This window comes from Manacus candei, unplaced genomic scaffold (genome assembly GCF_025592945.1).
Source record: "Manacus candei isolate 608988 ecotype Guabito, Panama unplaced genomic scaffold, ASM2559294v1 h1tg000026l, whole genome shotgun sequence".
NCBI lineage: Eukaryota > Metazoa > Chordata > Aves > Passeriformes > Pipridae > Manacus > Manacus candei.
This window is the reverse complement of record NW_026138074.1, coordinates 4100305-4171830: the sequence shown is the minus strand read 5'-3', so window position 1 is coordinate 4171830 and position 71526 is coordinate 4100305. Positions and strand designations below refer to the sequence as shown.

At 43.5% G+C, this 71526-nt stretch overlaps 3 protein-coding genes and 1 long non-coding RNA gene across 5 annotated transcripts in view; 1 reads left to right on the top strand and 3 right to left on the bottom strand.

Annotated features, from left to right (window-relative positions):
- GASK1A (golgi associated kinase 1A) overlaps positions 1-5310 on the bottom strand; it is a 9625-nt gene extending 4315 nt beyond the window's left edge. Inside the window, exons 1-2 of the mRNA XM_051789082.1 lie at positions 5257-5310; positions 1268-2083 (exon numbers count right to left, since the gene is read on the bottom strand). Coding sequence (XP_051645042.1) covers positions 1268-2083; positions 5257-5310 — 870 coding nt within the window. The remainder of the gene's footprint in view (positions 1-1267; positions 2084-5256) is intronic.
- A 19940-nt stretch (positions 5311-25250) lies between these two features.
- On the bottom strand, positions 25251-29911 carry RPL14 (ribosomal protein L14). The gene is made up of 6 exons (XM_051789061.1): positions 29814-29911; positions 29013-29114; positions 28261-28355; positions 26482-26581; positions 26067-26120; positions 25251-25533 (listed from the first exon to the last, which is right to left on the bottom strand). The coding sequence occupies exons 1-6, from the start codon at positions 29814-29816 to the stop codon at positions 25354-25356; spliced, it is 534 nt and encodes a 177-aa protein (XP_051645021.1). The 5' UTR covers positions 29817-29911; the 3' UTR covers positions 25251-25353.
- A 62-nt stretch (positions 29912-29973) lies between these two features.
- On the top strand, positions 29974-33949 carry LOC127471775 (uncharacterized). Its single transcript, XR_007904764.1, has 3 exons — positions 29974-30146; positions 32750-32913; positions 33818-33949. It is a non-coding gene; the product is annotated as an uncharacterized LOC127471775 (long non-coding RNA).
- Positions 33939-54907, bottom strand: ENTPD3 (ectonucleoside triphosphate diphosphohydrolase 3). Of its 2 annotated transcripts, XM_051789022.1 has the most exons (11): positions 54564-54907; positions 54077-54134; positions 50934-51054; positions 46307-46424; positions 42833-42983; positions 41909-42068; positions 39609-39839; positions 38900-39172; positions 38696-38806; positions 38054-38191; positions 33939-35428 (listed from the first exon to the last, which is right to left on the bottom strand). In XM_051789022.1, exons 3-11 carry the CDS (start codon positions 51051-51053, stop codon positions 35195-35197), a joined length of 1536 nt encoding a protein of 511 aa, XP_051644982.1. In that variant the 5' UTR covers position 51054; positions 54077-54134; positions 54564-54907; the 3' UTR covers positions 33939-35194. The 2 variants fall into 2 exon arrangements, with proteins under 2 accessions (XP_051644982.1, XP_051644981.1); XM_051789021.1 differs by lacking the exons at positions 54077-54134; positions 54564-54907 and adding an exon at positions 51342-51491.
- Between the last annotated feature and the right edge of the window lie 16619 nt (positions 54908-71526).

The following is a 71526-nucleotide window of genomic DNA, read 5'->3' as shown; positions in this document are numbered from 1 at the left end:
GCAAACACCAAGAGAAATCAACATAGAAGAAGCCCAATTTTAAGGGTAATTGAGGAAAACTACCAAGATTCTCATGCCAATGTACAGTAGGTCTCAAATCTCACAGCCTCTCTGTCCCCAGCAAGGGCTGTGAGAGGCTAAAGCCATTTCTGAACGACGCTATTTCACTTCTACAATATCCTGCAGACTCTTTACCTTTACATGACTTTTTGCGTGGGAGAATCCCATTGGAATTATTGAGGAAAGCCTTGGATTTATCACTGCGCTGCTTCAGCCCTCCAAGGAAAACTCTCCTTAGAACCATATACTTTCTCCTGGAGACTCAGCCTTTCCACTGCACTCAGCAGCATTTTGGCCTGGGGAAGGGAAGGAGGTTGGTTAATCTTCTCATTTCTCTGGCTGTTTCAGCTAAAATATTTCCAAGCCCAGCCAGGACTGCTCTGCCTCTGCCAGTCCTAGTTCAAGGTTATAAAGATTAATGGTCAGGATTTGAGAAAAAAAAAAACACAAACCAGCAACAAGAACAAAAAGAGAGAGAAAAATGAGAACATATTTAGTTTGTGTTTTTTCTTTCTTCACTTCTTTCTTTTTTTATTTTAATACTTGACCTTTCAGGCAGTTTCCCCTTATCTGATAACCAGAGCTCCAGCCCCAAGGTGCCTAAACAGGCTTTTTTTTTCCATAGAAATCACTTTTACCTCCTTACAGCTGCCCTCCAAGAACTGATAACTCTCTGGGACGCTGTTGTAATCCCTTGTAGCAGCAGGGTATGATTTTCCAGAGGGGAGATTAAGTGCTACTAATGCAGAGGAGGAGGAAATCAGTGCTGTTCAAAGGGGCAGGGTTCCTCATTTCCAGTGCCAGCAGTGCATCCGTGGAGTTGGATCTGATGGGGCTGAGGCAGAAAATGCTGCTGGTCCCTAGGGATGTCCCTAGGGATGCCCCAAGCCACTGCTGGCATCTGCACAAAGCAAAGCCACAATGGCAGAAAGCTCACCCACGTGAGAGTGGACTCACCACGTCTGAAACCTGCCTGTGTTTCCCCTGCAAATCCCAAGCACGGACCATACTCAGGCCAAAGTGCTTCTGCACAAAGCTCTGCTGCTCAGCCTTAGCTGATGAGTGAAAATACATCCCAAGAGACACCACAGCCTATGTGACCCCGCAGAGGAGAAGGAGTCCATGGCCAGACAATAAAGGCTCAGATGCAGGGGGACCCAGGTGGCACAGCTGGTGGGACAGGTGGTCTCCATCCCTGCAGCCCTACCTGGAGAAGAAAGTCAAAGAGGGCCAGGCGGCTCCACTCGCCATGTGGGATTCTGGAGCAGGGGGCATCCCCAGCCACCAGCGTCAGTCTGTGGGGCTGCAGCATATCCTGATACTGCAGCCACCCCAAGGCACAGGAATTCTGGTCGTTGTTGGCATCCTCCAGGTGCTGGAGGTCAGGAGCCCACCAGATGATGGGGCGCAGGGAGCCGTCGGTGTAGCTGTAGGGCAGGAGGTGGCTGGTGAAGCGCCGGGCCACAGCGGGCAGGCTGCGGTTCAGCCCCAGCACCCTGTCCAGGTGGAAGGCCAGCACCTCATAGAGGTCCCCGGGGCGCTTGATGAGCCCACAGCGCCCATCCTGGCAGTCCCTCTCTGGGCTGGCTGGCAAGACATTCCCTTTGGCATCTCCCACGAGCTGCAGCCCCACTCGCATGACTTGCCCATGGGCAGGTATGCGGGTCTTGGAGACCACCTGCCCACTGGCCAGCAGCTGCATCTTCTGGAGGTCATCCTCAGAGAGCCACAGGGGAGTTTCCCTCTCCACACCCCGGCGCCGCCTCCTGCCCCGGCCAGGGGGCTGGTCCCGCCGTGAGCGAGTGAGGGGCACAGGGAGCCTTTCTCTGCGGCCTTGTCCTCCAGATAGCGGGTCAGCCACCTCCTGTGGGGGACCTGGGGGGGACGAGGCTGGCAGTGGGAGTGGGGAGTGGTCCGGTGGTGGGGGCAGGTGGATGAGTGCCAGCAGGGCCAGGGCCAGCAGCACCCCGACGGCTGCTGGGGCTGAGAGCTTCATCCCCAACCTTCGCCATGGTCGCTGGGCCTGCAGGGAGAGAAAGGTAGAGTGGTACTGGAGTGTTAGTCCAGGAGAGTCCTCAATAGCGTTTGCTTTGGAGAAGCAGCCTCTCTGCTTGTGTTGATCCCTGGGAAAGGTGTTCCCCAAGCACTCACTGCCTTCATGGCACTGTAGCAGGAGGGGTATGGCTGGTGCCATGATTTGTGCCAGAAATTATCTGCAGTTAGAGCAAAGGCTGACCCACCATAGAGGGTGCATGTCTGCAGTGCTGATGTACAGGATCTCTTTATGGGCAATGAATTCTTCATAGCCAAATATTTTGCTTTAAAGACTGAAGAAATGGAAAAAAACAAACAAACAAACAAAAAAACCAAACCAGAGCAAATTCCTGTCTGGATATAAACAATTTCCAGTTCCTAAGAGGTTTTTATCCTTCAGACCTTACTCTGGGCACGCTCACTGATTCATATCCTGGTCGCACACTGAACCCATAACTCAGATCCCCACACCCTTGTTTGTAGGACATCTCAATGCATGCTGAGACAAGGCCTTTGAAGCTCTGCCCATCACTGTGTCCAGCAAAAGCAAGGCAGCTCCAAGTGTCAGCTGGGACCTGTGACTGCCTATGTTTTAAAAACGGGTGTGAAATGCTGGAGGGCTGAAGCACCTGTTGTATGGAGACAAGTTGAGAGAGTTGATGTTGTTCCGCCTGGAGAGGAAAAGGCTCTGAGGACACCTTATAGCACTTTCCTGAACCTAAAGGCGGCTACAAGAGAGCTGGGGAGGGACTTTTTACGAGAGTGTGGAGTGATAGAGCAAGGGGGAATAGCTTTAGACTGAGAGTAGGTTTAGATTAGATATTAGGAAAAAATTATATACATGGTGAGGTACTGGAACAGGTTGCCCAGAGAAGTTGTGGATGCCCCATCCCTGGCAGTGTTCAAGGCCATGTTGGATGGAACTCAGAGAAACCTGGTCTAGTGGAAAGTGTCCTTACCTGTGACAGGAGGGTTAGAACTAAGTATTCTTAAGGTCCCTTCCAACCTAAACCATTCTATGTGTCTGTGATATGATCCATGCTATATGTGAAATCTAAAGTCTTCTGATTCCCAGCACTAAGGAACTGCCTTTAGACAGGTACTAACAACTTTTGAGGTATATATTTTTATACACACAGGCTTCTCTCCCCCCATTTTAGTCATACTTTCTACTTTGAAGCAACTTAAAAAATTATATAGGCTGGAAAGGCTGTTATAAGCAAACATTGTGCAAGTCTCCCCGCATTGCTAAGTTCATATCTCCCCTTTGGCCTAAAGCAATTCCATGCATGTGGTGCTGAGGCTGCCCTGAGCACAGCACATTCCCTTTTGGGATGAAGTAGAGGGCAGTGTTGGGGCAGCACTGGGAGATCCTCCAAGCCAGTCCTGGGCCGCACTGCACGCCTGCCTCGTTCACCAGGGTTTGGGCAGTCTAACGCATTTCTGGAGGCTGGAACCACAAAAAGCACATTGGCGCCGTTTCTCTGCTTTCAACAGGCATTTCCAAGTGGCTCAAACTCACACTGGAAGTCAAGGCGGTGGTCAAGTGGATACATTTTTTTGCAATTATTTATTTTGGAAGCACAAGTATATCCATGGCAGACACAGTGGGACAATGCAATGCCAAAGAAGGGGTAAGAGACTGTTTATAAGAGTAAAAGCTTGAAAAAAAAAAAAAAAAGATCTAAAAAGCCAGGGAGGTGAGAGCCAGCAGCCAGAATGACTTCCAGAAAGCAGCTGGGCAAGCAGAAACAATTCCAGCCATGGGGCTTTTAGGACCGCAGGCTCCCACTGGCCACAGGGAACCACCCCCAGCACAGCTCCAGCCCCAAGAACAGGTAATCCCACTGCATGAGCCCCTTCATAAGGCGATCCAGCACTATCCCAACATCCATCAGGTTTTGTGCCCCCACAATGGCCAGGCTGCTTCAGACAGCCCCATGGTGAGGAGCCTTGCAAAGACAGTGCATCAGCCAAGGTGGATGAGAGGAGCCACCAACTTGCTGGCCTCAACCACAGGAGTGTTCCTTTAATGTCTCCCTTTCAAGGACTGAGCAGATTTAATGAAGCTTACAAGAGCTATTGATGGTGCACTTGGAGTGATTCAGCTTTATAGCTCTCATTTAATTGCTTCTCTTCCAGAGATACAATGTAGTGCAGCAAAATATATCCACTGGGCTGAATTCTTTGTTCAAACACGGCTTACACCAGTCTCTGCTGGGAGCCAGGGACTGTCTGGTACAAGGCCTTAGACCCTGTTTTATCTCTCCCTAGAATGAAAAGGACCTAGTCCAGGGTGAGGGATGTCCTGTCCTAGATCACAGGCAGGGCTATTCAGGGCTTGGCATTAACTGTCCCAGGCATCACACTGCATGGCTAAATCATTGCCTTAGGTGCCTTTCTGGGGAGGGAATGAGCATGAACACGCCCAAGCGCCCCAAGGGCAGCAGGACTTCTGTCAAGAGGCTGGTTGTGATCCAAATCCAAGTCTGGCATCCTGAGCAAGAGTTTGGAAGAGGTGGAATGTCTATATCATAGTTTAACCCCAGTAAAATAACACTGTGGCATAAAAAGGGCAGATCCTGATATTCTGATATCTATACTCTTTTTGAGTCATCACTGTGAATGCCTCACAATCTGTCCCTCTGGCCTCAAAGTATGCTGAATTAACTGCAATAACATCTATGTTATTAAACCCAAAGGACAGGATAAACTGTAAATTTCAGTATTCCCATCTGCACCCATCCACTGAGTCCCTTCTCAATCTCTGCTTCCCTGGGCAACTTTTCCCAGCACCTCCCCTGTCCTACCCCTCTGGGGAGACATGGCCCACCCCGCTCTCACCAAAATCCCCCATAACCCTCTTCTTCTGCATGGAGGGTTTTCATGGTGATTATTTTTGTCATGCAGCTGATAATAACCTTTTGGTTGCTTACACTGGCCCTGGGTATGCAAAAAGCCTGGCTCCCAAAAATCCCAGTATCCTGGAGGGGTGCATGTGGGACCCACTTGCAGAACCTTCAAAATACTGCAGGAAAAATCCTTTTTAACCCACAGCTGGAGAACAGAGGATGCCAAACAGATGGCAACAATTGCCAGGTTTTTAATGTCAAGTCAGTTTACAGTCCAAGTGGTTAAGGAATCATTATTGTCCAAACTCACTTTGTCTTCCTTGTCAGTGAGCTCGGGTTTGGGCACCACAAGTTTGAGCTTCATCGCTTTCCCACCCTACGCTTGAAATCCTGAGCTGTGAAGCTGGGCAAGGGCCAGCACAGGCTCCCTTCCCCAGCGCCATTCAGGATTTCCCTGCCACATCAACAACAAAAAGAAACAAAAAAAGTGCAAGTATATTCTCTGTGTTATTTCTGACGGTTGATAGTGCAAATTTAATAACAATCTAGGTGATAAAACACTGCAGAAATGATACTGTATTTACAAGCCCCGGGAAAATACTTTTCCAAAGAGAGTTTCTCTGAGTCCATGCTGTAAAAATATGCTGCAGTTTAAGCTATGGCTTCAATTCAGCCCAAAATGCAAACCATACGTACAGCTTTGCTTTGCCAGGCTGACATACTGACAGTACAGCACATCTTTGCCAGAAATTAGGTTCTTTTCCCAGCAGGCAAAACCCATAAAAAGGCTTAAGAGAGGTACTGCTTGTTCCAGGATGCCAATAAGTAAATAATATATACTCTCACTCATCAGAGGGACATACAGCACAGTCCAGGCTCTGAAGGCACAGTGGAGAGCTGTGCAGCTTTGATGGTTGGAGATAAAACTTTCTAAGTGTGGTTGCAGGGGGGAGGGCTATCCTTGACATTGTATCCCCAGGATGGTTGAACCTTGGCAGAATTTGAAGCAGAGAAGCCTGTTTTCAATTTCTTTTCAAAATGCATCAAATTGGCTTTGCCAAGCTTGAAAGAAAAGAAAAACAACCCCCAAACTTCATTATCCAAGAATGTAAGAAACAGCCCTGAGACAAGAGAGATGCCACGGAAATACGTGGCCGTTGAAAACGGAATCAATCCCTGCTTTCTTCTGGCATTTAAAGGAGTGTTCCTGCCCTTGCACTGGCACTGCCAGACCCCTCCAGCAGTAAATGCCACTGTCCCAAAGAGGTTCCCAAGGAAGCACACGGCTCAGCCATAGCCATGTCCTTCTTGGCTACTGGCCCGCCCTAGGCTCCCAAGCTCAGAGGACTTTGCCAAAGGCAACCTGCTAATGAGCGGGTTAAAAGCAGGTATGTGCATTTATCTGGACACACACTGAGTGGGGTGTACTCTGCATAGGGGGTGCAATGCTAAGAGCTGTGCTTACCCTCACCCTCCCAGCACCGTGCTCGCTGCCCGCCCAATGAACCGCAAAACCGCCTGGGCAGCAGGAGATGCAGCCTGCCGTGACCAATTTTAACAAAGACTGCTTGAAAACAAGTGGGAAACCTCCTTTGGCTGCCCCCCACCTCTGGGAACGTCTCCAGAGCCTTGCACCCACACGTGGTGCTTGCAGAAGCTCCTGGTATTTTGGGGAGATTAAGCATGTCAATCTGATCTGGGAAGTGAACAGCCTCTTCTTTTTCGTATTGTGAAGGAGGTTTTTTGGTTAAGGGCACGGCATATGGCACATGGGCTAAGCTCACTCCTGGGGACCCATAACAGTGCTGAGGACACAGAAGAAGACAAAACCCCTCCATCCCCAGAATGACTCCTGGCAAATCTGAGCAGAAGGAAATCCTTGGCAGCATCCATCGCTCATCATTCAAGTGCCTTCCTATATTATCCTGCTCAGAGAAGATGGATGGCTCTCAGAGTGGGAAGTTGCTGAAGACATCTATTAAATGATGATTGCCAGTCCCCAAGGTAGCTCTGGCTGTGCACCCAGCACAAAGATACAGCCCTGGATCCCACCACCACCCACCAGCACCTCCATCGCCATGGGGCACAAAGAACAGACAGCCCTTCACCTGGCCTCACAATCCATCAAAGTGGCTGTAATTCCTAGCAGATCTGCACCAGCTCTGTGTCTGGGGTTGTTTCCACCAGGGATGCAGGGTTTTTTCCTCCAAAATGCCCTTCAAGTGTGAAGGATCATGACCCCACTGCATTTCAGCACCCTGTGAAGGCCACCATGCACAGTGTCAAGGCAGGGATGTGGCAGGCTGTCTAAAGTGCTCCTGCAGACACAGTTCCACACATTGCTGCTCACAAGTGGCTTGGGAAGCTCAATTCAGGCACTGAGGAAGTGGGAAGGGGGACTGTGCTCCCACAAACCCTATGAGAGGGAGTCAAAACTAATGCTGGGTCAACTGAGGCTGGGGAGATGGAAATGTGGCACATCACCACATGGTGCTGGGTCCTTCCCTGCAGAGTCAGCAAAGTCTTCATAGCTGGCACACAAGCCTTCCCACCAGCATGTCCAAAACCAAACCAAAGAATGACCAAGTTAAATTGCTTTGGATGAACTTTAAAACACACTGTACTTTGCTAAATTTTGGGCAGTCCGCAAAGTTTCTGCCTCCAGAGGATAATTTATAGCCTAACTGCAAGACAAGTGTACTTTGCACTAACAAAGAGCAACATTTTGGCAGCAATATAAGGGGATGAGCAGTGTTGGTACCATTTGGTCTGAGCACTGACTTTAGAGGGATGGTTCCAACATGCTGCCTTTAACTTGTCAAATAATGTTGCCTTAACAGTTCTTCCCAGTTATCACTACAGCCTTGGGGTAGCAAATTATAAAAACCTTGAAACCCTCAAGTTCCACAGCCTCTGGCATGTCTTTGGCTCCAGGCTCTGCATCAGCCCCTTGAGCTTTTTGCTTCCCAGGGGTGAGAGGTCCTATCTCTTGCTCTAAGCCCCCCACCCAGACTGACTATTTCTGTTTTTTGGAAGCCCTTTACCCTGGACGTGCTTCTCTGCACAGCCATAGGCTGAGCACAGTCCCCTCTCACATACCCCATCATCCAAAGGACCATTTTAAGCAAAATCTTCAGCCAGTGCTGGAAACTGCTCTGCATAATGGAAAATTCCAGCATTTGTATGTAACAGTGCCATTATTATTGCACTGACTGGTCACAGTTGAGTTACAGACTAAACAAGTACAGCAGAAACACAGGCTTGTAAACCCCCCACCCAGCAATAGCCTACAAGAGTGGCAAGGCTCCCAGCATCCCATATGTCCTGTTCAACATCTCTGAAGAAGGAAGACCTGGGGCAGGAGACAGAGGACACCAGGAAGGAAGTAGATGGCCAGCACCTGGGTGGAGGACACCCCACCACAGGGGGCAGCTGATGCAGTGAAGGTCAGGACTGCTGCTTGGGGGTACCCAGAGAGGACACACATCTCATCCTGCAGCTGGGGTGGACTAAAGCCCTGCAGGGTACCCACAGGAACTTGCTTTTCCTGTGATGACACCGTCCTTACTCCTAAATCATGTGATTTTCACTGAGCAAAAGGAAAGATTCGTAATTCTCACTCCCCCTGTGTAAATCTCAGCTTGCAGGGAGTTAATACTCAGGGATGGACAGGGCACTTTTCATCACCATGCTATGTACAGTGCATCTTAGGACCCTCCAGTTTAATCCCAGAAATCAACACAAAGCACCACAAAAATAAACAGCCTCCAGGATGCCATACTTCTTTTGCTTAAAGTAAGCAAACTAAAAGCTTTCACATGCCTCATTCTTCTGCTTAAGTTCAGACTCAGGGATTTTATAGCAGACTCTTGTATCTTCTCTGTATCTTCTCCTTCTTGGAGACACATCTCCCAAGAGATTGATGGTCCTAAGAGATTGATGGTCTTTCAGGACACATCACCGAGATGTACAGGTCTGCTCCCACTACCTGTGCAAATATCTCCATTGCTTTTCAAAAAAATTACATCAACCTGCACCCAAATCATCCAGGTCACTGATGACCTGAAACAGCACTTCATGTTCGCAGGAGCCAACAAGGACCTGCACAGCCCTGAATGCAAGACTGCCCTGCTTGTCTCACGGGACAAGAGAGGTCCTCCTCATCTTCCCTCATCTCTCTTCGCTTTCCTCTAACCCTCACACCCATGTGTGAGTAGCACAACCTAGAAATCCTGGCAGAGACATCAAGGAGGGAGAGCAGTGGGTTGGGTTTTACTATTGATTTCTCGCTCCCCCACTGCCATGCAGAATCCCGACAGGTTTCCCTTTTCCCCCTCCCTTCATCCCAGAGAGTAATTTCCAATTGCTCTGTCATTTGCCTAGTATGAGGCAGTCGTCCCAGTTTCCCGGCCAGCCTGTTGCACTCAGCTCCATTAGTTTTTAGAGCAGCTTTCCCATCTGCTTGCTGAACCAGCACGAAGGGGGCCCCTTCCCTGGTGAAACAGATGTGGCTTGCCTTTGTGCAACATCTGCGCCTCATGCCCCGCTCATTTTGAACAGTCTTGCCTTTGTTTGTGAGGGGTTGTACACAGGATGCTTTGGAGGAGGGCAGCAGCCTACAGTCCACAGGCTGGACTCCTTCCCTATAAGTTCCACATACAAACTGCCTCAAAACCCCTGGGTTTCTTCTGGTGAAGAAGAAAATGCTTTGTTTCTGCAGTGTTCAGGAATCCTGCTCCTCAGCACTTCTGTTCCAGTCGCAGCCAGTAGCTCACACTGATGATTCCTATGGGACTCCCAAATCTGGAAATGTAAGAGCTGGACTCTGGGAGCCGTGGACCCCCTTCCTCACAAGTCCCCTCACCCCAGTAGCTTCTCTTGCTGCACCTTTGGGCTGCTCACCAGCTCTGGCTTAGCAGCCCCAGCGGGGCTGCACTGCTTTGGCTCCTCCACACATAACAGTGTCAAAGAGCAGAAGTGCTAGAAAGCCACGTCTCTTTTGCAATGTGTTCTGGGTTATATGTAATATGGGGAGAAATACATTAAAATAAAATCAAGTTTTATTTCCTCTTGCTCTTGATGAGTTTACCAATCCTGCTGATGAGTACCTGGAAAGCTGCTAAAACTCTCTCACACATTTTTGGCACTCGGTCCAGTTTTATTTATTTTACTGGGAGTCGTGTTACTTCTGTATTTTGGAGAGGGGATGTTTTGATCCACTTATTTTCAGTTTTCATTTCTAACAAGTGGACCAGCATCAGGAAACAGGAATGCTTGCTTGGTGCCCAGCGAGAGCTTGCAAAACCTACTTTGGGGTGCTGGCAAGGGGCTGCACTGGATTCCCTTGTTGGGGTTTCAGTGGATGTTGCCTAAGTCAGACACTTGAGTTTCCCTGAGCTAGCTGTCAGGGGTTTTTCCCTTCCTGGAGAGCAGGAAAGTGCATTCGTAGGATTCCATAGGGGAGGGAGGAGGAGGAGGACAGCAGGGTCTTTCAGCCCTGTGGGCTTTCTTCAAAACAGAATTGTTCATACCAGCCCTGGTGTCAGTTGCAGAAAGGCAACCCCATTTTCCTCCATGTAAGCCACCACATCTTGAAGAGAAAAAGAGGGGAAGAAAGCTGCTTGCCACTTGGCTCTGAGTGCTGCCTGTGTCCCACAGACCTGTCCTGGTTAAAGCCTGCTGGCAGCTTCCCCCCAGCCGCCTTCTTTTCCCAGCAAATCCCGTGGGGTGAGCGAGCAGAGCAAACATGGTAAAAGCACTGGTGCAGCCAGGCTCACAGAAAAGGGGCTTTTCCTCCAGGGCAAGATGAATAGCTGCAGACAGACTAGAGTTATGAGCATTGGAAATAGAAGGGGTAATTGAGGCATTTGGCATCTATGCTGGAGGATTAATACAGTGTAATCAGCCCCTTGTATTTAGACTGCCTCATACTAGGCAAATGACAGAGCAATTGGAAACTACTCTCCGGCAGATTTTGAAACCAGAAGAAAGAAGATGTTTCTGTAATGCAGTCATCTCCCAGCACTCACTGCAGCAGCAGGTCGGGCATGTACGGCGGCTGGATCCAACAAGCAGCCGGCTGCAAGCGTGCTCTCCATACTAACACATGGGAAGCTCACAGCTGGCATCCCTCTGGCTTTCTACAAGGGGTCACCCTCCTGGTGATTGTGAAAGAAGTCAAAAATCATCTTGAGCATTTTGCTTGGGGTTTTGCTACAAATGAAGGAACAAGACAATTAGCTTAGGGTACAGCCTGGATTTATTCCTCGTGACTGTCACTGCCCTGCCTACAGGTGCCCAGAGCAAACCCAGATTACAGACAAAATCAAAGCAATCAATGCAGGAGCTCAAGAGGGGGAAAGGACTGCAGAAGCAGACCTTCCCTTGCCAAGGCAAAATGAAAATCCTGGCAAAAAGTGAATACCCCATTCTCACATGGGGGACCACACAAGGTACCTGGCACAGGCTATGCTCGCTTTGAAAGGCTTCATAGTGAAGGCTTGTACAGGAAAGTGTTACTGCAGACAAAAGGCTGGTGTGGGGAGAGCTGCCTTGCTTTTCCCTTTGACAGGGAGAAGTTATCTACAACCCCAAAATGGATGACACAAGCACCAGCTTTGTCTATTTTTCCTGCTCCTGAAGTTCATTAATTAAGAAACTCAAAACAGCCTATGCAAACTGTAGGATGGACAGTATAAAGCATGAGACCACTGTCCCCCCCCCACAAACACTCTCACACAGTCTAGTGAAGTCTGGCACAGCCTCACTGCTCTGAGATGCTCTGAGATATCAGCACACTCTCAAGGACATAAAAACATTTCAGCAACACAAATGACCTGTTTCTGGCAGCAGCACCAGACACCTTCTCAGCTCATCCATCACACAGGTTTGCAACCCCTGCCCAACATGAGCTTTGCAAGTGCTGAGGTGGCAAAGCAGAAACAGAGCCCCCCACCCCAGTGCAAACCCCCCAGCATGACACCCCGGCTGTCCCCTAGTGTGACAGTGGTAAGAGGGAGAGGGGGGCCCAACTTAGCTCAGCTGGTGCGTGCTTGCTCTGATGGATCTGGAAAGTGGTTGCTGACGGATGTTCCAAGCTGGAGCACTAAAACTAGATGACATGAAACACCACCCTAAGGTTTGGAATGCGCTACAGATGTGGATAAATCTTCTAATGCCGGGGAAATACAACATTTCTTGGGAGGGACATGAAGTTTTCCCTTGGCAAACCGGCCACTTTTGTAGCTTTTTGATGAAAGCAGTGTGCTTTCTGGGGACCAAACGGAAAGCACAGAGGGGCTCTTTGTAATCTCTGAGTCTTTCTGCACTGCACTGCCTTCACCCCATGCTCTTTGCCTGCCTGAAGCAGTGCCACCTGGGCACTTAAAAGAGGTGGGTTTTGGCTGAGGAAGCATAAGCACCTCCCTGGCTGACAGCAGTGCCTTCACCCACAGCAACCCCAGGCACTGCCTTTACGGGCATCCTTACAATCTGCTTGGTCCATCCCTAATACTTTTAACGACAGACACATGCTGGAGTGGTTCCCTGCCTCGCTTGCCTCACCATGCTCCAACACTCCAAGTGGTCCCGCTCGCCTTGCCCCCACGAGAGAGACAGCCAGGATATGCCGTTGCACCTCATCCCATGGGGTTGGTGTCCCTTGAACAGACCCAGCATTGCTTCCCACTACCAGCAAGGAAACCCCCAAATCCTACCATGTCTCGCAGCACGAGCCGATGCGCTCCTCCTCATGTGCTTCACTGCCTGTGGGCGACACAGCACAAGGTCACCTCCTGAGCCGGGTGCCGTCCGCCTATGGCACTTCCATACAACACCAGGAATCAATACAGAATACAAAAATTTTTAAAATAGCAATAAAAAAAAAAAAATCTGCAGCAACTAATCAGCCCGCTTCCTCTCCGCAAGCCATTAATCACGGCCGGGGGCTGTCACCCAGGGGTGCCCCTCCGGGATCTCCGCAATCCCTGTTCCCGACCCCGCGTTGAAGGGGGCTGCCTGGGACCTGTCACGACACGCCAGCGCGTGCCTCTGGTTCCCCCTGGGTGGAAGGACACCCTTCAAACTTCAGCTGTGAGTTTTCAAACTCTGCCTCATCCCAGACCCACCTCCCTGTGGGGAGGGGAGTGGAGAGGCTGGGAAGGGGGGAACAAGCATTTGAAGAGTCTCTTTTTCACAATAAAAGCCCTTCTTGCTGCTTTTTTTCTTCCTTTTTTTTTTTTTTAACACCGAGAGAAAATTTGAGCCAGGAGGCACAGGTAAAGCAGGAGATGAAGACACGTGCTCCTCCCAAACCCATTTGTTCTCAGTGACCTTGATGCCAGACAAGCAGAGGGACTGGCAGAGCCCCAGGGACCATGTTGACACCAGAGCCAGATGGCGAACCAGAGGTCTGCTCCCAGGTGCCTGAGAAAATGCCTTTTGCAGGTTTTTATTAATATTGCTTTGCCTTTCAGTAACAGCCCAGCAAAGAGCTGTGCTACATCAGTATCTGAAGCTGATGCAGCTCTGGGAGGAGATTTCTGCCTAAAAGTCAGGTAGGAATGTGTTAAAACCATTTTTAAGGTGCTCAAGTAGCTGTTTTGCTGGGGCACACAGTGTCTGCAGGCAGCCAGGAGAGGGGTGACCCAGGAGGTCCAGAGGAAGAAGACCCTCACACCCACCAACACCATGTGTCAGGACTGCAGCACAGTGAGCCCTGCAGTGCCCAGCCAGTGCAGCTCCTCCTTTGGCACCTGGGTGTAGGGTGCATCCTAAATGTCATTTCCTCAAGCCTCTAGGAGAAGAGGGTCTGAAGGCATGGCTTTGGAAACAGTGTGTTTCACCAGCCCTCCATGGCCAGGCAGGGTACACAGGCAGCTGCCAGGCTGCAAAGCATTTTTTTTCACATAACTTTCCCCTTCCAGCCCTGGGCTATGGCCAAGCAAAACCCATCAGTTCCTCACTGTGGCAGGTGAAGCCACCAGCTGCTTCAGTACCCATGTGCCTGTCCTGGGGACAGGAGGAAACCCTCTGTCTCAGGGGTGGGAGTTTTCCAGCTCCCCAATCCATGCAACTACCTCTCTAGGAAACCATAAAACAAACCAGGCTGATCAGGATTGTTCCTTACTGGTATTTGTATTTTTAAAAAAATCTGACAAAGGCACAGTACAGGCTATTGTGAGGGGTATTGATGATATGATGATCTGAAGGAAGAGGATGGGGCTGAAGGAAACTGAGCCAAGTCACTTGACCGAGGCAGCATGGGAGGGCAGTGGCAGAGCCCAGGAGGAGGCTTTTATGCCCCCAAGCCCCATTCTAACTCACTGACCATGCACGGTCCTGCAGTGACATTTCACAAGGTCATGCAAGACAGTGTGTGTAAGCAGTGATGGCAAGTCAGTGCTCTGCCTAGTGTAGTCTCCTACCACTCCCAGTGCCCCGGTGCCTCCATACCCCTTGGTTCCTTGTGTGCACCTTATCTTTAATGTGGTACATCTCCCTACTCCTTCTGCTGCTTCTGAAAAGTATAGCTAAGAAATGAAGTGGACTGAAGGTTACACACAAAAGCAGTGAGTCTAATTTTGGCCTCAGCACACCCTCCTCCACTCTACACTTGGGTGTGAGGGAGGGATGTAAAAACCGAGCCCTGCATCCCCTCCTTGCTGCCATTGCCAACCTCATCTGTCCTGGCTACTGCAGCATTGAACATGCTAAAACGTTTTCCTTGAGGCCAGTCCCCCAGGGCATATAATAACCTAATATTACGAATTATATTAGAAATAATAATATTAGGTAATTAACAATAACACAGTATTAGCCTTGGCACAAAGGCAGACTGAGCTCTCGTCTGTTGGGCAGGCAGCAGCCAAGTGCCAGAGGAGGGATCTGCAGGGCTGAACCCTGTGTATCATGACTCAATGGTGAGTGGCACCATTGAGGTGGTACCTCATTTTGGAAGTGTTTGTTTTCATCTCCCTCTCTTAATTTTGAAAAGATTCAATTTATATGTCAAAGTGATTCCTTCAGTGCAGCGGCGTTGCAAGCCTTGACTGACAGGCCAAGCACTCTGTCTGGTCTCTCTGGATTGCCTCTCCATACAAAGAACTGTTCAAAATGCACACCTGACATTTGAGGAATTTGACATCAGAAACAAGCCTGGATGGCTGCTGTGGGAGGCAGACTTAAGGGATTGGTGGCCAAACCACTAAGATAAATCCAGCGAGCCTCGAAACAAATGCCCCAACCTTGGCATTTTAAAATTTAAGTTTTATTTCCCCCCTCATTCCCTTGGAGAATTTTATTATTGATGTTCACAGTGCAAAAATCAGATTAAAAATGCAGTAAAACCTGAGAACCAAGTGCATTATGAACCAGTTTCTCAGGGAGGATTCCCCAAAACCATGGGGCCATGTCTATGTTGTATGTGAGCTAGATCCCATCAGTAGCATTCCTGCTACTGGATTCTGGAAAATTAATGATTACCTGAATATTGAAAACTGCTTTGCTTCTCTCTTTTTTCTTTTCTATCCCCTGACCACCTCTGTTCACATTCTCACAGCCATTCTACTGCTTACACACAGATGTACCTGATGTTTCCCTGATTTTAGCTGAGGCCAGTCCTTCAATCAGATGCCAGGGATGATCTCCACTGCAAGAAACTCCCATGAGGTATAGGCAGCAGAGACAAAGGAGAGCTGGGAGGTGGGACTGCATCCAGCTTCCAGGCAAAATACAAGCCTCCAGAACAGCCACATCTCACACCAGGGTCTCAGGCCAGTTATCTATGATGCCCAATACAAAAGATCTCCTGAGCCTGCTCCCTCTCACCTTGCACTTGGGCAAGAGCAAAAGGTGTTCTCTCCCTGCTGCAGTGCACGGGGCGGCAGCAAGGGTGGTTCAGTTTGCTGGTATATCCAGGCAGATCCAGCTTAATAGCCAGGTGCAATTACTTTGAAGTAGGAGAGCTGAGACCTTTCCCTGAGGTGGGGCCAGAATCCAAGGAAACCAATGGGGAGAAAGAAGACCATGGGTGCTGTTGTACCCACAGCAGCACAGGGACCTCTGTGCTCCCCAAAATGCCACCACTGCAGGCATTAGCAAAATCTTCTGGTATAACCCTGCCTTCATTTCAAAGGCTGACTCACCTTTCTACTTGCTTTTCCTCATACAGAAATACCTGTTGCAGAAGGATGAAAATAAGCTGGGGTTTTTTTTCTTTCCCAGAAATACTTTTCTTCCTATTCTGTCCCAGTGGACCTGCATTCATTTCTGCCTTGGGAGCCAAAGACAGGCAGTGGAGAGGGGACAGATTTCAGGAGCTGACAAGGAACAGAAAGCTATTCTGCCTCTAAGAAAGTAAAGCTGAAGGGTTTTTTTTCTTTCTTTTAGAAAAGTGTGAGGCTCTAATAGGTTTGAGTGGCTATGAATACGACTTTCCACATCTGCCAAGATAATTATAAGCTTGAATGAATTTCTGAGACCCAAACCCTGCCCAGATAAATCACTGCCTATCAAGTACTGGTTACAAATGAGCTGCTCAGAAAGCCTTCAAATTTCTCTTCCCTCCCTATCCCACTATCTCCTATATCTGTTGGTAATGGGTCTCAATGCTTTACTAAGGAACAGTCTGTAGAGGAGATCCTGATACTTCACCCTTCTTTTGCAGCAGCTGTGAAAGAGATGGGAAATTAAGGCTACAGGGATCAAGGAGAATGAGGAGAGAGCTGGGCTCCTGCTCAGCACCGCAGGTCTGGTGCTGGGACCCAGAAGATGTGGAGAAGCAGACAAGCTGCAAAACTGAGTTTTGCATCTGATTTTGAAGCATGACATGCCCATGCCCCACTTCCCTAGTCAGTGCCCCTAGAGGGGACAAGCTGACCCTAACTTGGAGAAAAAGCCGGATGTGTGCGATTTCTTTCAGTGCATTGTGTGTGGGAACAGACTCTTGCATCTCAGGTTTTCCTCATTGTTCACACGGAAATAAGCCCACCCAAGTCACTTACAGAATGCACTGAATTTTCATAAATATGCTGAAGAAGCTGCACATCCCCAATCCAGTAATTAGAGTAAATTAATGTTGCTGGGATGCTCTTGTCACTGTTTGTCTGACTCAAGACAAAAGGCAGAAAGGTCACATCCTGAAGGGAGAATAATCCTTTATAAGCAGTGTTTAAGACGCCAGAGAAAACAATAACATCTGCAGAGGAACCACACGTTCCCTGAGCTCATGGGCTTTATACTTCCCATAAATACCTATTGTATCCTCCTTGTTGTCATGACTCAAACACAAGTATATGGAGGAAGGGACAAAGAGATATTAAGTCTTTGAGGTGATTACTCATTCCTCCAACTTACATCTTAATACATGCTAGAAATTCTGAATCGCTTGTCAGACCACAGTATTGTTTTTACAGGACATGGACTATTATGAGTAAAATGAGTTGCAGTTTTCTTTTCATTTTTTTAATTTCTAAGGGCTATTTTTAAAGCTCACCCATCTTCAGCCAGAAAAAATTCTTACCACCCATGTCCCGTGTCCAAGACATTTGCTGTGTTATTAGAGAATCAACTGTTTCATGGCTTGCTCCCTCCAAAAAAGTTGACCATTCTGCATCATCAAGAGTCTCAGCCTCCATCCTCCACCAGCTTCTAGAAATAACAGAACTTCAGCTCCATGTGAAAACAGTCATGACAGTCCAAGTGTGTTGTGGCAACCCAAGCCCATGGGAGAGGGTGAACCTGCCAGGGCAGCACAACATGGGTGCCCCAACAGGCTTATATCCCACAGGGTTCCCCTGCTCCCAGCAGCTGGAGTAACAACTTGAGCTTTGACACTGAGATTCTACCTGTATTTCACCCCAGACACCTCTGTCCTCTTCAGAGTCTGTCCTTTCCGAGGCAGAGATGCCCACCCTCTCAATACAAGCCATATCTTCTCTTCTGTTCTCTTTCTCCTTTCTAGATACAAACCCCAGCACTTGAATTAATAATCAAAAACATCATTTTCTTGGACTGTCACCATGCAAATCAAGGGATTCAGATCTCTATTATTTAGTATCCCACTAATCTTGCACCATCTGCAAACTTCACTAGCAAATAAATGTGTTCCTGTGTCTGCATATCCTCTACTTGGTCACTGTTTAAATACAGGATGTTGGATGAAGAACAGTTCCACCCCACAGTGTATAAAAGCTTTAGCACTGATGTCTCATTTTGAGATGTGTTGTTGAGACAGTTTCTCATCTAATGTGTAAAGTAGTTCCTCTAAATTAAACCATTTACAAAATAAAAATGGCATACGGTGTGGTGTCCGTTGCCTTGGAGATACCCAAACGTGCCCTGCCAGCCGTGGTCTCCTCGGGAAGGTAATGAGTTTGTCTGATCATGAAACCATGTTTAGCCAGTGATCGTTACACTCCTCACTCCTCCTTCCTTCTTGACAAAAACTTTGTTTAGCCATCCACTTGTGCTACCACACTCATACAAGGTGGCTAGGAAGAGCCACAGACAAGCCTGGGAAAACTCCACTGGAAACTCTGTAGCATGAAGGAAAAAAAAAATCCTGAAGAGTTGCAAAATTAGTGCACAAATTATTTGGCTTGGAGGGGCTAAGAATTAGTGTTGGCAGTTCAGAGAGCTGCTCGGCTCATTGCCTTGGCCTCCTGAGCAGGAGCTGTCCAAGCTCATCTTATTTGGGAGGTGCTTGGGCACAGAAGAGGAGCCGTGGTGGGGCCCTGCAGGGGACAGCTCAGCTTCTCCCCACCTGCTCTCCTCAGGCAGAGCCAAGGTGAACTCAGGTTCTCCTGCACCATCCACAGCTCCCTGTGTGGCTTAAAACTGCAGACAACTTCTAGGAAGCCTGAAAGTGAGTGTGGATAGTGCCAGGCAGGAGCATAGAGCATCCCTGCCTGTGATTCTTGTTAGCATTCAACTCACGTGGCTTGCATGGGTGCTGTGTGCCATGTTCCTCCATACAGCATGACTGTGGCTCTTTCATTTTCCTCAGAGCATCTCAGCAAACCTCCAGCTCTAACCTGCAGGATCATGCAGAAACAAGGGAAGAATGAACACAAGCTGATGCACAGAACATTTCCACCCTCAAAAAAAGAGAGAGAGAAAAAAAAAGACAGAAGCAATCTGTTTCTTTTCCTGGAAGGAGTTACTGGCATATGCTTGAGAGCTGGGACCACAAAGACACTATATTGGCTGTGTATGTACCTTTGCATTAGGGAAAGTCCTCTGTCACCATCATGCCAGGATGGAAGAAAGCGTATGCATTAACACATGGAGTAATCAGGCAGTATTTAAACTGAAAGCTTTGAATTGTGGCTGCTGAAAATAGGGTCTGACCAACATATGGGCTCATGAATCTTTTCTGACAGCCCTGCAGTTACAGAAGCAAGAAGCGGAGCCTCCTGGTTATAAATTGGTCATGAATAAAATTAGGTTGACAATTAGAAAGTTTCTAATAACCAGGGGATAAGGTTCTGGGAACTTTGAGACGGGAGAGGGAGTGGGCTGGGAATCTTTGTCTCTCCCACTTGGAGCATTCATCCTGTCTGTGTCCCCAGGAATTGCTTTGTATCATCTGCTAATGATATAAAGCAATAGCCCTGGAGCCGAATTCCTCACAGGTTTTGAGTAGAATGGCCAGAAAGAAAGGTCAGATTGTCAGGGGCTACCTTGTCAGGTATGGTCTCCTTCCAAGAATCATAAAGACACCAAATTTCCTGTCTGAGCAGTGACCACCCAGGGCTGTTGGCAGTGCTGTGAGCATGGGTACTCTTATCCTGTGGCATGACACTGGGACTTCCTTCTGTCCACAATCTCAAATTTCCTATAGGATGCTAGAAAGTATTTTGCACCATGGAGCATGTGAATGCTTTTAAGTCTCCTATTAGAATAATTGTCCTATGACACAACTGCCTGCATAGATCCTTAAATGCAACTCTGACTGTCCTTCAAATTCCAATTCATGGCACTCTGAGAACTCATTTTAACCCTCCTCCTTTCCATGGACTCCTCTTTGAAATAACATTTTCTTACCTTCACTTCCAAGGTTACAGCTGGTAAAGATGTCATGCAGTGTCAGAGGGCTCAATAGTAGCTCCTGCATCGAGCACTGCTCAATCCTCATAGCAGGAAACGGGTTTAAAACACTACATTTATGGAATATGTTACTACAAGATTGTGGAAGAAGGTAGCATGACTAGACTCAAAAGATTGATTAAATTCATGGAGAGAAGATCTAAAAGGCATACTAAGAGGAATGGGCAGGGGTGTATCCTCTAGAACCCTTAATCCTGCTATTGTAGATGCTCAAGAATGGCAAGAAGAGGGACTAAAATCATGTCCTCTCCCTACCCAGCATCTCCCATTGGCACTGTCAGAGACTCAGGCTGGGATTAGACAGACCACCGGTCTGACACAGCAGAACTCTGCTTGTGCTTCTGAAGAGACTGATGGCCAAGTCTTGTGCAGTTCAGTGCCAATCAGAAAGGTCAGTGCAGCCACAACCAAGCGGTCATTGCTGCCTGTCAAGTGATTTATGCATGCCTTTGCCTTCTGAAGAGCAACCACCTGGTGAGCAGGGGGGATCAGGGAGAGCCAAGGGAGACAGGGGACCACACCACCACTGAGAGGGACCATGCCCCACTTCTTGTGAAGCTGTAGGTTGGAGAAGCACATGAACCCTCACACGTCCTGGTTTCTATCCCTTGTGCCCTGACACACACCTCCCACTCAAGCAGAATGCTCTGTTGCACTGCCAGCAGAGACCAGGCATATCCACTGTATGAACATCTTTTCCAGCCTCTCCCTGGACCTTGAGAAATGCTTCAACCAACTGGAGCAAAAATGATGCCACTTTCATCTAGTCAGACAATTTATTTCATTATGCTGTAAACCCTGATTTTATTCTATTATCCACAGAGATTTCCAGGATGAACTAAGTCTCCCATGTGCAATGTGAATGAGACAAGCAGCAGAGATAAAAGATAAACAATGAAAAAAAACCTCTCCCTTTAAAGTTATTCAGGGACTCCAGGGAGGAAGAGAAGGAAGAAGGAAGAAGCCCTCAAGCCTATTTTCCATCCTCTCTTTAGAATACCTTTACATAGCATCTGACAGCTAACAATGGCCCCTTCTTTTGTTTGATGGTTTTTGCAAATAGGAGGTTCAAACAGTGGGTCTAAAAAGTCTTGACTGATGAGTTATTGTGAAAAAAATTCAGATGTGGTGCCCTCCCACTATGTCCTTCAGTAAAGCTCCAGCAGATCTGAAAGATAATATTCTATCATGCTATTTAGATATGCACATCATTACTTTTTCAAAACATCTATCATTTCAATCAAACCAGAGCTTCCTGATTAGATCCTTCCATATAAACCTTTATCAGAGGCACAGTGCCCTGAAACACCACCCACGCTCCACCAGCGGTCCAAAGCGGACACGAAGGAAGAGCTCAGGTCTGCTGAGGGCCATGATGAGCCTCTCCTTGCTATGTGCAAGGAGCGATGATCCCAAACAGTTACAGAATAAATTATCCTGTAAAATACTCTCATACCAGGGCTCACTGGGGAAATGCTAAGAAGTACTTCCTCTGCAACAAGAACTAGGTCAATGCGCTTTAGGAAGGAGGAAGGGGCTCTGTGCTGGTGGCAATGGCATAATTTGTAGGTTGGTGATCAGCACAAATAGCTGACTGCAGGTGGAAGACTTCTCTAATTTGGACGTACACAGTGATCTGAAAGCTTTTGGGGGAGGAAGGAGAGTTTGCTACAAACTCTACTTGCCTGGAGCCCACTTGGACTGGTTTATCATCACTGAAAGTGAGGTGACGAAAAAATCACCAACTCTTCACTTATTTAAAACAAGAATATAATGCAGGGGTCAGCTGCACAAAGTGAAGCTTGGGCCACATTCCCACTTAAGGAATGGACATGAACTGGAAGCTGCACACCATCCAGGAATGAAGCCTGTTACAAGTTCAGGGAAAAAGAGTGGGTACACCACAAGTATCCACATGGCCACCGCCTGAGTCAAAGCAGGGACAAGGACTGCAGTACTTCAGCACAACTAGGGATGCCATGCTTAAACAGGTAAAAGCTGATCTTTCTACTTAAGAGAAGGAAATCTCAGTATAAACAAAAGTACCCAAGTGTGACAATAGTATATGCAACTTCAAGCTCAAAACAACATTAAAAACTATTTCCAAATTAAAAAACCCAAGCAAACAAGAACACCCAGGAATTTTACAATGGAAGAACAAAACGCTGAAGACCTGAAAGCAGTAGACCTCACAGCCATCCCTGTAATTTGCTCCACTTACCACTTGCTTATAAGTTGTACTTGCTTGGATACCAGTAATACTGTAAATATAAATTAGCACCTTTCCATCTCAATGAAAGGCAGGCATGTTTAGCTTTCAGAGACACTTTAACAATGTGTGCAGGGGAAAAGCAGAGAAACATATGGGCCTGGAAACATTTAAGATGCACTACAATTGAAATAAGAAAAAATAAATGGAGCTATAAATCAGACTACATTTGCCACAGGACCATCAGTAAATCCAGAGATCTTTCGAGGCTATTACATCTCAATAATTGAAACACATTCAGATGCCAAACAGTAACAGACGTGTTTGCTCAAGAACCAAAAGCACTTAAATATAGCCTTTTTCAAGATGAAGAACTATGCATCACCAGCAAATCAGCTGGCCCAGAACCGCAGCTGGTTCACAGTAACTACATATTTTACATGTTTTAACTACAGATTATGCCAAGGGGTCCAATCCCACTCCTAGAATTGCCCATGTCTCCCAGACTTTGCAGCACAGAGATTAGGACTGGGATTGTCAACTGCTGGTATTGGTTTACAGGTACGGCAATTATCTGCTGATCTCAGGAGTAAACTGGGATAGGGTACACGCCCCCCCCTCCCCAGCAAGCCCACCATGTTACAGAGCCTGTGTGAAATAATATGAGAAAACAAACACGGGGAGTTAATTTTAAGTTCTTTCTGAACAGCAGATCCTGTTTCTTTACAATCAGCTTCACAAAGTTAAAGGAGTTATATCCTTAGCCCAGCGAAGTACATCTTAGTCAATTATGAAGGCAAAATAAAGAATTGGGTAAGCATGGCCACTGCTCCCAAGTGTTTGCGCCATCCCCTTGGGTTGGCATCATTCCTTGCACAGGAAGGCAGCACAGTTGCCTGGCCCTAGGAACAACCTTATGAAGAGCTAACGCTGCCATCGTGTGGTAACCTTCAGAAATAAACTGTACTCCTGTAGTCTTCTGCATTCCTGTAGCTTTGCAAAAAGGACAAACCAACCCAAGTGGCGCAATGCTTGTGGACTGAAAGGAAGGCGGACTGCCCACAATACAAACCTGCAGGTTTCAGAGAGGTTCCATGAGTTGCTAAAAGCAGCACCAGATGCTGCTCATATGGAACATCCTCCTGTCAGAAACACAGTACAGGTGCCAAAACACAGTGTATCCTATTACCGCTCTTTTCCCCTTTTGGCCAAACTGTAAAAAATGGTGCTTTCACAGAAACCCTTGCCGGCAGGCATGGTGTTACAGAGCCTGGCTTTCTTTCAAGGCACGTAACACTGTCCCCCTAGCAGTACCTTAATCTTCATTGCCCCCCCTCACGGTGCAGCGCCCGGGCAGACACAGTCCTCTAGGCATATTTTGTACTGTTACGAGGTCACTCTTCAGAAAATTCCAGCTGCCAGGCAGCTCAGCAGGTTGCTGTACACCTTGTATTGTGGAAAACTTTTGGATACCTCAGTAGTCACTGAGTAGGAATGAAAACACTGGATAAATCGCTGCAGCCATAGGTAAAGTTATTCTTTGGAAGACAGTACCTTTAAGAATGAGTAAATGGTGTAGGAAAAGCATTCATGAGCTCATTATGATTGAAGGCACATCCATTTTCTCTACAGGCACTTCTACAATTTTTTTTCCCCTGTCTTATATAACCCATCTTAACAGTACTACATAAAAAACCCAACAACCCTAAGGGATGAATCTTTCACCTTAAAGGACCTCCAGGTTGACAGAACTTTAAAGTTACTTTCAAGTTAAGAGTTTTGGAGTTCGGATGGATGAATCACTTCAAAATCCAATTTAAAATCAAGGTCTCCAGATACTTGAACATGGTTTTTAATCCCAATTTGCATAATTTCTGATTTTTTTCCCTTAGCTGTTATACTCACTCATATCAGCCATGTGCTTGAACTCTATTTCCAAGAGCATATAAATTGCTCAAGACAACACTACAGTTTTAAGTGTTTTGAGTATGTAGATGCCTAATTCTAGCTGAAATAAGCAACACTGTACACAGTTAAAGCACACATTTGTAACAACACATGCTTATCAGAATATTTGACAACATGTATGCTTTTGACAACATATTTAAAGGTCTTCCAACCTTCAAATATATATTCTCCCTCCTCCAGTTTGTATTTGACAACAAAAATAATTTGCTTTTAAACCACCAGATAACCCAGGACTTCCACCATTTCTTCTTTCAATACGAAGAATATGTATCTTCTGCCAGAAAACTGCATGGATGCTAACACTGAGATATGTAAATATTATTTTATAATGCAAAGACTAATCAAGAACTTCAATGTTTCTGATGGATCTTTAGGTCATGTCCCCTTTTACTTAATGGTTTTGATTAAAAAGCAGAAATTATATGCCACATATTTTAAGGAACTGGAGTGTCTTCACAGAAACTCTTAACCTTAAATATTCTGAAAAGTATACTTAAATACAAACCAACTGTTTCTGTCTTGTTAATACATCACTAATTATTGTAACCACACTTAAAAAGACTACGGTGTTAGACATCTAAAAGTATCCAAGTATTCCAGGTCACTACTTAAAGAATAGTGGAGGTTCTTTAGAAAATATGGAGTAATTTAAACTGTTTGAACAGCAACTTGTCAGTCTTTCAACAACTGACATACTTGTAATTCTAACCAGAGCACATACTTTCAGTGTATGCCTTCATTAATACAGAATTAGAGTAATTATTTCTCACATTTCACACTCAAGACTGTGCAAGTAATTTTGCACATTCCCAATCAACTTCAATTGCAGACTGCTTTTAAATGTCAGGATCTGACCTACTTCAAATAACTGGGTATGCAATTATTTCAACTAGCACTGGGTATAAAGTACTGGGCAGTGTGTGTCAGTCAAGTGCACAGGTGACCAAAACGTTTCTGCGTGTTCCTGGGGAACACTAGAACCCAACACTTGGACATTAATAAATGAGACAGACAACAACTCTTGGTCAGAAATAAAAGTGAACTTATGATGAATTTAAATCAGATGTTTGTAATTTTAAAATCAGAACAAGGACGCAGAGTTATACATGATGAGAAGTTCATTTATTTCTGCGCCTTCTGTGCCTTCTCTGGTTTCTTCACCGCCTTCTCTGGTTTCTTTGCCTTCGGTGCCTTCTCTGCTTTCTTTCCCTTCCCTGGTTTCCCTGCCTTCTCTGGCTTCTTGCCTTTCTTAGAAGCCAACCTCTGGAGCTTCTTCATTTCATGCTTGATGATTCTGTTTCTCTGTAAAAAAATGTTGTCTCTTAATCAGAATGAAAAGACCAAGAGCTCAGATATTGTGTCTTATAGAAAAGAGGCAGAATCTGAAAGCTCAGATCTGAATTATCACCCTTTACCATGCATTATATTCAAAATGTCAAATTCCACCTAAAACTGTTCTGATCTACCAAGCAGACAACATAATTCTGGCTGGTAACTTGGGCACCCCGATGTTTTATGTGTAGTGATTTTCATTATAGAATGAAATACTAACAGCAACCCATCAATATTTGATTTCATCAGCAGGCAAATCCTTCCTCAGCTGTATGTCAGCTTGGGAGGACTGACACACGGATTATATGGGTTCAGGTTTGACCAACTCTGAAGATGGAGTGGTGGGATGGAAAGAAGCATGGAAAATCCAAGGTATTGACATTCAAGGTGTCACTCCATAACCCAAGTCAGCTATGAAAGCAAAGCTACTACCACCTGTACGTGACTCTGAAGTAACAGCTACAAGGATTAACCCCATAAAGAAGTGACACTCAAACACTTACCATTTTCTTTGCTTTCATAACCTTGTAGCGATCGAAGTCAGTCATTTTGGCTTTCTGTGTGAAAAGAATCAGTTATGAAACTGATATATACAAGTAGTAAAATTCAGTCTTTCAAAGCATTCCATAAGTAATTCTGATCATCTCCAAATTAGGTTTAGCTGCACCTGAGCTAGTTTACTATTTAACACCTTTCCTGGAAGGAATGGTGCAGGAAAAAAGGTGGTTATAGAAAGGACTGAACAAAACCACATTTACTGTTAAAATACAAGAACTTGAAGGTGAGTAGCAGAAACTTTTGAAAACTACACCTTTTCTATCTTTAATCTTAGCCTGCAATTGAAAACATGCAGTCTATTACACTGCACCTAACTTTACAGAGCAGGAGCAGTATTCCTTATCCAGTGAAACACTGTACCTTTTCTCGGGCTTCAATCTTCTTTGCCCATCTTGTCGCTGACCATTTTTCGTTTATATTTTCTTTCTCCCAGGCAAGTCGCACACACTTCTGACGAGCACTGCATTGGAACAGTCAAACATTGTATTCAGTCTTGATTAAAAGAAAAGAGTTCTCCCTGATACCAGCCTATCAAATTTCATACAAGGGAAGATCACTCTTCTATATTGCTTCAGACATCTAAGTCAATGCCACATATATTTCTGTGGCATAAAGAACATTCTGCTGAGTAAATGCTTTGTTAGAACTGACAGAATCACAGAATGGGACCACAGAGGGTCATTCGTCCAACCTCACTACTCAAGCAGGGTCATCCTAAAGCACATGGCACAGGATTACGTCCAGATGGTTCTTGAGTATCTCCAGTGAAGGAGATTCCACAACCTCTCTGAGCAACTTGTTCCTTCCAGTGCAGTCACCCACACAGTAAAGAAGTTCTTCCTCATACTCAGGTGGAACTTCTTGTGCATCAGTTACTGCCTGTTGCCTCTTTTCCTGTTGCTTGGCACCACCGAGAACAGCCTGGCTCCATCCCCTTGACAACCTCCCGTCAGATACTTATAAACATTGATGAGGTCCCTCTCCATCATCTCTTCTCAAGGCTGAACAGGCCCAGCTCCCTCACCCTTTCTTCCTATGGAAGATGCTCCAATTCCTTAAACATCTTTGCCACCCTTCGCTGGACCCGCTCCAGGAGCTCCATGTCTCTCTTGTACTGAGGAGCCTGAAACTGGACACAGGTCTCCAGATGGGGCCTCACCAGGGCTGAGCAGAGGGGCAGGATCATCTCCACAACCTCCTGGCAATGCTCTTCCTAATGCACCCCTGGATACCATCAGCCTTCTTGGCCACAAGGGCACACTGCTGGCTCAGGGACAGCTTGTTGTCCATCAGGACCACCAGGGCCTCCTCTGCAGAGCTGCTTCCCAGCTGGTCAGCCTCAGCCTGTACTGGTACATGGGGTTATTCCTCCCCAGGTGCAGGACCCTGCATTTGCCCTTGTTGAGTTTCAGAGGGTTCCTCTGTGACAATTTCTCCAGTCTGTCGAGGTCCTTCTGAAAGGCAGCACAGCACTCCAAGGTATCAGCCACTCCTCCCAGCTTTGTGTCATCAGCGAACTTGTTGAGAAGGCATCTGCCCCTTCATCCAAGCCACTGATGGAAAAGTTAAACAACACTGGGCCCAGTACTGAACCTTGGGGGACACCACTAGTGACCAGCCTTCAACTAGATCCTTTGCCATTGATTCTGACCCTCTGGGATGTGCTCTCAACTCACCTCACTGTCCAGATGAGCAACTAGTCCTAGCACTGTCTCAGGATCAGAAATTCAGCAATTTTTATTTCTAAATTACAGTAACTAAGCTAAAGAGAACAGAGTGAGTCCAGCCTCCTGCAATTCCAGTGCAGTTCTGCAGGCAGGGAATCTATTTAATGCCTGGCGGTGACCTAAGCAGTAGCAAAGGCAAAGCTGCAACAGCATCTACCGCAACTGCTTCCCCCCAGAGAACACTGTGAGCTGCCTGAGCCTCTGTGTGACTTCCTTTGCTCCTAACAGCAGCTATCAGCCAATACTAGTAATGAAAACTTCTATATATTCAACTATGATACCACACTCTGACAAACTATTACTGTTAATCCATTGGTGTATGAACTTTTCTAGACTTAACACAAATTAGTCGTGAAAGGACAGCACAAGGATTTTTTTTTTTACGCAGGTCAAAAAAATGACAACCACTCACCTGTGTGGGAACTTAAGAACGAAGTCAGTCAGCTGCATGCACTTGAAGGGCATGGCCTGCCTCCTGACACCACTGCAGGGGCCATCAACCAGTGCCTGAAAAAGGGAAAAAAACGTGGGGTTTATAGCAGTTATCCCATTGTATTTGGCACAAGAGAGCAGCTTCCTAATAATGTACGAACAGTATCTTGACACCAATGATCCAAAAGTGAAATACATGTTACCCAGGCAAAATTGGAGATTACTAAGTCTTGCCTATACAACCCAAGCTTTACAGAAAGAATTTTAAAGGCCTGTCTTTGGGAAAGAAACAAACCAGACTTTAAAACAAAGCACACAGAACTAAGATAACATACTTTATCTTTTTTTTTCTTCCAGCTTTTACAGAAACATTAAGTAAACAGAGTCCCCTAGCCCAAACATTTGTTTTATGTTTGTATGTATGTATGTTTTATGTTTGTACGTACACATACATTAATGCAATTCCACTGATAAGTTTTGGAGTCCAACTGACATCCCTTATCCAGTTCTAGGAAACAGCAGGGGAATGTATCGCTTGTCAGTGAAAAACAACTTGCTAATCAAAGTTTCAAGTACAGCAGCTGTTAAAGCTCATCTTTTTGTAAACTGCTTAAATTTGTTTGAAAAAACTAGTCACAGGAAATCCCTTCAAGATTGATACATGCTGCCTTAGCACACAAGCCTCTGTCAAGGCAGAAATAAAGAAATAAAGGCACAGCACTCAAAGCTTACCCTATTTTGGTCGATAACATCCACGATGGCCACCAGCTTGCCAGCATGTGGCCCGAAGGAGATGTAGGCAACTCTGCCAATCTCCACGAAGCGCTTGAACACCTGGGAGAGCAGGTAGGGATCGACAGTTCAGACAAAACACACCTAAGGCCATTTACAGATTCCAGGCTCTCAGAGCCTTTAAAAGATCTTCCCAAAAGAATCACAGAATGGTTTGGGCTGGAAGGGACCTTAGAGATCATCTAGTTCCAACCCCCTGCCGTGCGCAGGGACACCTTTCACTACACCAGGTTGTTCAGGGTGCCATCCAGCCTGGCCTTGAACATCGCCAGAGATGGGGCATCAAGAACTTCCCTGGGTAACCTGCTGCAGTGCCTCACCGCCCTCACAGTAAAGCATTTTTTTTAATATCCAATCTAAATCTACTCTCTTTCAGTTTGAACCCGTTCCCCCCCCGCCCTATCACTCCATGCTGTTGTAAAGTCTTGCCCCATCAGTTCCCTTCAGGCACTGGAAAGCTTTCGAACAGCACGAAACCCCTTAGCCTGAGCAGAAGGGCCGCGGCCCCGCAGCCCTCCCAGCCGGCCCCGCCATTCCCGCACAACGCGCCCCACGCGGGTCCCGGCCCGGCGCGGCTGAGGTGGCCGCGGACTCCCCCCGCCGCCGCCCGGCCCGGCGAAGGGCGGCGCAGGCGGGAGGGCTCCTCCGGGAGGGTGGTGGGATGGCGGTGGGACCGCGGCAGAAGCCCCCCGGGAGCGGCCCAGCCCCCGGGCCGGCGGAGCAGAGCCGCGCCGCACGTACCATGATGGCGGCCCGGGGCAGAGAGGGCGGGGCGGCCCCGCCGCCGCCGGAACCCGCCTCGGCCCCGACACTGCGCGTGCGCGGGGCCGGGCGGCCGCGGGGACGCGCGGGGGGGGGCGGTGCTCCGGCGCGCGCATGCGCGGTAGCGTCCGGGCGGGTTGTGCCCCAGCTGAGCCCGTCCCTGTTCCCATCGTTCCCCGTGGCTCCCTGCTCTCGTGAAAATCTAGTGGTGGAGCTTGATTTGGGGAGTACCACCGAGCACCCAGGCTTGCGGAATTCTGAAATAAATAGTGTCTCTCTCGTGTGTGTAATTATTGGTTTGTTGCACGCCAGGTAACGAATCCGATTTTGTGGGCAACACCTCCCTCATTTGCTCCTACATCATCCTTCGTATCCCATCCCTTTCATCCCTGGTGTTTGATTGGCCATGTCCCATCCCTCTCTATTCTACTCTTTCATCACCCACCTAATCCAACCCAGCTGTCCTTCCTGTGTTGCTCCTCCATCACCCTCCATCCCTTTCCTCCTGCCCATACTCCATCATCCACCATATCCCATTCCTTCTCCTGTGTACCTCCTTCTTCTGTGTCCCACTGCTCTTTCTACTGTTCCTCCATTGTCCACCCATCTCATCCTTCCTTCCTGTGCTGTCACCACACCCGCTGACATGTGATGGCGGGCAGGGGGATGGTGTCCATGCAGGGTGTGTGGGGTGGGCGATGGGGACCAGGGGCTGCCCAGGGCCAGTCCTGCTCTCCTGAATCCAGCAAGCCGCAGTTCCTTACGAGTTCAGAGTGAAGGACAGCCTCAGTGTTGTCCAGGATTTCCACCACGATTTCCTTGCTGAGAACATGGATTCTAGAGATAATGAGCCCTGTCCACTCCAGAATCTCTCAGGATCAGTTTTGCAGCCTGCTGTGGACCACAGGCACGGGAACAGGTTTGGTGTCCCAAGGGCAGGACGACACTCAGGAAGGAGAGTGCATCCTGTGCTGTGGCTAGGATGGGGAGCAGCAGCTGATGGCTCTCCAAAGAAAGTTGTCAGAGCACAAACAATGCCCTCTGAGACAAACTGTTAAAAATACACATTTCTCCAAAAGGCAGAGAACACTCTAATGAGGGGAAAAGCAGAGACTACGCTGAGATTGTGCGTGGGTTTTCGTATTGCAGCGAGGAAGCAGCCATGAATTTGAAAGAGCAGCTTGGCAGAACACAAGGCAGTACTCCGGATACAGCAAAACAAACACAAAATGGGCTTGGGAGGGAGACAGGAGCTGCACATGTTCAGAACAAACTTCTGGAGAGGGCAAAACCAGCATTATAACTCAGCTTAGTGGGTGATGCCACCTGATGGTGAAAAGTAGGTTTAAAGACACACAAACAAACAAAAGGAAAGTTTAATTAACTCAGCCTTACGTGCAGGACAGTACAGGGACAGGGAGCACTCCTAGTGCAGAAGTCGAGCACCTGAGCTGTGTTGTTAGTGGAGCCACAGTTCCTGCCATGTGTGGCAGAAGGCACTGCACTGACACTGGTGTCACACTGATGTCACACTGCTGCCAGAAGAATGTGTTTGTTCTGTTCTTGGAATGCCATGTAAGAGCTCATGAGACAAGGGCAGGACTGCTCTTGGTTTGTTTTTCAGCACCTATTGCCACATTACTCTCCAGTACTACTTAAGAGGAAGGAAGGGAGGTTGCCTAAATTCCTGGTCGTTCTAATGACTTTTGCCGTAAAACAGTGGCACAGGTACTCAAACATCACTAGGGACTGCACTGATAACTTAGTGAACATGAGGGCTGCATTTGTCCTACATCATATAACTTGCATGCAAAACTCTGCATCTGTTAAGATCATAAATGACTCAAACAGTCATCATAAAAAACCACCAAACTCAAGCTGTTCCTTAACATCAAACAGTTCAGGACTTAAAGCTTAAAAACATTTTCTCCCATGACTTTTAAAAACATACACTAACCTGTACAAATGTTGCTGAACAAGTAAACAGATATGGCCTTCCTCTTCCTACACAGAAGAACACTCATAACTGAAGTATAACTAAGCACTTTTGGTGATAAAAAGTCTTGTCATCCCAGTGAACATTCCTTTTTAAATTCAGTTATTACAGGAATGATTTAAGCCATCCAGATTGGGGAATGACTATTATACTCAGTGTTAATTTTCTGTCCTCTCAGCTGACTTTATAAGCGCTGAATCATGCTTGCTTCTGCCAGGTTTGCATACTGCTGTACAAGAAGTTTTGTCACTTTTCACAAATATCCATATGCATTTCATTTCTCATGTCTTGCTTCTGGCAGATTAATTTCTTGCTGCCTCTCCATAGGTGAGGTTTTGCATATTATATAATCTTATCCCTGTTTCCAGTGCCCAACAGTTATTTTTCTAACCAATCTGTATCTCAATCAACTGTTCTTTGATAACTGGGAATTGCTGCTTCACATGGCAACGAACCTAAAAAAAGCCTTAGAAAGCACTGGTGTCCCTGAGCGAAATGTATGAGTGTTTAAAAGCAGAAGTTGTGTTTAGGGTGTGTATATATATATAAAGTATTAAAAGAGGGGCTTGGTTTTAACCACCAGGATTTCCTTGCTGAGAACATGGATTCTGGAGATAATGAGTCCTGTCCATTCCAGAATCTTGCAGGACCAGTTTTGCAGCTTGCAAATTTCCACACCACCCCCTCCCACACCATTTCAGAGATTTCCTAACCCTCTATTAAGAACAGTTTATCTACCAGAATGAAAATATTGATACTAGAGAAAAAAACCAATACAAATCAAAAAGTACACTTGGCTTAACTTTTCACAATTTATTTTTATTAATCTTCATAAGCAGGCAGTAAAGAGTATAAAAAGATAAATAATTTATGGTCTGTACACATTCCCAAGTACTGTTAACTTCTCTGTCTCTCCCAGAGACCTGGTCAGTTCTCGATGGCAGGACAATATTACACCTGCTGATCTGGTTCCAACTCACCCGTGTGGCAAGAGTTAGCTGTGGTCACTGAGGCCTACCTGACTGAAGTTCAACAGTTTCAGCTTACCTCTCCTATCATTTTCAGCTGGGAAAGATGGATAAGGTGGGTATCCTGGTGACACATGAGGGAGACTATACACATAAGGAGAAGAGGGAACTACTATAAAAGCAAAACAGGAGATTCATGGAGGGAAGGCATTCTTTGAACAGATACTGGGTCTATTCCAGTATATGTAGAAGTCCAAATGATTTTTGACCAAATTTACTTGTTCTTTAGCTGCCAGCTCTAAACAGACTAACTTCCAAGAGTGTTCCACTTATGTAAAACCACATCTGAATGTCCTTGCCATTCACAAAGCAAAAGTTTTGTAGAGCAAGTAAATATTTCAGAATACCGTTTTTTAGCAAAAATTTGGCAACTGCAGAAAACATTTTAATGCTCTCATCCAACTGTCTGTTTTTTATTTTTACCCTCTAGCTGCAGTTACAAATCCGTAATACAGAAGATAAAGCCTTTATCTCATGCCAGCCTCTGTAATGTCCTTGCATTGTGAAGTAAATTTTATACTTTATAAGATGTAACTCTGATGCCACAGAGCACTTCATCATCTTATAATACCTTCTGCCTTATTTTAAATACTATTACTCCAGTAACTGGACTCACAGGACTTCGCAGTATACCAATAAAGAAGGGACAAAGCCTTCACTAATGATCCACTTGAAAAATCACTTTCTTCTTTTTTCCATTTAAAAGATATTTAGTTCCCTTCAAATCATCTGTCAGCCTATGAAAAAACCCCAAAAGAAAACAAAACCCCAACCCCACAATCACGTAAGTAAGAAGGTGATACAGAAACAGAAGACAGAAATTGAAAACATAATTCATGGGTAAAAATACTGGCCACTGTTCTTCTATCTCACAATCAATATGGAGAATAGATGAAACTGAGATAGAAAACACATTATGTGCCAACCCAAACCATTATATGGTTCTGTTCCCCTTGCAGCTTCACAGACCATGTTATGGCAATATTAAACGGAATTAAAGAAACAGTGTACAAAAGGAAGAGATGGCAGAGAATGTGACAGGAGACTTTCTCAAGGGTTACTTCAGAAGCCAGCTGAAAACCACCAAGGCTCTACAAACGACAGGCAGGTAAAAGACCATGAAGAATTAATCAAGCAGTGAGTAAAACTGTAGTCTTATGATTTAGTGGATATTGTCGTCAAGAATGCCTGGGCTTTCCAGGAAGCCAGCTGTTTGATGTATGAAGGCAGCAGCACTTCTAGAAAAGCTCTGAAGTTAATATGTTTGGCAGAACCATCTGCTAGGTGGATCCCAATGCTGCTAGAGGAACGCTGAGGCCAGGACAGTAGACGGCCTGACCAAGGCACTACAGCCATGACTGCAGCTTCAGAAACGTGTTCCTAAACCCACTACAGAAAAGGTGTTCTGCTGGCTTGCAGAGTGGCTCCTGTTTGTCTTGGCCTTGAATGAAGGGCTTAACATGTTAATGCTTTGGAAGGTTCCAGATCTGACACTCTATCCAGACAGCTGAAATAATATGTACATGACAAATCAGTATGGACTGCGACTGTCTGAGACAGACAATATGTGAGGAATACAGGTCAATGTTTCAGTATGAGATCATACCAAAAGTATTTCTGTGAAAGTCAGAGAGAAAAGGACAATGAAAACTCCAGTGGCTTCTGGAAGTAACTATGAGACATTTAAATTTAGGTTCAGTTACTAAAGCATGAAAGCATTTTGTTCCACCTTCAAAGCAAATCTTATGTACAATAGCAGAGGTATTCTGGTGGTGGGGATCAATCTGTTTGGAACAGCAATAAAAACAATTCTATCACAGTTGTTCCTTTCAATTCTTGTCATTATCCAGTGCTTGTTCCAGTTTCAGAAATTAGATTACTTCAGGGCTTTTAGTGTCAGCACTGCACAAAAGAACAGCTACCATGTTACCACCTCCTACAATTTCTACTGACTTAATTTTATCTTAAACAACTGACGCTGTGATAAAATCCATCACCACTTGACTTTACCAGTTAGCACAGAGTTAATGAACAAAAAAATAATACATACCTGGCAGCAAAAGGCTAGTAATCCCTTATAAAGCAAAGTGACATATCTGCCCACTTTTTCTCTGCTGCACACCGGACAAATTAGGTTTACAGAAACAATTGCCAAAATACTTCAAAAGCACTTCAGTTCACCATATCACAGATTCCTTTGTGTCTCTTCTCTATTTATGCTTCTGGTCCTGAAGCCGTTTTTCTTGTCTTTATTTTTGAAAAATGGAGGGCAAAATGAAGTCCTACTTAACTTAACAGCACTGTAAAATTTTTGCTTTGCGTTCAGTAAAGTTCATTCATTCTGGGATAAACACATGCTCAACACGAGTGATGTTCTTCCGATTATGTGATACAAAACACAAGTAAACAAGGAAGAGGAGACACAACAGTGCCGTAGCTGTGAGGAAGATGAGGAGCCCAGCAAACAAAGGAGGCTTCAGGGGTAGTTGGATCAGCTTGCCTTCTGCTGGAATCATGTTCGTGAGGCTTAACATGTAACCAAGTGACCATGCTATGCTGCTGTTACCAACCTGAAATAAAGACAGAAGAGTCCTATTCCCATGGAATTTTCAGTTAAAGAAAAGAGGTTCCAAAAGCTCAACTGCTGATACTGGCAACCGCCCCTTAAATTAGCAAGGAGAAATCTTTAGTGGAATATACAAAGAAGATACAGAACCATTTTAAATTACCCTTTTTTTGTAGTTCCAGAGGATGATAATAAAATTGGTCACTGGGCTAAAGAAGGTACCGGATGGGTATAAGGATGTGTGGTATATATGTAGACAGCCAATTATGGGATTTTCTGTGCAAGAAACATTCTTTAAACAGACAAACAAAAAAATCAGCATTACTGTGCCAATTCCTAAAATTAGCACCTCACCTTAGCCACATCCTAGGATATAATTTAGTTCAAGCAAACAAAAAACATCACAAAGAGTCCCACTACCACAGACAAAGAGGAGGCCAGGGTGAAGTCCCCAAAGCAGGAACTTTTTACTATTTTTTGTTCTATAGTTGGTTTTGTGCCTACGAATGAACCAACACTAGGTATTTCCATTTAATAAATAAACATAAGTGAAAAACTACTTCAGAACAGGTGAAACAACAGCAAAGGGAGTATGTTTTTATTGGTCCCATGGTCCTCCTGCTTTGCTATCTTTCCCCACTTCTAATTTGAGCAACAGAGTTTACCAATTTTCCACTGTGCTTTTCATTAAGTCATCATCCTGCCACTTGATAAGTACAGGATCAAGGGGCAAACATAAAGTGTCCCCTGTCCTCCTCCCACATACCCAGGCTTCAATAATGGTTAGCCTATTTATATAAAAGACATAAATACATCTCACTGCCTCCTACAAATCAAACCACAACTTTAAAAACAACCCAACCCTCCTAAAAAACTACTGTTAAATAGAGTCAAAAAAAAAGGGGGATCAGGAAGCATTTAAAGAAAATGTGGTGGAACTCACTAAACAAGGGCTAGCCTGGAGAGCCAGCTACAAGACACATATTTGGTTTACACTTAACAGAGGTTGTTTTCCTTTTCAAAGGGCTTGCACCACCTTTAAAGCTGTCAGCAACTGGTTGTAGGAGACCATAAGGGCCTAGAATATTTGGTCTTTTTTGTAGCTGTGTATATCCCAATATCTATTGTCTAACTGATAAAAAGAAAGCTACAGCAACAGGAACTGGAACACAACACATGAGCAAAGAGGTCAGATGGATCAAGGTGGTTTTTCATTGCTGAGAGAGGGGAAAAACTCTCATCATGAAGTTTAGAACTTTTAACTTTTACAAATCATCTAGCTCTAGATCTCACCCAAATTCCGGCATTAGGTTAAGGTTCTTTTCATTAGTTGTTTTCACTAATTAAAAGGAAATATATTCCTAGCATAGTCTTAGAGAGACTGTGCTGTAACTCTGGGGTAGCTTAGCTGATCAGCTAATATTAGATCTTACTATTTTAGTAGGGGCAGATCTAATTAAGAGAATTTAGTTTTTCCTTTTGGGGTGTCATGATACCCCTAGTGATAAATCTAGGCAACACAGGTATTCATTTTAAAAAAGCCTTTGGGGGTTTTATTTTGCTCAGTATTCTTACAGTCTTGGCTAAATACTGAAAAATGCTGCTGTGTTTGGCTGCTCCTATCTGCTGGGGACAATACAATATACCTTTAAATATTAAGACAAATCCACCCACCCCACCCCTAGTCCAGATTAACATCTCAAAGTAAGATCTATGCTGTTTTCCTGGTAGAACAGCTAAACTTTAGAAGCTCCTCCAGGGCTCCTAATGGTTGTCCACCAGCGGTCAAAACAAGGCAAGAAAATCCTACTTGATTCCTTACTGCACGAGCGATAGATATGACTGTTCAGAAAACATTGCTTTTTATTTCTCATTCACAGCTTGCCAGTATCTGCTATAGTAAAGAACAGGCCACAGAGATCTACAACCTGTTCTTTTGGTGGTTTTGCATGCGAGTGCTGAAGCATTTCCAAACTATATGGACAATAAGAGACAGTCTCAAATAGGGTTTTAGAATAAGTGCAGTAGCAGAGAGGAAAGGAAATGCATCTATCACACAAATATTGTAAGCCTTCTCTCTCTGTTAGCTGAAAGGCAATACCCTATCAAAATGCATTCTTATTTCAGAGAACCAGACTATGGCACAGATGGATGAGCCAGTTGAGGATGAAAACTGTCCTAGTTGCTTCAGCACTACTCACTGACTACAGACCCGCTTTGCCAGTTCCCCCAAGGCTCTGCTAGCAGACAGAAAAGCGGAGTTCTCCTGTCCAGCTCAGCAGAGTTAGCTCAAACTGACCTTGACTGATGACGTGTTTTAGGTACATCACTGCCTAGGCATTTGTTGAAGTACAACAAACTGGGGAAATGTGTTTAAAACACAAGTGTTTGATCTTTGCTTAAAGCTATTTTAAGAATTTAGGTACCATCTCCAAGTAATGCTGTGACCCCTGGAACCAGACTGAAATTGATGCTGAGGCTTGAAAAGTGGCTTTGTCTTATGCCAAATATTTGACAGTCAATTAGAAAGACTGTTTATGACCATTTTATTTTTCTAGGCTGCATCTTCTGTCTCCTTCTAAACTTCTTTGCACTAAAATAACAGTAAGAGAAAATGTATATTACTCACCTGCTTTTGAAAATGTATCTGTGGCCAAGTTTCTGCATTAAAGTTGTAAGCATGTACAAGCAAGTAATAAATGAAATTTGCTGAGAAACAGTAGGATCTAGCATATATTTCTTCAAATTTAGGCAGCATAAACTGGAGCTGAAACCAAAGGTTTTTCAAAAAAACATGTAGATTATGAAAAAAACAAATGCTTTTAGATTTTGTAACTAGAGAATATTTGGATTCCAATTAGAATTCAGTAGCATTTTTTAGAAACCCCAAGTAAAGGTACAGACAACTAGATACGGAGATTCAGAAAGCCTCTAATAGTCACACAGCTTATGTAGCAAGCAATGAAAATAAACATCAAACTGCACATTGAAGATTGAGGATGTTATGGTTTCTAAATTTTGCATGTCATCTCTACAGCATTGTTAAAACTGTGAAATGAAATTTTGAAACCTAGTCCAAGTGATAAGCATGACAGAAATACTACGTGGTTCAAAGCACAATGGAAAAACAAATGCTGAGGTTGGTACAGACCCTCTGAAAGGTTCTGAATGCTTGTCCAGTCCATGTTATTTTTATATCCCTACTTTACAGATTTAAAAAGGAAAAGAAAACCCCCAAGAACCCCAAAGAACAAACAAATAACCCACTTACCTGTGTCCAGCTCTGTGAACAGAAAAACCACATACTTGAATTGAAGTCATCCAGGGAAAAGTGCCCAGATAAATTCAAAGCATTAATTGTATAGTAGAATCCAGAGAAAGCCTATAAAAAGGGAATAGATGATAGGTTACTTTCAGAACTACAGAAATCAAAAGCAATAAAGCTCAAAAAGAAATGCTGTGTTTGCAAACCTACCACAAAATTCCCTTTAGCTTTTGGCTGATGCATTCCATTAAAAGGACAGTCTTCTCTGTCTCTGCAAGCAGTGGAGTTAAACAACAAAGAAACCATCTCACGGCACAGACCTGGGTCTCCTGTTCCATGGAAATTCACAGGCTGGTTTGGGTAGTAATTTGCTGGTCTCAGAGATTGTGTACAAAGGCTGCCAGAGAAGTACTTCATCGTTAATGATGTATTATAATTTTGAGGGTAACATGGATTATCCACACTGGAACTGGCATTTGATTTCTGGGGGGAAAAAAAAACAAAACCACAAGAAACCCCAAACAATAATGACTACTAAAAAGCAAGAAAGACCTAATTTGACATTAACTAATCCTTTAAAACTGCATATGCATGTATTTTTGTTCACTGTCATGACTAGTCAGTACAACACTGATGATCACTGTAATTCATAGAAACTCCTTTCTCAAAAATTCATTGCCAAGATCAGCAAAACACTTACAGGCCTTTTTGTCAAATGGTATAGAACTCTCACCAATTTTTAACAAATATGAAGACCTTTTGTATGAAATCTAAGTGTATTTGTCCACAACAAAGCACAACAGAGCTCTTACTGGGGTCTCCAAATGCCATCAAAGGAAAGAGAACACAAGCCTAAGAACCTGCTCAGACAATTACTGAACACCTGCAAGAGCAACATAGCAAAGGGTCTTAAACTGACCTGGAGCAGCAATGCTAAAAGCCTTTTCTCAGCTTCATCTCTCCCATAGCATTGGTAGCTGTGAGTGTAGACATTGTAGTTATAACCATACAACTTCACTTGCAAAGTGCTGTTGAAGTGCTCCTGAGAGTCCTCTGGGATAAATGAAATTTGAGTAGAAGCTCCTCCAAGATCCAGTGCACCCACAGTTTCTTTTGTGTAAGGATGGATCCATGTTCTCCAAAGATTTCTCTACGTGTAAATTTAAAACCAAGACAAATTAGAAATGTCATCTCCTGTCCTCCCTTCAAGCTTTTCTACTCTTTACTTAACTTTTTGAGATTTCCCCGTCTTTGTCCTGCACCCTTTCCAAAAAATCATAGCTCTCTGAGGAAAACATGCAGATGTTTTTACACAAGAGGGATGTACTTTCACAGAATGAAATGGTCTTGAAAGATGGAAAAAGGAATGCAACATATAGTTTAACTCAACAGGACAGCACAATGATCAAAGCATAGAACTAGCCAGATCAATGTTTATCCTAGAATGTAGGGATTTGAAGTTCAGATACCCATGAGATCTTGAACAAATCTGGGTGGAAATAGTATGCAGATTTGCTTGTTTCAAGGTAAGAAGAAATATTAAAGGACTAGAATATTAAGAGATCACATAGAAGAAGAGTGAAAATAAAGTGCAAAAACACAGACAAGTCAAATGAAAGCTCCATCAAAGCTAAAAGAATGAGGACCCCTAATCTGCATATTTCCTTCACTGAAACTGCAGTGGCAACAAATCTGATCCATTCATCTGGCATTTCTCCCTATTGCCCAAAACATTTCCCAAGTTCTGTATTTGATAGTCACAGTGCCAAATATAGACTTAATGTAGTATTACTCACTGAGCATGATGAGATGAATGTATAGGCAAGAAGAGAAAAGAAAGTTTATAGGCTAGCAAATATACTCACAATAAAATTCTACAGTGAAAGATTCCCATAAACAGCCCCTAGCAGAACTTGACTTAGCTCATTGTCACAAGAAAGGTGAAATTTTCTCTCTCTGCTAATGATATTCCACACATAGCTCTTCACACAGCTCTCTAGACTAAACTGGTTTCACAGCTTTTTGCAGTCCATTCAGTAGTCCTTATGAATTTGCTATAGGAAATTTGACATTTGGATTATTAAAATTCATGTGGTAGAAGACTGACACCACCCTGAAGTTCATGATGCCATTTTTGCTGCATGAAATGCACACGAGAAAAATGCTTCCAGAATGTGTGATTCCAGTACTGTTTCTCTTAACTTTGCAAGTCAGCAACACATTCACCGTGAGCTATCACTCACAGCGCCAACAAGTAATTCCTGCTTATTTAATGGCCATGATCTAATAGGAGCCATTCAACCAGGACAGCTTAACAACAGTCAGCAGTTTGGTTGAAATTTCTTTCAGCCTAGCGAGGCAATCTGGAATAAGTGCAGTTAAAGCTAAGGGCAGCACACTCCTGCCAGGAATGCAGATGAGCAGTTGCTGATCAAATTGGTACAGCTTTTACTCTGAATGAAATTATACTGAATATCTGCATATAAAAAGGGATCTTCCAACACATTCGGCTACCTCCCAGCTATGAGGCTGCTGCCTGGCCCTATTCCAAGTTCAAGAGCAGCTTAAGTATCTTTATATTGGTATCACTTGGTCTGTACAAGACAGTTGGTATCGCAGCCTGCTGCTCCATAGCCTGCAGCTTTTCAGCAGTATTGGAATGAACCCTGTATGCATGATTTCTGGCTCAGCTGAGGCACATTTGGTCACATCAACTTAACCACCTTCAGTGCTTCAAACAGTCTTGTCTGCTTAAGACAAGTAAGCCAACACTTCCAAACAATTTGGAGACCCCCTAAGCTGTGCACGTCCTTCACCAGTAGGGCTGAAAGGACAACAAACACCCAAGGAAGTCACGGAAAAGCAGAAGAGAACATGTTTAGCTGGCACCACTGTCAAGACAATCAACACCCATCACACTTAACATACCAATGCATTTAAGGGCAATCTAACTTTTCATTTCTAGGTAAGGCATCCATTTAGGGAAGAGCTCTTTTTTGTGTGTCAACCATTTTCCCTTTGCCATATCACATTCCTGTAACAACATAGTCTTTGATTTATGTTTGCTTTCTTCGATTACTGACACAAAAAGACTCTGTTAGAAATTTCCGTGCAAAAGAGAAATCACACTATGATGCTTTAACAAGCATGTCCTCTCAAACTTCTCATTTCTAAGAGAGAAAGAGTGAAAAGAAAAGCATGCATTTTTTTTCCACACACCTCTAAGAAATTGCCCATTAAATAGTTGGCCGTTATCCATCCATACACCCCTTCCTCTGGCCCAGTTATGATTTGCGCACCCCTAAATTCAAAAGGTTGTGCTCTGAAGTAGTTTTGAATGCTTGCAAGGACTTCATTGGCTGCCGATTCATTTTGCAACCTAAGCAATTCACAAAACACGAGACACTGAGCATCTGGAAAGGCAATTTCATGTTTACTGTTCACTGACTAGCAACTCAAGAAAACTCCTGTAATAACCTAGTAAAAAAAAAATACATTGTTTATCTAAAGGGGAAGTTTCTGATAGGGAACAGTCACGTATCCAGCATTTTTTCAGCAAGCAACTCCCCCACTATGTACAAACGTCACTCTTTATCATAGAGTTTCATGGGTGTTTTGTTTCTTATTTTTAATTTCTTTATTTTTAGTGAACTGAGTACTTTTAAGACACCTGGTATTTGAAACAGTCCTGGAACCTTTTTTCCCAGAGAACAAATATAGAAAGCCAGTTTGTGCCAGGGCTAAAGCCATGGACAGGCCCCAAGATCCACATCACATCACATCCACTCTCAGAAAACTCTGCAGTGTCTAGCTTCAATCTGCCTTTGCTGCCCATGGATGTGCACAAACATTATCTGTTTACATAACAATGTATTTCAAAGCAGATGTGAAAGAGAAAATTGAACTCTTGCCTTCTCCAAAATAAAGCAAGCATTTCTTTTCAATGCAGCATAATAGAGGATTTTTATGCAGAGCCGCTTTCCCTATCAAAAAAGTTAATTAAATTAAATTGGCTGGGTTCCATTTCCTTTTGAGATGGTTAATTTCCAGTGGGTAAAAATGCATCCAGTACATTTTTCACATTCTGTTTTCACAAACTGCTATGCTAGTATGCATACAGAGGAGTTCAAGTTTCTGCCATACCTCAGCAGCCTCATGCCAGCTGTAGCCCCCAGATAAACAGAAGTGTTTTTATGCAGATGAGCTGGTATTCTCTCTTTGACTTTATTCAGACAGTCATCAAAGGGCTTGGCAAGAGCTCCAGGGCTACTCTCATAGCTGGATATACCAGGGCCTAAAACAGAACAAGTAGATTGATTTCATTTTGCTTTGCCAGCTACAAATTAGCCCAATTAGCAAACAGGTGTTAAGAGAAAGAGATTTCACCCTTCCATCCCAGAATTGCAAACAAGGGTAGGACAGCTGAAAACTAGGAGTGCTTATGGAATAAACAATGTAGTGACTATCTCAGCTGTGTGAGACAGAGAAGACACTTGCAAACTGCCTGCCTGTATTTCTGTGTGTGTGTGTGCATACACACCTATAGTACCATGAGTAAGATATACAGTATATCCACATAACAACACAATGACAGCAGTGCTATATTCATGAGGAAAATAGGTTTACTTGGGGCAGATGCTGTAGAAAATAGCATGTCAAATGGATGTAAAATTTCTCTGATCTGCTGAAGTATAGAAAATCCCTCCTTTCACAACCTAAGACAAGGATTTTCTAATCTGGTTTGTCACAACTGTTATGGACACCATGGCACCTCTAAAGCTCACTGCTCTCAACTGAAAATAAAATAAAAAAGCTTCTCTAAGGAATTGCTGGTGAAATTTCAAGATGCATAGAAACGGCTCTTGAATTCATAGAGATACAAGTCTGCACTGGCATGAACTACTAAACAGCTTTACAAACTTCCAAAGTTTTCAAAAATGAATACTGAACAGCTTTCCAAATTTCCAAAGCCTTCAAAGAGCAAAAATGAGAGTTACACCACGCTGCATAAGGCATAACTATTTGAACAATTAACATCAAAGTCTTTCCTGCCTTGCTCAATATTCCAAGAACCAGCAGGATCTCAGCTTGTTCAGGCTCAACTTGGGTGTGAATAAAAACATTCCTTACTAAAATTCCCTGGCTGAGAAAGTTGTGCTGAGGGAAATCCTGGCATTCCCATGAAGCCATTGCCTCACAGAGAACAACTCTATCTGAACTCCATGTACTTCTCCTGTCACAGCCATCTCTTGCACAACCTGATCCCAAGCTAAGCAAAAGGTGGCTCTTACTGAGTTAAAATGAGAAACCATTTATGTTTAGTCACATTGCAGTGATAAAAACAGAGAAAAAAATTGTAAGACTTTACAGATTCCACACTCCACAACTCCCTTTTTGACACTATGAACTTAAACATTATCACGCAATCATTAGACATTCACAGCCCTGGTTTTGGAGTAAGACTTGCTAAAAGTCTTAAGTCTAGCACAAACAGGCCTGAGGCTGGATTAAAAGCTGTTACCAGAGGAAAACAGAGCAGCAAATGCTGTTTTAGATTCTCAGCAGCTGCTGTGGCCTCACACTTCCTTGGTAGCAGCAACTTCCATCTTCCAGTGTTCAGACAGAGCAGGTCATAAGGCAGTGACCATTTTGTTCTGGACTGCCTGCTTTGCCCATGCTTAGAGCCTTACTAGGACTGATCAACTGCACTATATAGAAAGGGGTTTGATACGGGGTTGGTTCCTACACACAGGGGTAGAGGTACCTAATAAAGGCAGAAATGAAATCACAAAACCACCACAGAACTTACAGACTAGTCAATCATTTGACCTTCAAAGTTCAGTAGGTATAAAAAAAGTCTGCTTCTCAGTATGCCCACAACCATCCCCCAAATTAAGGCTACAGTTAGGTCACTAAAGAAACCCTGACAGATGTGTTCACCACTGTCACCCACAGATTAGCTGGGGACCTCTCACATGAACCCTCGGCCTCTTCCAGTGCAGAGTTATCCAACACTAAAAAAGAGTAAACCCTGGTGATTTTGTACACTGGAAGATGAGGAGCACTTTGGTTGACCATGGTTAAGGCCATAGACCTAAACAGTTCACAGCAATTTGGACTCCTCCATTTTGCAATTTTTTGTATTCCCCTGAGGCAGAACAAAACCTAAACCAATTAAAACAAATTCACAAAGCACTCCTGTGTCATTTTTCATGAAGAAGAAAAATGCAGTTTCTCTGTTCATTTTTCTCACACCAGAATTCCTAAATGCAACATTTCTAATGAGACAAGACATGAACTAGCAGAATGTAACCCTCACCATTCCAGCAGTCTGTAAGGACACATCATCAGAGACACAACAGTGCATTACTTCTGTTCCTGTTACACTTGCTTTCCTTTCCTTGCTCAAAACCCACTAAGAATGTCCACACATATATTTAATGCTGAAGATGAAAATGTTGGTGCTGTTAAGAAACCATTGCCTTCTACTCCTAGTTACTCATGGGCCTCTATGGCTACATCTCCAGCATCTATTTCCAGACACAAAGAGGAATGCAAGATTTTGTGAGATCGTGACTGAGACAGAAGGAAAAAATTCTCTCAGAATGCCACATTTATTATCAGAGATAAAAAAAACTGCATTGAGGCTCCTAAAATGCCCCACCATCTCCTCTTACCTAACTTGCAAACCCAAATCAGTACACTAAACAAAGTCAGTGTCGTAAAAGGATAATCTAAAGCTCATTTAACTGAAAGTAGCATAATTTATAATGTTTGGCTTCCTGCAGAAATCCCTTATGGATTAGCTACTATTTAATAAGAGATTTCTCTCCCTTGCCTGGCCATCTGTCTTCACAAAATGTGTGCAATTTTTGTATCTTTGAAAGCTTACTCAAATGTCACTGAAGTTGACTAAGAGTTTCAAAAGCCGTTAGGAAGGAACCCACAACAAGCCATTAGAACTTATACTTAACCATACTGGAGCGTGAGCAAAAGTCAGCCTAGCCTGTCTGCAAGGAATCAACTCAAAACCTCAGATAAAAGACAAAGCAGGGAGCCAGTGGTACCTGTGGGACACCACCTAGCAGCACACAGCTACAGGACTCCCTGAGCGGAAGGCCAGACCTACATAATTGATACAATTGTCACAAACTGTTCTGCCAATTTAACTATTTTACTTGATAACTCTATTAGATACTTCCTAGTTCTGTAATATGGAGAAACTTAATTAATGACTAACATCCAACAAGGGCTAGATCCCCATTCTTCTCAAACACTTTTTATTCCAAGCTATTTTAAAATATACTTTTTACTCTTATTTTAAAGAAACACAAGGACTAAACATTTATAGGTCTTGATTCTCTGTAGGTTGAATTCTGTCTGCGCTGCTTGTGCACTGCAATGAAGTAAATCAAGTTCAGCTATAATTTCCTCTCTCTGTTACAACGATTAGAGCATCCTGCTCTATCAGTAGGAAAAGAACTAATGCTGACAGATACAGATATAGTCTTAACAGTTCTCACTCCCCAGCATTGAAAAGGGAACACAGGGGAAAAAGAAAAAAAAACAGTGTAAGTGAGGCTAGAAAAAAAATGAGGAACTTCCATTTGAGCTCACCTTTCACATTGCACTTGAAGGTCTGGGTTACTACTCCTGTGTCATTTTCTTTTTCTGCTGGCCATTCATAGACATAAACTGTAGTTCGAGAGGATCCAGCATCAAGGACTATTCCATACTGGAGAGAAAAAAAATAAGACATTAGATGAAGAAACAAACAGTGACAGTTTAAATGCCCATATGCAGCTGTACTTCATTGCACCACCAAACACTTTAGAAAATGCATGCACAGGGTATTATTTACAAGACAGATTAATTATAGTGTTAGGTGCTTAGGCGTGAATCCAACAGCCAAGCACAGAATGAATCTGGCTGCAAACCAAAGAACATGCTACATATCTTCAATAATTAATTCAGCAGGGATGGAGAATGCTCATCTCCTTTCAGCATCAGGTTCAAAATCCACATTGACACATAGATATCTTACACTGTGTTAGAACCTGATTTTGCAGGAAGTTCATTTCCCATTATCCCAGTCCATTCTCTGGAACACTGAAGGGTTTGATACCTAAGCACAGACTTTAGATTCAAGGATGCACAAGAGATCCATAAAGCTACAAGCAAAGAGGTAAAGTACACAACAGTCGACAGTAAGAATGATGTAACAAGCCTGCTTTTTTCTAATTGCCCCATAAGCCTCTCCCTTTGAGTGGTTTAGGCAGTCCCCCTTAGAGATTGCCTCTGAGAACAGGCAGTGGTAGAATGTGAGTCAACAAAGAGTAGAGAATTAATATTGCGCTGTGATTATTTATGAAATAAACCAGAAAGAGTTAAATTACTTGCCCCAGGTCTGCTGGACTCTTTGTGGGATTAAAGCACAGGTTTCTTCATCCCATCCCACTGCTCACCTGACCAGTCTTTCCCCCTTTCCCATATTTTATGGCAGCAGAAAACTGTAGCAGCTGGGAAGGCAATCTCATGAAGGAAAGAAAACTGAAATTTTGCTTAACCTCTTTATAATCCTTGATAGTATGTTAAGCTGCCCCTCTCTTCCAACGTCACCTAACTGGCAGGAGTCACACAGTGCAAAGTTCATTTCTCTGTTAGCCTTTTTTCTTTTAAAACAGACAGATGCCCAAGAGCCTGACAATACTGAAAAATGAGAGCCTCCGTCTGGCTGGAAAGCAGTAACAGCCCTGTAGTAGGCTGATAAATTTTATCCCACTGCCTCCCTCAGGAGCTTAAAGTCTGACAGAGAAAGACCACTGCTTTAGGTGGCAAACCATTCAGCTTCCACGCCTGATTAGTTCCCAGCCTCTACTGTAATCCTACAAACTCCAGGCCCCCAAACAATACTAGCAATACCAGTTTAGTTTGTTTCATGGGGAACTGTAAGGTAATGAAAATTTCATTTATGTTTATGCAGACAATATTTACCTTGATCCACCAAAAGATGAAAGGCTCCACAGATACTGTCAAACCACTACATGATCAGGTTCTGCTTCAGTAACTACTTTATCAAAAGATAATTTGAGTGTATTCCCCCTCCTTGCAAGAGAGATGAGCACTCTGAAGGTACATAACACAGTAATGGTCAATCTGCTCAAGGGCTATTAATTAAATCTAGTCTCTGTCAGCTCGAAGTGCCAACCATAAGCTTTTAACTTAGCTACTTTCAGAGCTAACTGTCATGCCCAGGTAGAGCTGGAAGATAATGGAATGGAATAGATTAGTCAGACAAAACAGAGAGATGACATTAACCCAGAAAAGTTTCATTGTTCTGTTTTCTAGTCCAGTAGAAGGAAGAAAGAAGAGGGGGAAAAATGACCTAAAGGAAAATGCTTTTTTATGGGGTTTACTGTTGCCTCATGTACCTCCAACACAGAGGTGACCATGCTGCCTACAGCATGAAGTAAATGCACCATCTTGCCTCTTGGGTTTGGCAGAACACTTTGACTACTCTACACACTTAACAGAAACTAAACAAAAGGCAAGGTAACAATAAACCAGACTTTGTGTCTCTAAAGGTGCACTCATACATCTCTTTTTTTTTTTTTTTTGGCTGCAGCTGGGCTGACTAAAGATACAATTACCTGTTCCACTGTGTACTGTTTGTCTTTCCCTTCCACGAGGGTACTCCTACTTGCAGAGCTACCACTGTGAGTGATAACTACCTACACTGTTTCTGGGGCAGTTTCGTGCTATTCACTCAACCAGTCTGGTTGTGGCCCAAACATACAAGGGATATTCATATGAATGGCTTTGCAAGGTACATCCTGAAGAGCAGTAATCCCAATACAGAAGCAACAAGACCCAGGATTAATCACCTCTTCAGCCTGAACACTACACCCATAGGAGGATGTAGAGATGCACAAAGCCTTAAAGCAGGCACAATTATGATGGCTCATCTGCCTTCCAATCACTTTGAAAACTGCCAAGAGAAGCTAACAAGCTAAATCAATTACAGGAAAGATGGAGGCCACAGAAGTGGACTTATACTAGAAGCACACTTCAATTCAGCTACATAGGCTTTAACAATTTTTAATCAAGTATAACATCCACAAACAAGGCATAATACTTCCTAAGAGCCAAAAGAGATGTGAAAAATTTAGATGTAGAAATTTAGGTGTAAAATGCCTGGAGAGGCAATTTAAAGAAAAATACGATAATAAAGGTGTGGGGTTTTTTTTCATGAGGACTCACAAAAAATCAGTAGACAAATTTTTTTTACCAGTACAAAGGTTCATTACACTCTGAGCTAGCTTCATTTACAATTCCAGTCTTCTCCACAAACTATGTCAGTAAGGATGTCTGTACTCTCTTCATCATTCTTCTGACTTCATGGTGTGTGTCAGTGAGTCATGAGTTCTTTCAGTGCCCCAGCCTCATGCACTTGGTCAGACCCTTCCTTCAGAAATCATTGGCTCAGTCTTCAGATAACCCAACCACCAAGGAACCAAAATATTTAATTTTGCAACACCACTTTAAAACATCAGTGGCATAGCAGGTAATTTACCTCTTGTGCCACAATGGACACTCTCAGCGTACATCCTGGGAAAGAGCTTGTATGCTACAGATAACACAGTGAGTTACCAAGAGAAGAACAAGGCCATTTACAAAGAGTAAGTCTGTTTACATCGTGTTGTTGCTGTATTTAATTTTAATCAACCACTAATGTCAGGACACTCCTATTTCCAGGCTCCATCGTATCAACCAGGTACTGGAGGGTTTCACACATACAAAGGTCCTCCCTCTGCTCCTGAAGAACTATTTCTTGTGAGTGTTAATCATCCACTGAGGACTACGCAGCGTCTCAAGAATCAAACACAGGGTCCTCCCTATCCCCTGCATTAGTAGGCTTAGAGCCCAAAACAAAATTCAAAGCCAAGGCACACCCGGTAGAGGAACCACCAGTCTTCCTCTAGAGCCAGCCATAAAGCTGTTGTGATACAGTAAGCAGACCTCTACTCCTAAACCAGCTCCAGCTAGTAAGGTGGTTCCAATGTTTCCTCAAAGAGTAATGTAAGCAGTTTTATCCTTCTGGGTGTGAAACTGAGTTAATGACAAACACAAGAGATGTGTAGGCTGTCTTTTAGACTGTGGCTTCAACCTTGTCCTTGCTTCAGCTGGGATGCACATTAGTCCAGTCTTGCCTTGCACAAAAATTGGTGGGATGTAAGGCTGCTGCAAGCAGCAGTTTGGGGTACAACAGAACATATACTTGAGGCACTGTGTCCCCATGCAAGATCGCACCACACACACCCTGCCACATCACACAAACACATAAAATGGGTATCAGAATAGAGTTTTATCCCACTGTCTGACTCACACACCACCAAATGATTCAGATAAAGCCAAAGGTGTTCATAATCCCATGAAGTGTAATGAGGCATAGCCTATCGCTATCAGTATGTGAACTACCAGTTAAATATACATGCAGATGGAAAGGCAGAAAGGACTTCAAAGAAGAATCTGACAAAAGGATCGTGGGAAAAAAACAGAACTCAAAATGCCAGACTGCACATCTTCTCTGTAAGGGTAATTTCTACAGTTTTGCCCTCAGTTGTATACATCTCTCATTGAAGAATCTGCGCACGTGTTTCAGGAGCAAGGAAAGCCTGAACTTCAGAGTATTTCAGTTTGTCTTTTCCAGTTTGATCTGCCGCCCTTCATGAAGCTACTTTGCTTCTTTTAATATCCAGCAAGTCCCAACATGTGACAAATCACGAAATGCACACTCAAAACCAAATGCTTCTGGTACATAGGAGCAGTTTGCAAAGATGTTAGCATAAACTTTCCAACTGTGCCTGGGGGCAGAATTTAAACTCTGGGTATTGCCCACTTCAAAATAATTTTAAATTATTTTAAAATTACTTCCAGGCTCTGGCAAAAATAAAAAAAGGCATGAGATATTTTCCTCATTTGGTCTTTCAGTCTTGGAGAAGACATTGTGTGATATGAGGGAATCACAGAGAGGGAATCAAGTTCCTCCTTTGCCACTGACTCTTGACCAATTCTCCTTTTCTCTCAGATTCAGTTTTCCCATGACAAAAATGTGTTTGAACATTAATTTATGGTAGTAAGCTCATTTTTATGGCTCAAGCCATAAAAATTAGTTTAGAAAGGCACATTAAATTAAATATCAGTAAAAACATTGTTCTCCTTCCTGAGGTATTCTAAGACTTACCTTAAGCCCTGGGGAGAGGATCTGTTGCTGATTTATCTGAATCACTGCAATAGCAATGACAAGAACTATGCTTAGAAAAAGTAACACTTGGGCAACAACACTTGGGGTTCTGGTGAGCATCCTGCAACAACAAAAAGGGAAAAAACACTTAAGGAATGTGAATGGATTCAGCGATTCTGTCTTAAAGCCTGAAGACCTGAATCAGCTGAGACTCATAAAATCTCATTACATCAACTAGATTATACTACACGAAAATTCTGTCTTCTCCTCAGGAGCTGCCTGGTGTTTTGCAACCACTAACTTCTTATTGTCTAGAAGGGCTGTGTCTGTATTGTCATGCTAATGATGCCAGATTTCACCCTTGGTCTGCTCATTTTCCACAGTGCCTACATGTAGATGCATGCTCACCATCTCCCACGCCTCAGGAAATGCAAGCAGCGGGCAGGCAGGCTGGGGCTAGTGCACACTCAATGATCCCATGTGATCCTACAACACAGACACAACCACAGCCATGTAGACACACGATGCAGGCTGCTGAGTGCAGCTGGTGTTTCTGCCAGAGATGCAAGGTCAGTGTCTATAAGAGATACAAGCTGCTTCAGCAAAAAAGAAAAAGAGGTTTTAAGAACATTGAAGTAGGCATCTGTCTACTAACTGCTCATGAAAAATGTGTGCATACTAATGTGGAACCTATTATTATCACTCTGCACTACATAAAAAATACAGTTTAACTCAAAGACTTTGTGATGAAAAGTTTTTAAATCTAAGTAAATCTATCATAGTCATGTTGGACAAACCCAAAGGTGACATGAAACATGCATACTAACGACAAGGCTATTTATATGTTCGTATCCTCTAGAAAAGTTTCCTAGAATTCAAATGTGGTTTAGGTTTCCTATCATTTCTGTTCATCCTTTAATTTTCTATGTCCCTGACCAGACAGCTCTTAACTTCAAGAGGCCATTCAGTACCTCTGAATACTGGCAATCCACATACCAAAAATCCTTATGCTCCACAGGGGTTGAGGAGGAAAGAGGCAGCTGGTGGGAGATGGCAAGCTTAGCAGTGTCAGAGGAAAACAAAGAGAACTTTCCTGCCTTTCTCATTTCAGAAAACATTTGTTTTGGCATAGAAATATCAACTTAACCTAGCATGATCTTTCCTGACTCCCAACTCCTAATTCTTCCATACTGACAGTAGAATATACCAGTGGCTGCTCAGCAATTCCAGGAATCGCCAATGCCAACCTGTCCTGAGGACAGGAGCTTAAAGGTGGTCTACAGTCCATGACCAGAGCACATTGGATGAGCCCCACTGTACCTGCAACACATGGTCTTCCCCTTAGCTCCAACCAGAGCCAGAGGGAGAAGGCAGAACAAATGCTTCCTCACACAGTTTCCATTTTATAAACCCCATGGGTTTTTCAGCCTGTGTACCCATGGTCCAACATCTTTGTTCACATTCAAAAAAGAATGAAATTTTTTTTCTTCATGTACTAGCTTCACACTGAGCTTTGCCCACTTCTACTTTTCTTCCTATTTCTTGCTATTTCTTTTGTGAAAGCTAACTCAAATTGGCTTTTGGAAACTCTTCGTTTCAGTCTGACACAACTCACTTCCAAACCATCATTTTTACACTCGTTAACTCCCTTTTCTAAATCCATATGGGCTCCTTGTTAACTTCCTATCTCTCCTTCCAGAACTTTCTTTCTTGGCTTGGTAATAGCTTTATTATCTTAATCATCAGTCAGTTTTAAGAGAAAATTACCAGCCACACTGGTGATTCATTTAATTCTATTCATTGTTTTACTATCCTGAGGCATTCAAACATCATGTTCATGATGTATAAATGGTAGAATGAAATCTTTCTTTTACTATTAGAAAATATATGAACACCTACACTGTAACCTGCAGATGATGTCAGGGCATACTAATTAGAAGTATTTATACAGATCAATTCATTTTTGAAGAGAGACAGCAGATTTTTAACTACATTTAACTACATTTATGAATAACCATCTGGATAAAATACTTTAGGGAGTAAAGTCTTTTTCTTTAGCTTTCAGTTGTACAAGGATATATCCATAATTGTAAAGTGACTGAAAGGGAACTATGCTTGCAACCTAACATATACCAGTCACTCCAGGATCAAAGCACTGTTGTTCAGTGCTGGAAAAAAATAAGTCATCATCAAAGAAAAAACACTCAGGGTAAATGACTCTTTGAAAAACTAAAGCATTACTAAAAAGGAAAGCAGTAACAACTCTTAGACTATTAACACTAAACTCATGACTGCTTAAATATTTTCTGCTGCATCTGTTTGTAAAGAGCAAAGAGAAATCTTGGTTTGTTGAATTTCTCATGTGCTTCCCTGGTACTGGGATTTGTCTTCATCACACATGATTTCTCTTTTCAAAAATGACAGGAAACATATAAGGTACGGGCAGATCCCTTTAAACATTCCTCATGCAATCTTGTCCCATTGGCAATGAAGACAGTTTCATCAGAGATAATTTGTAAATCGTGAATCTGTGTATCAAAAGGACACCTACAGTCCCCGCCCGTGTGAAGTCATCACACAGTTGACACCTTTGCTATCTTGCCACATAACTGGATCAGAAGCACAGGGCTGTGTTTACTTTCAGCTACACTCATCTAAGACTTACATACATACCAGGCAATACAGTCATACTTGCCCATTCAAGAAATTCCACAGAGATACCAGACAGGAGTTCATTCACTCCACATACTATACAGAGTTGTAAGGTAAGGAATTCTTGCTATCATTGCACACTTGTTGGCAAAAAACCAATTAAAAGACATTAATGGAGTATCAAAAAGCAGTTGCATTCCATTATTAAAACAACATCGTCCTGAAGCAAGAAATAGCATAAATACATATTTTCCATACCCATTTAAGTACGCTGGGCCACACAGGAGCACATTGGAAGGATCACTTTCTACACCTTACCTGCAAGCAAAAGGAATTTTCACCTGGAAAGGAAAATGGAAGCAACTTCTTCATGCCAACAACATTTTAACTAAGTTAAATGCACACTTGTAAAAATGACTGTGCGTATTATATGCTGAAATTCCCTTTCCCAAGTTACTTGAAACATCAAGCCATTTACTTCAGATACAGACCTGTTTGTTCGTAGAGTGCGTATGCAAGCACCATATGTATCTTTCTTCACACTATAACCTGATGGATACAAACACGTTATCATTTCAGACGAGGTCGACTGGTGAATGTTTTAAGTGCTGGGAAAAAAACCCCAAAAAACAACAAAAGAACAAACCCAAAACACCACAGCATGTTAAACCCCACAATGAAAACCTTCGAGGAGGTTTCACACGCCTCCCTTCGGAGGAGAAATTAAGTAAAAATAAGCACATGGACCCAAAATTCCGGGTGGAGCTTTCCCTCAGGTCACTGCAGTCCTGGGTGGGAAACCTTCACACGACGATTATGAATTGCGAGAATACCCCAAGGTATCCCCCCAAAAGACGGCGGAGAGACAGAGCAACGCCCCCGCCTCGACGGCCGGGGTAGCAGGCGCCCACCTCCTCACCTCAGCCCAGTCCCCCATCCAGGGATCTCCCGGTCCCCCCCCGGCGCATCCCAACCTACCTCCGTCAGCCGCGGCTTCCCCGCTCCCCGCCGGGATGAGGAGTGACGGGAGCGGGGCGGTGGCGGCTGCGAGCGCCTCTCTCCCCGCGGTTGGGGGGGGCTGTGGAGAGTCACTGGGTGGTTGCCCGCCCTCTGCTCCTGTCTTTCCAAATAGATTAAAAAACAAACAAACGAAAAGAAAAAAAAAAACAAACTCGGAGGTTAAAAAAAAAAACAAAATCCGGCTGAACGGACTGAAGCAGAGGGAGGAGATCTGCGGCGGGCGGACGCGTCGGAGGCGTCCCCGCACCGGGAGATGTGGCGGGGGGCGGGGGTGCACGGCTGTGCCCGGAGGGATGCGCTGGGGGAGCGGGGCTGGGAGGGGGCCCGAGGTGCTGTACTTACCTGCCAGCCCGGCTCACGCACGGCCCTGCCTCCCTCCCTTCCCCTCCATCGGCTGCTCCCTGCTTTCCGGAAACTCCGATTAGGATTTGGCGGCAGCTGGTGCGGCAGGGTGTTGCTGGCCTTCCCTAAATCACATTCCTCGGTTCCCTCCCAAAGCGAGGACAGAAGGGGGTTTATCTAGAGGTGACACTGGGGGTCAAAGAATCCCTGCCTCTTCTAAAATGAACAGGTGCTTTCTCAGGAGGTCTTTTCTCAGCCCCCAGAAATTAGTAGCCTGCCACTCTCAGGGCTACCTGAGAGTTCCAGTGTACTGGCACTACTTATTTTCTAGTTTTGCTGGAGTTCTTGCCAAACCTAGGCTGTTCAGTGGAGCTAGCACATGTCCAGAAACATATGTAAAAGCAGTGTCACAGATCCTGCCCTGTCCAACCTGTGTGATCAGCTGCAGCCAAGGATCATCCTACAGCCTGCAGGATGGGTTTACCAGGGACATGAGCTCTGGAATCATAGTGAGATACTGCAACTGCTTTGCCACCATTTGCTCATTGTTCAAGAATTCAGATTTACATAATGTAAAAACCTTTTGATTCCTTTTCTCATAATGACCTTGATGAATCTTAATGAACAGTATATTTGGTTTTTGAATAAAGAAAGAAGAATAAGAAACCAGCTGCAGCCTTGTGAACCATCTGTAAGCATCCTTTCATAATCTACTCATTTGGGGGTGGAGGGTTGTCATTTTGGGGGTTGTCATCATTTTGATGACAACACATTATTAAAAGCTGGTTTAATGATGATCTTGGGGAATCAGCTCAGCTGTTTCTAGCACGTGAAGACAAAGCCTTCCATTGCTCCTGATTCGCTGTCTGTTGCATATAAATTCTTTTTTTTTTCTGTATCATTTGCATTCCTGAGTTCCATTCCATTTCTTCTCCCATCCAAATGTATTTGTTTTAGGGCACTTAGTTCAACCGACTGTATGGTCAGTCACCTCAATCTGCTCAGGTCAGGTGTCCATTTAAAGTGACAAGTTAGCTGGATTGTTTACCCCACAGAAAAGCATATTATTCTTATACAATCAAAGATGAACATTTTGAAATAGAAAATAAAATGTCAACCAGTCCTACACAAGTGACTAAAATGTAATGCTTGCAAAGAAAGCAAACCCTGGCTTGTATACCATCTGCTTCTATAAAAACAGACATACAAGATTTTTTTTCTTTCTGCAACATTTCCAAGAGCTGGGCTCTTGAACAAGCTTCTCTTCTTGTGACATTTACTGTCATGCTAAAACCGTTATAGCAGTATAAGTGATATGGGCTATAAAATCCCCTAACTGCTTCAAAGTCCAAAACATTGCTTCTAAATCAGACTATGGGCAAGGTTCCCCTCCAGGCCTGCCCAGTGTCTGTGGCATGGTAACTGGTTTCATTGGTTCCTCTGCTTTAACCCAGGGGACCCACCTTAGATCCACTATTTTATATTCTTTTTTTCCTAAGCCTACCTCTTTGGCTTTTCTTCAGTTTTCTCCTCAGCCCTGTCCTCCTTTTTATAGTTCCCTTCATCTCATTCACAATCCCGCTCCCAAGGTATAGATTTAACCGGGTGCCATTTTCCCAACCTTTGCCAAGCCTGCGGAACACATATCTCTCCATCATTTTCTTTGCTGCAGCACCTTTTTCTTCTCCCCCTACAAGTATCCTTGTTCAAATGCATTTAGTGTAACTAACTGTATTGATTTGTTTTGCTTGGACAGAATCTACCCCCAACTGTCCATTGAGCTTGAATATATGGAGTTAAAAACCAATGACTAATATTGGCAGATTCATATATGAATACTAGTTGCTATGATCATCAGTGAGTTTCTAGAAACTAAAATATTATGGATATGAATAAAGTGTTTGTTACAGCCACGTTTCTGCAATGCATTTATGGTATCACATTTACACAGGATACACAGCAGATACTGCCCCATTTCCCTATAAGTGACAGCAGCAACATCAGCAAAGGGGATGGATGATTATGCATGCCAAGAGACCACAGAACTGCATCTGCTCCTTGTGTAATGCTCATACAGCTTTGGATGCTAGAATATCAAAAGACCTCAAAATATCCTCTGAAGAGACAGCAAAGAGTGAAACAAAGAGAAATCTTAATGTAAAAAAATGGAGGTAAAAGACTCTGGTGGCTGCAGTAAGATATCTGCTTTCTTGCATGGTGCTTTGCCAGTTCATAGGAACAAGATCCACCCCTCGTTTCTGTGCATTCTTTGCAAGGTCCAGTAAACAAAGGGCTTCTCCTCTCCATCCTGAGCTTTCATTACCTTTTTCACTATTTGTATTGATGTCAGCAGATTGTTGTGATGCCCTTTAGCTCAACTCATCACTTCATCAATCTTCTTGGACACTTTCTTCCTGAGACTTTTCATCCATGTTGACTAAGACCCCTTCTTCAGTTTCTGCTCCCAAAGAGCTCCTATCTTCATGTCCACCTCTTCTCCTCAGGGTCAACTGTGAGAACTGGCAATGCAGGCAGAGCTATCTACAGAATTTGGGGTCCTCTGGGCCAGCATGAGTCAGGACAGTTAAATTAAATTAAGTTTCTAGGCCATTTTTGTGACAAACATTTTATTTCAAGGGAAAAAGCACTTTTTCTATTTGTTTCAGACTAACATGCTACATATTATGTGTCCAAAGAATAGCAGCGAAACTGTTAAAGGGTCTAGAGCACAAGTCCTATGAGGAGCAGCTGTGGGAGCTGGTTGAATCCCCATCCCTGGAGGTATTTAAAAGATATGCAAATGCAGTGCTTAGGGACATGGTTTAGTAGTGGACTTGGCAGAGCTGAGTTAATGGTTAGACTCAATGATATTAAAGGCCTTTTCCAACCTAAGTGATTCTATGATTATGGCAGCATACAGTGTTAATTGCCAAATTTAGGAAGAGAGCTCCCTAGGCTTTCAAACAAGGAAGTCACAAACCACATATGAACTGTGCATTTAGAAGACTGTCAGATGTGATTCTCCTCAGAGATCAAGAGTGCAGTTTTTTGTTTGTTTTACAACGTTGCAAAACTGATTTTTAATAAAGTATCTGCTACCCTATAGTTTTCCATCATTACTGACCAACACGCCCCCTTAAAGTAAATTCACAGCCTAAGGCATGAGAAAATCAGTTTGTGCAATGCTCCTACCTTCTCATACGTTGCCCATGAGAAATTCTCTTTGTTTTGGGTAATGACTGGATATAAACTTTGCTTTTTCTCTTTCAGCATTTCACTGATGGCTTCTTTGAAATACCTTAGACAGCTATTTGTTGGTTTATGTTTTTATTCCATTACTGGAGCAATAAAGCTAATAATGTGACTTCAGTTTCTGAATCTTCTGCCTCATACATATGATTCGGTGGTAATAACAGTTTTCAGGTCCACATCATCTTGTGAAGCCTTGAAACAAATAAGAATTTAATTATAAAGCTGAACCAAAATATTTTCTAATTTATTTATTTCCCTTCTTGAGACCTAAAGCTTTATACCTTGCTTCTCTTGTCCTAAGAATCAACAGCTGCATGAATCAATTGAAAACCCTCAGGAGCAGCCTTCCTCACATGTTTATGAGCCAGCACAAGTTGTAGGCACGTAACTAGGGCATTGGCAGATTGCTGGGACAAGCAGAAAAAGACAGCCTCTTTGTCTGCTTTGCTATGCCCGAGTTTTAGAAAGCCAAACTAGCTGGTGTGGCAAGAGAGGGTGTGGGCCATCCATCCTCTGCTGCTGAAATTAGAGGCACTTTCCAGGAGTAACAGTGACTGCTCCCATCCTTCTTGCTTCCCGACCTTCAGCTGCAAGCCAAGCTCATGGAGTTTTACAGCAAACTCATTCCATTTTCTTTAGCTGTGCCTGCAAACATACGTTATGTCCTGGCATATATTCCATTGTCATAAAACTGGACACAAGAATCTGATAAAGAAATACTACTCTCTTACAAGAAATTTGCTGTTGTACTCAAAGAAATGCACCATCTCCAGTGAATGGGGATAAATTACAGAAACTACTCCTTGGGACTTACTTAATCCTTTAAAAATTGCTATGTGAAAAACCGCGCCACATGGAATATTTCCGTGTGGTTGACAACTCTAAATGAATGTTTCACTTTTCATGGCTCAGAAGAAATTGCTGAAAAATTGCTAGATCAGAAGAAGAGATTCATCCCCTATGTTTTGTAAAAGTATGAAGCAGTCCTTGTAGCAACATTTCTGTCACCTTTTTGTGCTCTTCCAGGAACGGAACAAATTAGCTGAACAATTCTAAAATCCCTAGATAAAATCTTTTCCCTCGCAACTCCATACGGGTCAGGTTATCTCCTTGAGTAGATCTGTGGATGAAAAGAGTTCTATTAGAGCTCTTTCCAAGTTCACCTGCCAGCATTGTTATTCACTCTTGGTTTATTTTACTGACTGATTTAATATAGAAAGTTCTTTTTTTTGCTTTGTATGCAGTAACATTAAACTGCAATTGTTTGAGATTGTTCATAGGCTCAGAAATGCAATTATAGCCACTGAAGTCCATTATACAGAACAAGAAGCCTGTGGAAGAAAACAAGCAGCACACGAAGGAGTAGAATGATCCCTGCAATAGTGATTTAACAACCATTTCTAATTTGCAGACTCACCCTTATGTAGTTCCTGCTTGAAAGCAGCCTGCACTAAATAGGTTGTTTGTTTGCCAAGTGAATAAATACAGAGAGACTTAATAAAATCAGTGTTTTGATTCCAACAGATTGAAAAGCTTTTTCTTATCCAATATGAGGGAAGAGAACTTCTTGCTAACTGGAGTGCAAAGCTGGGTCTAGAGGGGGGGGGTGAGGTACACATTAATTGAGATTTTCCTACAGTCTTGACTGTGTTTCATTATCTTCATTCACTTTGATGGTCACAAGTACAGTATAATCTCTCCAGTTCATGATAATAATGATAAATAAACACCTGCTGTGAAAAATGCATCCAGTTTTTGGTATAACTCTGAATTTTCCTTTTTTTTGTTCCTTTTGTCTCAGTTTTGGTGTCCTGAGTATTTATGACCTGCAGAAGGGTACATCACACACACCATTTTAGTATTGGCTGATGGGCTTATGAACCTTCCAGGGCAGAGCCTCAGGCTTATGTGCCTTGAGTCAGCCCTGTGTGCAAGTATAAGTGCCAGAAACAATATAACATCTAAATGACAGAGATGCTGCCTGCAACTAGAGTCTGTTATGTTGGTCCTAAGCAGTCAGCCCTGTCAACCATAGGATTTGTTGTATATGCATATTAAAGCCGGATACATCAAAGGCAGCTGTTGCATTGACCGGCCACTCACAAGAGTCCTACAAACACTGTAGTTACTTGCCTGGCCATATCAGTAGTACAAGCACAAAATGAGGAGGGTGATAATTTCATATGAATGCTTTAAAAGCTGGTGTCAGTTTGGGTACGTATTTGTTTCTTTGTCTCCCCCAGTCAGTGATCTTAATGGTATCCTATCCCACCATTGTTCCTCCAAAGCCAAATCCACTTTTTGGCCCCTCAGCATGGCAGTCACCCTGCACCATCTCACCTGTCTCACTTTGCTCCTCGCTCAGCTTCTTCAGCTCTTCCCACTGATTGTGCTGTTCTGGTGAAATGGTTTTCCTCCTCGAATGAGTCACACATGTAAGACCTCTTTCCAAAATGTTTTTATCTACCAGTGATTGCAGATTCCTTTAAATAAATTCAGGACAAAAAAAAAATCCTCTCCTTAAAAAGGCAACTGTGTGGACTGAATACTCAGTGACAACAGACAGGGCACTCTCCTCTGATCTTCCCCCATCATGGTCTGTCCAGCAAGCTCTCTGGGGGAGGGATTATCTCTGAAGTGGAAGGGGCATACTGCCAAGAACAGTGGAGCCCTCATTTGGCCAGGGTACAGGATAGAACTGTGACAAAATACATTAATCATCATAAACCTGAAACGAGGCCCCATGAAACCACACATGCTTTTAGTCCAGCTGACTTCGGTTAAGATCCATGAGCACAAAAGCTGACCTCCCTGGGGTCGCTTCACATCAGCGCAAACGATTATCACCCACAGGAAAACAAATCACTTACCTATGGTTTCCAACTTATATTATTTGGCAAGAACTGATTAGCTTCATTTTGTAGTGAATATATATACAGCTTTTTACCTAAACCTGTATATGCAAAGATTTGCATGTGAGAGGCTGCCAGACAGGCATTTTCATTTTGACTTCTATCTGCTGAGCAAGGTTAACTGTGTTTTGGGAGTGTGCCTATGAATACTTTAGTACAACATTTCTCAGGTTGCTTCTCTTTCTTCACTTCAACAATTCAAGCCCGCTTTCCAAGACTGATATAAAAGAACTAACAGATGTACTGGATCAGACAGAAGGTGGATGTGTCTTCTCTCTAAGCATCAGTAGGAGCAGATGTCTATGAGAAAGCTATTGGGACTGGGCTACCACACATGGGTAATTCCTCTGAAATAACCTCTCAATTGCTGCCATCTCAGACCTTAGAGACTTCTTGAGCCAGATGTCATATCCACTCTTAATAGCCCCTTGTGGACCTCTCTGCCCCTGAATGTATTTGATGGCTTTTTGAGCAAATGCTTGTGCAGCAGGCAAATCCACCAGGCACTTGTCTGTTTCTTAAAACTTCAAACCCAGCTTGAAGGCAAGAAGGGGTCTGGTTTAATCAGCTTGGCTCTCTCAGTAACTTCCAGGCTTGCACAGAGAAACATGTCTAAAAAATGTCTTTTTTTAAAATTCTCTGAGATATGCTTAATGCTTTCATAAACTGAGACATTTATCCAGTGTATAACTGTTAGGTCATTTTGTAGAGTATCTTTACGTGTTCATACTGCTTATGATTGGGTTATTAGTTTTAGTATAATGATGAAAAATGAAAACATGAAATGCTGTAATGTTACTGCTTTAAATTCCTAAGCCTGTGTGTGTACACCCAAATAAGACTAGAACAGCCTGGACACTAATAATTTCATATTGAACTTTAAACCCTCCTCGTGGAGTATCTGAAGGAGCCTGGTCAGAGATCATTGGACTCCAACAGCATCACAGACAAAATCTCAGTGTGTATGTATGGTCTTTGCTGTGGGTGAAATGTCTTTTCATGAGGTGTATACAGCAGTAAAAAGAGCTTAAATGGCAGTGTGATGGGGCTTTTTGTTGAGGCTTTTTGCTGGCTCCCTGCACAAGCTGAATTTCATCATTACTAAACTGTCTCATAATCAGCTTTTTTACACAGATCACTTTTACAGCTGGACCTTGGCAGAGCTTTCTGACCCAGACGTGAATTTTAAACTTCATGTCTTTTCAGTAGTCTGACTGTCATTCTTGCCCTGAACCTGATCTGTGACCCATGGGCTACCTCCTGCAGGTCCCTCTGATTACTCCTTCATGTTTGTAGCAGACCTTTAATGCACACTAGATATAAGTTTGCAAGGCTCTTGGACAATAAAACACATGAGAAAACTGTGTGAATTAGGAGCTCTCAGGGCCAGAATTTAACAACCAACAAAAGTTGAAGTCTCAGCCTGTACAGTCTGAGAAACATAAGATTCACTTTTGCATTAATTTATATACATTTGCATGACTCTGCACAGATGTTAGAACAACCTGACCTTATGAGGAAATTGCATCCATTCCTCAGTACAGTCTCCAGCAGGAGAACTAGACCGTTAGTGCCACCTCATCCTAATAACAAACCAAAAAAAATAGAGAGGGAAAGTTCAAACATTCAAGCAAAACCACAGTGAATCCATTCTGGTCTCTTTATAAAAAGGAGCTTGCTGCTGTCACCTGGGTAGGATCAAATATTAAGAAACATTATACCTACTGCTGTCATTTGTGCCCACAGGGGTTGTCCACATTTGTACCACTAATCACCAAAGGTGACAGACCGGAAATTAAGGGACCACTCAAATGTGAAGTGCTCTCCTGAATCACCAGGCTCCTCAGTGAAATATATTGAGTCAGACTCAGAGGCAGCTTTCAGAAGTGAAGCCAGTGGCAATTCTCTGTAGCTGACACAATACATATGTTTATTGAGGAAGCAAGTGGGAATAGAAGGAGTACAGCATGCTCAGGGCAAAGAAAAGTGTGTTTGTGCTCACCACATCAGACAGATTACCAAAGAATTGTTCTGTGTGAAGATATGACCTCTGTGCTGCTGCCAACGGCATGGAAACATGGTATTATGAGAAGCATTAAGCACCTCATATTTCTAAGACAAAAATGACAGAAAATACACAGCAAATTTGTTGCTCTGTTATTTCATCTGTTTTCATTCCTCTTGCCAAGTAATACCTGTCTCATCCCTTTTACCAGGAGACATCTCAATACACCTTCCAAATCAGTTGCAATTTTGCCTCATTTAGAGCTGGGTATGTGAAACAGAAAATCTAGACATGAAAGAATATAATATTTTCTAAAGCTTCCATTAGAATTGTTTACAGTTATTCCTGTTTTCCAGAGCAAATGGAGTTGACTTCTAGGAACTGACAGCCCACTGACAAACAGGTCTATTGAGACCATGAGAAATACTTATTCTCTTGAGGTCAAATTCTCTATTGACTCAACTCCACTGACTTTAATTGAATTCTGTAGTCATAAATTTTACAGAGCTAGACTTCATAGACAAAATTAAAATTCACTCATTCTTTGCAGGGTTTTTTTCATACATTGAAGTAACAATGTGAACTGATTAGTTTATGCAACAAATTCATATACTTGTTTTTCTTTTGTGATAGCTAAAGTTGCTTCGAGATGCATTCTCTCCCTAGGGCTGGAAATGAGACACAAAAGAAGAGCCTCATGTATTCTTCTCTTCAGTCATAACATAAATGACATGCAAGGACTCTTCATAATTTGAAAATTTAATTACTCACTAGGAAACTGCTTTGTGCAGAGACTTTTAAAAAACTCTTCAACTAAAAGTCTTTTTAAAAATCAGTTAGCTGCTAGAAGATAAAAATTTATCAATGGAATTGGTATTTTTTATCAAAACTTTCATTCAAAAACAAAAATATGCTTTTCAGCACAAATGACATTAAATCAGTCCACAGGCACAATGGTGAAAATGCAAAAATGGGCTCAGTTCAACAGGAAAGACTGAAAATGTTCCCCCAGCCCTCCTCTCTCAATAGTTAATTGCCTGTTTGTTCCAACACTGTTGTGGGAAATGGAAAGTGTGTATGTCAGTCCTCACTGAAGGAGGCATGAACTGGATCTGGGTCTCTCATATCACAGAAGAGAGCTTTTAACAGACCTTATTATTGGCAAGAAGGATAAACCACTTGCCATCTGCTTAGCTTCAAAGGGTGACTTTCCTCTGCCAGTTCTCAGAAAAAAGACCTCAATACCCATTTGCAGGAAAGAAGGACAAGCCACTCATCCTGAATGGAACAAAGTGCTTCTCTCTGACACAAAGTAAGGCTCTTCCTTCCCAGAGACAAACAGGAATTAAGACTTATTCCTCTGTATTTTCTCCTCCATTTTCTGTGGCTGACATTTATGAGGAGGATGTAATAAATCCTGTTTGAAGGCACTTCTCGCCTCCATGCCTAACCTAGAGAGCCATGGGGACTTACTAACAGCTATGCTCTTCATCAGGAGATAAATGTGTGGGAGATATCCACATTCTCTGCTGGGTCTGGACTTCTACCTTTAACCACTGACTGAGCAAGAACAGTAAAGCTTTTACCACAGTGTGTTGTCTCTGGATACAGGTGGTAAGGAAATAGCTATGGCAAAACCTCATTTCCTTCCCAGGGCTTGTGGTCTGGGCTCTTGGGTTAGACCGGTTTTGCCAGCTAATCCCACCCTGAAAAGCAAGATAACATGGTCTGAGCAAAGAGGAAAAAACACCTATTTTTAAATAAGTGAACAAGATTTTGTCTCCTACCAAATACTTACATTGCAAGCATTTCTTCCTAGGGTTTTTCTATGAATGCGTTAGTTTTATTTCTAGATCTCTTTTAATTTGATAGGGATTTTTATAGTTTTGAGAGTAATATCATGATATATTTGAAACATCTATTCTGTCATGCCCAACTGGCTTAGTAATCATAAATAATAACTTTGTTCCGTTAAGAAGCTTTTGTATATACAAAAGCTGCAATTTCTGTGATTATGCACCCTTACTGTTAAAATATTGAAAAGATAAAAATCTTCTGTAGGGAAAAAGAAAAGCAAGCTGAGTTTTCTGTATTGCTGCTGCTCACTGAAATTTCCTTCTGACACCACTTCAATGGTAACAGGATTGAACAATATGCTCCACAGGAAAAGATAACAAAAAATCGATGTCTAAGCAATTTCAGGATCATCTCTGAATTTGATGTCCAACTGATTAGTTTATATCACAATGGTTCCTCAGTCCTATTTTAAGCATCTTAGAGAAGAATGCTTTGTAACTGAGTTAAAATCCTTCCTTATCAGGCAGAAATCAATATCCAACAAGGCAGCAACAACCTCTCCCAAATTTTGTTATGCTCACTATGAGAGCACTTTAAAATATTAATCCCAGGGAACCCACTGCAAAATTGAACAGGTTTTAAATAATCCATCATAACAAAAGGAACTTCTAACAATTCATCCAGAGAAGATATGATTACCTCTTCCTAGGAAGAGCCTGGGAAGAGAAGATTGCCTATTCTTCCTTCCTTCGGACAGACTGACAAGGTCTGGGAGGTTGTGCCTGTTTGAATTGGTCTTGAGATGAGGCAACTCTCAACACTGGTGTGTCAAGGAGGGAGGCAAGGCAAGTGGCTCTTGAGAACATGTCAGTGCTACATAGTTTGGGGTAGAAGGGATAGGGGAGTTTATTGCTATGTTGCCTATAACTCTCCATAGTCCCTTTGACCTTCCCACAATCTCTGCTCTGGGAAATATGAGAGAATAGCTCATATATATCTCATACATATATGCATACATGCATACACACATATATTTATATATTTTATATATTTTTTTTGTCACAGACATATATGTATTTTTCCTGTGTGCATTGGGTCTCCTCACCTGTGTTTTTGGAGGAGGGCTCATTGGACCGTGTTGATGCTAGACACATAGGCTTGAGTCTTCACTGTAGTGGCTGGACATATTATTAATACAGTTACAGACACCTTGAACAATGGCCAATATTGACAAGCAGATATCAACAAGCTGCATATTGCACGCAGCTCTCTTGGATTAAATCATCCTTGACTTAATTCCCCATTATACTAATTTTTCTTAATATTTTGCTGAAGTTCACTCTGCTTCTACATACAACCTTCTGACCTTTACATTAATGACTCTCATCAGCTGGTGTTTTTTTCAGTTTAGAGCAGCTCTAGCTACCTCCATTACACTCTGCAGATCTGTATTCTAACTTACCTGTATTCTTATGTCCCTGGAGTTCATTCAGTGCACTCTTCTTGCCTAGCTGGACCTACAAAGCCTTAATGCAGTTGTGCTTCTACCTTCCAGGACCTTGTCTTCAGTACTTCAAAACACGTGTTCAGCCATTCAGAAAAATCCTCACTCTCCTTGCCTAATGCACCTGAGTGGTGCACCAGCTGGCTACCAGATACTTTCCCAATCTTAGCAGAAGCCAATACAGGAAAGAAAAATGAAGGCAAACTGGAAGAGAGGGATCTGGTCTGAGTCAAGCATAAAGAAGCTCACAACAGCTTGAAGAAGAATAGAAGACATCTGCTTTGTTGATGTTTGCACAGCAAAGTGTTCACAAAGGGAATGTTTCTCATCCCTCTCCCTCTCAAAAGTAGAATAGATACGGCACTGGCCTGCAAACATTGTGGGAATAAAAATGGGATTCTCCTGTCCTGATCAGCTAATAACATTTTATCTGTGGCTGCAGAAAAAAATGAATGCTGGAAAAAATATAGCACAAACTGAAACTTAGGGGACTTCACAATCGCTCATTTAGTACCAATTGTTTTAAATGATCCAGTGGATCACTACAATCACTCATGGAATGGGCAATTAAAGGGATGATTCTGTCATGTGTTTGAGAGATAAAAGGTACATAGATTTATCTATTTGATGTTCCAGGACAGCCAAGGAGAAATTTTGTACTGCTTAAATTAGAAACAGACAGACCCTGGTTTTTTTCCTCAATTGCAAGGGTGATTAAATTCTGAGCTAATTAAACTGGATAGTAATTACTTGCTTGTTTTAATGGGTCCTCTAAAAATTGTACCACTGTAGCCATCATACCAGTGACTGCTTATAAAATGCTTCTCTTTTTTCCTGTTGGGGTTCAAATGGAACTCCTGGGGGCTCTGACACTTGCATCCTTTGCTGCCCAGACCCATTTCTGTTGGTAGCCAGGTGCCTCTGGGCAGCAGAGAAGCTGAAAGCATCAGATAATCAGGAACAAAGAAACCTCCAGAAACCTGAAGAGAGGGAACCTCAGTGACCAAACAAAGTTCTCCTGTTCAGCCAGTGAATCTGACAACATCAGGAGAAGAATATTGTCTCCGAGAGGAGGCAACTGTGCATGTCCTGGTGTAAGGTCAGTTTGTAGTTTCAACTGCTTGGCCCATGCAGCTGCAGGGCTCATGTGGGGTTGTTTAGATGGCACTACGAGCCTTCACACCCTGTGCCTGGAGCAGGGTGTCTGAGCAAGGACAGCAGAGGACCATGGCTTGCCCCTCTCCCACTGCTGCCCATCTTTGGCCTGGCTGATGACCACAGGATTGGGAAGGCAGAGGGGGAGGATACCAGCCACTTCCAGCGCGTCACCCTCTCTCCCCTCTTACAGGGAAGTGAGTAATAGTGTTTTCACACTCTCCTCTGCTTATATCCTTGCTTGCACTTCCTCTGTGAACCGTCCCACACAAAACCAGTCTTTCCTCAAGCAATACCACTCTCCCTTCAGTGGGAGTTTGAGTGGAAGTGGAGCAACAATCCAGATTTGTGTTATAGCTATGGGAAAACAACTTCATCCTCATAAGAGTTTGGTTGTAACCACATTTTCATATTAGCAACATATTTAAAGCACAAAAGGAAATGTCTGTCTTCTGGTCAGCTGCAGTATCTTAGGCTGTGTTCTAGCCAAGGAGTGCCAGATAAAGACTGTGTATTTTTCCATTAATTAAGATGCTTTAATTAATTGGGACAGCTAATTTAAATTGGCTCTAGGAGTAGAGAGCAAAGTACAATGACTGCAGTTAATTCAGAATAGATGAGGAAAAGCTCTGATTTAGGAAAGGCATTCAATCCTAAAGACCAAAGCATCATGGGATGCACAGCTGGTCATTTAAATGCATCAGGTTTTATTTTATTTTTTTACAGATAGTGCTTGTTTGTCCTTTCAGGAGTTACAATCACAGGGGTTTTTCCCCTGTGATGTGACCCCAGCTAGATTTTTGCCTGGACAAAAAGATACTTTTACAACTCTGTATTGCCTTCATACAACGCAATAACTAGAAGGAACACCCCAGCTGTGTCTTTCCAGTTCTGGCATACTGCATTTCCCCCAACCCTGAGACAGTCGGGTCCTTAGCAGTTCTTTCCATTACTGCCTTTTTTTCTGCCACACTGAGAGACTACACCATGTGAAAAACCAACATGCTGATGGCACATACCAGGGTCGGCTCACCCAGCTTGTTAGAGCATGGAGCAGGGATGAAAGATGTGATCAGAAGCTTAAAAAGGAGCAGGAGATACAGGGCTGATTCCATAAAAGATCACCTGGTTCCTGATTCATAAATGGGCTAAGAGCCTTTCCAAGGAGGCAAGCTGAACTAAGGGTGCAGAAAACAATCAGATATATTTTCTTGCTTGCTTGCACAAGCACACATCTATCAACAAAGGAGGTAAGAGGGGAAAACAAGGTGTAAATTTTGATCACCCATTGTGATTTATTCTAGCAATAGCTTTGCATTTTAAACTCCCTGATGTGTTTATTGCTGCAGGAAAAACTTGTTCTGCGGAACAGGTAAGGCTGTCTGCAGGTGCAGACAAATCTATAGATTACTGTTCTCTATATTGAAACATGCGGTAGTCTGGCATGTAGAAGGATTTTGATGCCAGATACTAAAAAGAAAGTGTTTGCTGAAGAGTGAAATGTTCTAGATAACAAAAAACTGCCAAAGCCAGGATAGAGCCCTTATCACTGGCACAGGTGTGCAGATAGCAGCTGCCTCCAAGCCCAACAAAATACAGCTATTTTAGAAATAGCAGCAGCTTCTCCTCCTTGTACAAACAGCTGCAGTTGGATGTTGTTGAGCATGCTGCAACATACTTTCTTTTCCCCCACACTGACATGAATCCTTCACATAAGATATGAAGCAGGATCCCAAGCCAGTGACTTGGATTTCTTGAGACTATATTTCTTTTTTCTTCCCCCCCCGCCGGAAATACCTTTTAAGGTTTTTGCAGATCAGCTGATCCAGTTTTCTCCAGGGAGAAAAGAACAAGAACAAGAAACTACACTTGCAAAAATCCCTGTGGGGATAACCACTGTACATTCAAATATGAGTGTTGCATTCCCTACTTTTCACCCTGTCAAACATTGTAAATCCCTGTTAGCCCTATATGAGGTACCTCACTCACCACCCGAAGAACCCCAAATAGCTGGACGGCATCAATGTGAGGCTGACAGTTTTCATCAGATTTTTCAGTTCATCATTTTTCCAGAAAACCTGGATTTGTTTGGGTGTTTCTTTGCTCATGGGGGGTGGCTCTTAGTAATCTATTGAAAAACCTGTTTGCTGCTAAATACACCAGGAAGGCCTCTTCAAGTAAACAATTAAACAATTGCAATGAAAGATATTAAAATAAGGCTTCTGTGATATGATAGGATTGATTTAAGAGGGTTACAGGAAGCTGGAGCCTACTGTTCTGTGACAAATGATTTCCCTGAGAAAACTCAGTAAGTGGAACATAATCACATAATGGAATTGATCTTGAAATACCACTAGCTCCAGGGTTTGGAAATCAGCAGCCCCCAGTGACCTTGTATGTAACATCTTTATTCATGATCTAGGAAAAGAAAAGGTAAACAGCGTCAAGGATAAACCAGTAGACAAGAAGGGCAATGTCAGGCTGGTTTAGTCCATGGGGAACTCAAGCAGAAAGAGACCTGATTAGAGAACTGAAGTGGGATGTTACAGGCTACATCAAAACCCAAGTCTGATGAGTCATTTAAGGGCAGGACAGAATGGAGACCTGCAGAAAGGGAGAGCAAGGCAAGCAGAAGCAGAAGTAAAACTCAGCTTATTGATGTGATTTAGGGTCACATCAGAAGACACTTGATGCCCACCTGACTCTAAGAGCTCTAGAAGCCCTTTGCTTCTCAAACACTGCTGCACTCAAATATCATCCCAGAGCACAAAAACCAAAAAACCAAGAGTGGAAGTGCAAACTGTGCTTTCCCACCCCCTTCATTTTGAAAAATGCTAATGCTCATCACAAGCTGTCCCCTGGGGCCACAGGTGACACCAGTTGTCCTTCAGGACAACTCTCATGGTGGCAAGCAGGTAGGAAAGTCTGCTTCTCTCCATGAAAACCAGTGTATTTGGGGCCCCAGAGACTGGCAGTGGCTGTGGCTCCAGAAGAGATTGATTTAATTCACAACTGAACACGAGGACTAGGAAATGCCAGGACTCTGTGCTCATAAGATGAGCAAAATCAGGAAGGCTACATTGTGGAATCCTCAGGCTTGAATTCCATGACCAAAACTGAATGGGTAACTATTGTTCTTAAAGCAGCTAAAAAAATCTCTGTTCCATGATAAATAACAGCACACAATATTCGTCTGGATGTGGGCTGGAAAAAGCACCACCTTTTCCTGTGTATAACAGAATGAAGAGATGGTGAATGAGGCCACAGCATTCTCAAGCAGTAGCTTTATATCCCTCCCTCAAAATGCTCCACCAAAAACGCAGCTGGCAAACAAACTTGGACCAGGGTTAGTGGTACCCATGGTTTCCCAGCGTCCCCCTTACTGGAGGATGGAGAGAAGCTGCCATCCCGGCTAAATACAGCCTGTAGGAAAATCCAGAGATGGACAAAATGAGTGATGGCTGCCTGATTTGGCTTTTCCTGCCAACCATGCCCAGCCTTACAGCCTCCCCGCATTCCCCGTGGAGCGACAGTGGCACCTGGTGGTCAGGTCCCCCTCGCACTAGCCAAACTGATTTTTAATATTTTTTTGAATGCTTGGTGCAGTAGAAATGACAGAGGAGCACTTGGTAAAACGCAGTCCTGATTAACTAGATTAGTGACAACTGCTGGCTGCAATTAGTCCTGTAATGCACTATTTTCCTATGTCCCTTGTCATGCAAGTAGTGCAATTCACAACCTCTTGTTGCAGCACACCCACTGCATGAGCCTCCCTGCCTACTCATTATGCTCCTGCAAGTGGAAAGGAAGGAATGAGGACCTGTTCTAGCTTGAAGAAAATACTTATTAATTTTTCCTGACTGCTTAAAAAAAAAATAAATATTCAGGGCTTCCTATGCAGGCAGAGATAAACTAAGTCTGTTTCCAATCAGCTACCAAATGCACATCCCTAGA

Bases quoted from the DNA above. Each gene is read 5' to 3' on its own strand.
- RPL14 (XM_051789061.1), bottom strand. The intron at 28,356-29,012 runs GTAAGCTTTGAG...TCCCTTTTTCAG, and splicing joins ATGTTATCGACCAAAATAGG to GCACTGGTTGATGGCCCCTG. The intron at 26,121-26,481 runs GTACAGTGTTTC...CTTTTCACACAG, and splicing joins AGATTGAAGCCCGAGAAAAG to AAAGCCAAAATGACTGACTT.
- ENTPD3 (XM_051789022.1), bottom strand. From the start codon at position 51,053: ATGCTCACCAGAACCCCAAGTGTTGTTGCCCAAGTGTTACTTTTTCTA. The intron at 42,069-42,832 runs GTATGGCAGAAA...TGAATTGCTTAG, and splicing joins GCTGGCATGAGGCTGCTGAG to GTTGCAAAATGAATCGGCAG. The intron at 38,807-38,899 runs GTAGGTTTGCAA...CCCTTTTTATAG, and splicing joins AAGCTAAAGGGAATTTTGTG to GCTTTCTCTGGATTCTACTA.